This window comes from Sceloporus undulatus, chromosome 6, assembly GCF_019175285.1.
Source record: "Sceloporus undulatus isolate JIND9_A2432 ecotype Alabama chromosome 6, SceUnd_v1.1, whole genome shotgun sequence".
In the NCBI taxonomy this organism is placed as follows: Eukaryota; Metazoa; Chordata; class Lepidosauria; order Squamata; family Phrynosomatidae; genus Sceloporus; species Sceloporus undulatus.
The window spans coordinates 119,736,842-119,806,091 of NC_056527.1; the positions used below are offsets into that span (position 1 = coordinate 119,736,842).

Here is a 69,250-nt window from a genome sequence, read left to right on the forward strand (position 1 = left end):
ACGGAGCCACATGCGTTCTCTACTTCCCACCGAAGACACCCACTCCTCCTATTTCCACCATGGAGGAAACTACAAACACGGAGCAAACTCGTTCCCTACTTCCCCACCGGAGACCACCCACTCCTTCTACTTCCACCATGGAGGAAACTACAAACACGGAGCAAACATCGTTCTTTACTTCCCCCACCGGAGACACCCACTCCTTCTACTTCCATGAAGCAAACATCGTTCTCTACTTCCCCACCGGAGACACCACTCCTCCCACTCCACCATGGAGGAAATTACAAACACGGAGCAAACATCGTTCTCTACTTCCCCACGGAGACACCCACTCCTTCTACTTCCACGTGGAGGAAACTACAAACACGGAGCAAACATCGTTCTCTACTTCCTTACCGGAGACACCCACTCCTTCTACTTCCATGGAGCAAACATCGTTCTCTACTTCCCCCCGGAGACACCCACTCCTCCTATTTCCACCGTTGGAGGAAACTACAAACACGGAGCAAACATTGTTTCTCTACTTCCTTACCGGAGGACACCCCTCCTTTACTTCCATAGAGCAAACATCTTCTCTACTCCCCACCGGAGACACCCACTCCCTCTAACTTCCACAATGGACTGGAAACACAACACGGAGCAAACATCGTTCTCTACTTCCCCCCGGAGACACCCACTCCTCCTACTTCCACCATGGAGGAACTCACAAAACACGGAGCAAAATCGTTCTCTACTTCCCACCGGAGAACACCCTCACTCCCTACTTCCACCATGGAGGAAACTACAAACACGGAGCAAACATCGTTCTCTACTTCCTTACCGGAGACACCCACTCCTTTACTTCCATGGAGCAAACTCGTTCTCTACTTCCCACCGGAGACCACCCACCTCCCTTTTTCCACCATGGGGAACTACCAAACACGGAGCAAACATCGTTCTTCTACTTCCCCACCGGCGACACCCACTCCTCCTACTTCCACCGTGGAGGAAACACAACACGGAGCAAACATCGTTCTCTACTTCCCACCGGAGCACCCACTCCCCCTACTTCCACCATGGAGGAAACTACAAACACACGGAGCAAACATCGTTCTCTACTTCCTTACCGGAGACACCACTCCTCCACTCCATGGAGCAAACATCGTTCTCTACTTCCCCCCCGGAGACACCACTCCTCCTATTCCACCATGAGAAACTACAAACACGGAGCAAACATCGTTCTCTACTCCCCACCGGAGACACCCACTCCTCCTACTTCCACGTGGAGGAAACTAAAACACGGAGCAAACATCGTTCTCTACTTCCCCACGGAGACACCACTCCTTCTACTCCACCATGGAGGAAACTAAATTACACGGAGCAAACATCATTCTCTCTTCCCCACTGGAGACACCCACTCTCTTCTACTTCCACCGTGGAGGAAACTACAAACACGGAGCAACATCTTTCTCACATCCCCCACCGGAGACACCACTCTTCTACTTCCACCGTGCAGGAAACTACAAACACGGAGACAAACACCGTTCTCTACTTCCCCACTGGAGACACCCCTCCCTACTTCCACACCGTGGAGGAACTAACTACACGAGCAACATCGTTTCCTACTTCCCCACCGGAGACACCCACTCCTTCTACTTCCACCGTGGAGGTAAACTACAAACACGGCGAGCAAACATCGTTCTTACTTCCCCACCGGAGACACCCCTCCTTCTACTTCACCATGGAGGAAACTACAAACACGGAGCAAACATCGTTCTCTACATCCCCACCGGAGACACCCACTCCTTCTACTTCCATGGAGCAAACATCGTTCTCTACTTCCCCACCGGATACAACCCACTCCTCTCACTCCATGGAGCAAAATCGTTCTTTACTTCCCCACCGGAGACACCCACTCCTCCTACTTCCCAAACCAGGGAAAACTACATACAAGGAGCAAAACATCGTTCTCTTACATCCCCACCGGAGACATCCACTCCTTCAACTTCCACCACCGTGGAGGAAACTACAAACCGAGCAAACATCGTTCTCTACTTCCCCACCGGAGACACCCACTCCTCCTCTTTCCACCATGGAGGAAAACTCAAACACGGAGCAAACATCGTCTCTAACATCCCCACCGGAGACACCCACCGCCTTTACTCTCCATGGAGCAAACACGTTCTCACTTCCCCACCGGAGACACCCACTCCCTTACTTCCACCATGGAGGATAACTAAAACACGAGGCAACATCGTTCTATTATTTCCCACTGAGCACCCACACCTTCTACTTCCACCATGGAGGAACTACAAACACGGAGCAAACATTGTTTTCTCATCCCCACCGGGGAGACAACGACGCCCTCTACTTCCATGGAGCAAACTCATTCTCTACTTCCCACCGGAGACACCACTCCTCTACTTCATGGAGCAAACATCGTTCTCATACTTCCCCACCGGAGACACCCACTCCTTCTACTTCCACCGTGGAGGAAACTACAACACGGAGCAAACATCGTTCTCTACATCCCCACCGGAGACACCACTCCTTCTACTTCCATGGAGCAAACATCGTTTTCTACTTCCCCACGGGAGACACCCATCCTCCTACTTCCACGTGGAGGAAACTACATACACCGGAGCAAACACGTTCTCTATATCCCACCGGAGACACCCACTCCTTCTACTTCCACCGTGAGGAAAACTACATTACACGGAGGCAAACATCGTTCTCTACATCCCCACCGGAGACACCCACTCCTTCTACTTCCAATGGAGCAAACTCGTTCTCTACTTCCCACCGGAGACACCCACTCCTCCTACTTCTCCCGTGAGGAAAACTACATACACGGAGCAAACATGTCTCTATATCCCCACCGGGACACCCACTCCTTCTACTTCCATGGAGAAACATCGTTCTCACTTCCCCACCGGAGACACCCACGCCTTCACTTCCATGGAGCAAACATCATTCTCTACTTCCCCACTGGAGCACACCACCTCCTCCTACTTCCACATGGAGGAAACTACAAACACGGAGCAAACATCGTTCTCTACATCCCCACCGGAGGACACCCACTCCTTCTACTTCCATGGAGCAAACGTCGTTGTCTACTTCCCCCGGAGACACCCACTCCTTCTACTTCCATGGAGCCAAACATCGTTTCTCTACTTCCCACACCGGAGACACCCACGCCTTCTACTTCCATGGAGCAACATTCTTCTTAACTTCCCCACGCCGAGACCCCACTCCTCCTACTTCCACCATGGAGGAAACTACATACATGGAGGCAAACATTGTTCTCTACATCCCCACCGGAGACACCACACTCCTCTACTACTCCATGGAGCAAACGTCGTTTCTCACACTTCCCCACCCGGAGACACCCACTTTCTTCTACTTCCATGAGCAAACGCAAACGTGTTCTCTACTTCCCCACCGGAGACACACCTCCTTCTACTTCCATGGAGCAAACGTCGTTCTCTACTTCCCCACCGGAGACACCCACTCCTTCTACTTCCACCGTGGGAGGAAACTACAAACACGGAGCAAACATCGTTCTCTACATCCCCTGGAGACACCCTCCCTTCTACTTCCCATGGAGCAACATCGTTCTCTACTTCCCACCGAGACACCCACTCCTTCTACTCCATGGAGAAACCTGTTCTCTACTTCTCACTCCCACCGGAGACAACGACGCCTTCTACTTCCAGGAGCAAAACATAGTCTCTACTTCCCCACGGAGACACCCACTCCTCTACTTTCCATGGAGCAAACATCGTTCTCTACTCCCCACCGGAGACACCCACTCCTTCTACTTCCACCGTGGAGGAAACTACAAACACGGAGCAAACATCGTTCTCTACATCCCCACTGGAGGACACCCACTCCTTCTACTTCCATGGAGCAAACATCATTCTCTACTCCCCAGCAGAGACACCCACTCCTTCTAACTTCCACCATGGAGGAAACTACAAACACGGAGCAACATCGTCTCTATTTCCCCTCATTTCCCCACTGGAGACACCCACTCCTTCTACTTCCACAATGGAGGAAACTACAAACAAGGAGCAAACATGTTCTCTACATCCCCACCGGAGCACAACGACGCCTTCTACTTCCATGGAGCAAACATCGTTCTCTACTTCCCCACCGGAGGACACCCCCACTCCTTTCTACTTCCAGGAGCAAAACATCGTTCTCTACTTCCCCACCGGGAGACACCCTCTCCTTCTACTTCCACCATGGAGGAAACCTACAAACACGGAGCAAACATCGTTCTCTACAATCCCCACCGGAGACACCCCTCCTTCTATCTACTTCTCCTGGAGCAAACATCGTTCCTACTTCCCCACGGAGGACACCCACTCCTCCTACTTCATTCCAGTGGAGGAAAACTACTACACGGAGCAAACATCGTTCTCTACATCCCCACCGGAGACACCCACTCCTTCTACTTCCATGGAGCAACGTCGTTCTCTACTTCCCCACCGGAGACACCCACTCCTCTACTTCCATGGAGCAAACATCGTTTTCTACTTCCCCACCGGACACACCACGCCTTCTACTATCCATGGAGGCAAACATCGTCTCTACTTCCCCACCGGAGACACCCACTCCTCTACTACTTCCACCACATGTGGAAACTACAAACACGGAGCAAAACATCGTTCTCTACTCCCCACCGGAGGACAACGCGCCTTCTACTTCCATGGAGCAAAACATCGTCTCTACTTCCCACCGGAGACACCCCTCCTTCTACTTCCATGGAGCAAACATCGTTCTCTACTTCCCCACCGGAGACACCCACTCCTCCTACTTCCACGTGGAGGAAACTACATACACGGAGCAAACATCGTTCTCTACATCCCACCGGAGACACCCACTCCTCTACTTCCATGGAGCAACGTCGTTCTCTACTTCCCCACCGAGACACCCACTCCTTCTACTTCCATGGAGCAAACTCGTCTCTACTTCCCCACGGAGACACCCACGCCTTCTACTTCCATGGAGCAAACGTCGTTCTCTACTTCCCACCGGAGACAACCACTCCTTCTACTTCCATGGAGCAAACGTCGTTGTCTACTTCCCCACCGGAGACACCCACTCCTTCTATTCCATGGAGCAAACGGTCGTCTCTTACTTCCCCACCGGAGACACCCACGCCTTCTACCCATGGAGCAAACCTCGTTCTTACTTCCCCCCGCCACCGGAGAACCACTCCTCCTACTTCCACCATGGAGGAAATACATACATGGAGCAAACATTGTTCTCTACATCCCCACCGGAGACAAACCCACCCTTCTACTTCCATGGAGCAAACGTCGTTCTCTACTCTCCCACCGGAGACCCCACTTCTTCTACCATGGAGCAAACATCGTTCTCTCACTTCCCCACCCGGAGAACACCCACGGCCTTCTACTTCCATGGAGCAAAACATCGTTCTCTACTTCCCCACCGGAGACACCCACTCCTCCTACTTCCACCATGGCGGAAACTACAAACACGGAGCAAACATCATTCTCTACATCCCCACCGGAGAACAACCACTCCTTCTACTTCATGGAGCAAACATCGTTCTCTACTTCCCCACCGGAGACACCCCACTCCTTCTACTTCCATGGAGCAAACACACGGCTCTACTTCCCACCGGAGACGCCCGCCGCCTTCTACTTCCATGGAGCAAACATCGTTCTCTACTTCCCCACCGGAGACACCACTCCTTCTACTTCCTGGAGCAAACATCGTCTCTACTTCCCCACCGGAGACACCCTCTCTTCTACTTCCACCGTGGAGGAAACTACAAACACGGAGCAAACATCGTTCTCTACCTCCCCACCGGAGACACCACTCCTTCTACTTCCATCGAGCAAACATCGTCTCTACTTCCCCACGGAGACACCCACTCCTCCTACTTCACCATGTAGGAAAACTACATACACGAGCAAACATTGTTCTCTACATCCCCACCGGAGACACCCACATCCTTCTACTTCCATGGAGCAAACGTCGTTGTCTACTTCCCCACCGGAGACACCCACTCCTTCTACTTCATGGAGCAACAAACATCGTTCTCTACTTCCCCACCGGAGACGCCGCCGCCTTCTACTTCCAGGAGCAAACATCGTTCTCTACTTCCCCACCGGAGACACCCACTCCTTCTACTTCCATGGAGCAAACATCGTTCTCTACTCCCCACCGGAGACACCCACTCCTTCTACTTCCACCGTGGAGGAAACTACAAACAAGGAGCAAACATCGTTCTCTACATCCCCACCGGAGACACCCACTCCTTCTACTTCCATCGAGCAAACATCGTTCTCTACTTCCCCACCGGAGACAGCCATCCTCCAACTTCCACCATGGAGGAAACTACATCACACGGAGCAAACATTGTTCTCTACTCCCCAACCGGAGACACTCACCTTCTACTTCCATGGAGCAAACGTCGTTCTCTACTTCCCACCGGAGACACCCCCCTCTCTACTTCATGGAGCAACATCGTTCTCTACTTCCCCACCGGAGACACCCACTCCTTCTACTTCCCACCATGGAGAAAACTACAAACACGGAGCAAACATCTTTCTCTACATCCCCACCGGAGACACCCACGTCTTCTACTTCCATGGAGCAAACATCGTTCTCTACTTACTTCCCCACCGGGACACCACTCCTCCTACTTCCACTGGTGGAGGAAACTACATACAGGAGCAAAACATTGTTCTCTACATCCCCACCGGAGACACGCCCACGCCTTCTCTTCACTACTTCCATGGGCAACATCGTTCTCTACTTCCCCACCGGAGACATCCCCACTCCTCCTACTTCCACCATGGAGGAAACATACATACACGGAGCAAACACGATCTCTACATCCCCACCGGAGACACCCATCCTTCTACTTTCATGGAGCAAACATCGTTCTCTACTTCCCCACCGGAGCACACCCACTCCTCCTACTTCCACCATGGACGAAACTACAAACAGGAGGGAGGAACACTCGATCTCTACATCCCCACCGGAGACACCCACGCCTCTACTTCCATGGAGCAAACATCGTTCTCTACTTCCCCACCGGAGACACCCACTCCTTCTACTTCCACCATGGAGGAAACTACAACATGGAGCAAACATCGTTCTCTACATCCCCACCGGAGACACCAGTAAAACCTTCTCCTTACGCTTCCTCCACGGAGGAAACAACAACCGTAGAGCTAACATCGTTCTCTAACACTCACCAGTAACATCCACTCCTTACGCTTCCTCCACGGAGGAAACTACAACCTTGGAGCAAACTTTGTTCTCTACTCATTCACCAGTAACATCCACTCCTTACGCTTCCAGCACAGAGGAAACTACAACCTGGGAGAAAACTTCATTCTCTACTCACTCACCAGTAACATCCACTCCTTACACTTCCACCACGGAGGAAACCACAACCTTGGAGCAAACTTCGTTCTCTATTCATTCACCATTAACATCAACCCCTTACGCTTCCACCACGGAGGAAACTACAACCTCGGAGCAAACTTCATTCATTACTCACTCACCAGTAACATCCACCCCTTATGTTTCTTCCACGGAGGAAACCACAACCTTGGAGCAAACTTTGTTCTCTACTCACTCACCAGCAACATCCACTCCTTACGTTTCTTCCATGGAGGAAAGTACAACCTTGGAGCAAACTTCGTTCACTACTCACTCACCAGGAACATCCACTCCTTATGTTTCTTCCACGGAGGAAACTACAACCTCGGAGCAAACTTTGTTCTCTACTCACTCACCAGTAATATCCACTCCTTATGTTTCCACCATGGAGGAAACTACAACCTCTGAGCAATCTTTTTCTTCCAGCCAGCCAGCATTTACATCCAGTCCTTCCACTTCCACCTTGGAAGAAACTACTCCCTTCTCGGCAGTTTCCTTCTCCAGTCACTCATCGGCAACAAACACTTCTTCTTCCATTGTGGAGGAAACTACTTCCTCTGAGGTAGTTTCCTACTCCAGCCGGCCTCCAGTCATTTTCCCCAATTCAACTTCCACTTTGGAAAGAACTACAACTTCAGATAAGATTTCCATCTCTAGTTTCTCATCAGTTACATCCACCCCTTCCACTTCCACCTCTGAGGAGCCCAGAACCACGGAGGTAATTTACCACTCTAGTTCTCCATCAGTGACATCCATTCCTTCTACCTCTGTCTCCAACGAAGAGAAAAGCACGGAGCTACTCACAGCCACTTCTTCCAGTTTCACCTCTGAGGGACCCATAACTACCGAACCAATTCTCTCCTCCAGGCACCCAGTAGTGACCTCCATTCCTTCTCTTTCCACACCTGAGGAAACCCCAACCATGAAGCCTACTCTCTTCTCTACTCTGAATGCTTCTTCCAGTTACATCTCTACGGAGACAATTCCAAGGACCAGTGAGACGAGATCGGCTACCTCTTCTGTGCACCATTTTGTGACCAGCGCCCGTGGTCCTTCCTCCCGGCCCGCTTCAGCCTCCATGGGATCGCCCTCTGCTTCTCAGGGGAGCAGCACCTCTGAGGCCGTGCCCCTGACCCAGGCCTCCCTTTCCACAGCCAGCCTTCCCACCCGCCAGACCCCCTCCCCTGAAATCCCGGCCAGGGCCACCACCCCCAGGACAACCTCCGCGGCCCCAAGACCTGTCCGGCCGTCCAGCAGCAGCTCCTCCACCGTGAAAACAACCGCGTCGAGAGCCACGGCCTCCCATGCCGCATCCACCACTCCCCATAGAAATGCTACACAAACCCGACCGGCGGCGTCCTCCACAACCGGTCCTCCGAACACCACCGCGGCCCTGAGCTCCTCTCCTCCCGGTGAGTGTCTGCGTCACCCTTGGCCTCCATGGAGGGTCCCACCAGAGCAGAGTACAGTAGTAGCCCCAGCTGGCGCCAGCCACTCCCCAGACTGGGACGCTTGAGGGGGGTCTGTCTGGATTTGGGAGTATCCTTAATAGGAATAAAAATGAAAGAATACAGCTTTTCTTTCTATCCTGCTTTTTGTTAAAAACAATCAAAGCGGATCAAGAGTCAAAATACACCCAAATATACAAAATATCCCCCCAAAAGACAATTAAACAGGATAGAATTTAATATTACATAACAATTAAAACCAATAAAAGTAGCAGAGTCATAGTATATATGTGGGGGGGGGCACTCACTACACGGCCGAGTAGTTTATTCTGGAAAGGCTGCCGGAAGAGATCCGTCTCGACAGCTTTCTTGAAGCTCTCTAAGTTGGTGATCTGACGGATCTCATTCCAGAGACTGAGAGCGGCTGCAGAAAAGGCTCTCTGGGAAGCTGCAGTCAGTCTAGTCTTTATAGGTTGCAATAAACTCTTCCCAGAGGACCTGAGAGTATGGGGCGGATTGTATGGAGGCAGGCGGTCCCTTGGATAGGTCGGGCCCAAGCCATGGAGGGCTTTAAAGGTGATAACCAACACCTTGTACTTCGCTCAAAAACTAATAGGCAGCCAGTGGAGTGACTTCAATATTAGTGTTCTATGGTCACTCCTAGATGTTCCAGTGATCAATCTGGCCGCCATATTCTGTACCAATTGAAGTTTCCAGACTAGGCACAAGGGTAGCCCCATGTACAGCGCATTGTAAAAGTCAAGTCTTGAGGTTACCAGCGCATGTACTATAGTTTCCATTCCAGGAAAGGGCGCAGCTGATGTATCTGTTGAAGCTGATAACAGGCACTCTTGACCGTTGCATTATCTGATTCCTCATCTGAAGCAAGGAGTCAAGAAGCACCCCTAAGCTGCGAACACAGTCCTTCGAGGGGAGCGTGAACCCCTCTAGGACTGGAGGTTGCGGCCCGATACCTGGTTTGGGGCCCCCTACTGTAAGTACTTCCGTTTTGTCTGGATTCAGCTTGAGCTTGTTTTCCTTCATCCAGTCCATTACCACTTCAAGACACTGACTGAGGGGAGAAATGTCATCTGTAGTCATAGCTGCTGATCAGGACATGGAGAAGTATATTTGGGTGTCATCAGTGTACTGCTAACACCCTGCTCCATGTCTACGGATGACTTCTCCCAGCAGCTTGATATAGATGTTGAATAACATCGGGGACAGGATGGCACCCTGAGGGACGCCACAATTAAGCTCTGTTTTTGAGGAGCGCCTGTCCCTGAGCATCAGCCTCTGGAATCTACCTGAGAGGAAGGAGCAGAACCACTGCAACGCAGTGCCTCCAATTCCTAGCTCTCTCAGGCGTTCCAGAAGGATGTTGTGGTCTATTGTGTTGAATGCCGCTGAGAGGTCTAGCAACACCAACAGGGTCACACTCCCTCTGTCGATGGCTAGACGGAGGTCATCAGTTAAAGCAACCATGGCAGTCTCCACCCCAAATCCCGTCCTGAAGCCCGTTTGAAATGGATCTAGAAAATCGGCTTCATCCAAGACCACTTGGAGCTGAAGAGCAACTGCCCTCTCGATCACCTTGCTCAGAATGGCAGATGGGAGACAGGCCTATAGTTTTTCATGTCCAGGGGGTCCAGGGAAGGCTTTTTCACAAGCAGCCTGATGACTGTTTCGTTTAAAGCAGATGTCCTTCCCTGAGGGATGCATTGATGACACATCTAAGAAGTGCCATCAAGGCATCACCCTCCGGACGGCCAGCCATGATGGGCAGGGATCGAGGGGGCATGTCGTCTTCCTCACCTTTCCAATGATCTTGTCCACGTCATCAGTACTCACAAGCTCAAACTGATCCAGTCTAATCTCATAAATGGGTTACTGGACACCTCATCAGTTGACTTTGCCTTAACATTTGCATCTAAGTGGGCTCTTCTCTGAGAGATTTCACCTGCAAAGTAGTTATTAAATGCATCACAGCAGACTGTTGTCGGCTTAAGTAGAGGCTTCTGAGTAGATGGCATCACCACCAGTTCCTTGACCGCCCTAAACATCTCTGCCGGACGAGACTTTGTAGATGCAATGCAAGCAGCCGAGGAGGATCTCTTCGCTGCTTTAATTGCCTCTCTATAAGGAAAAAGGAATTTCTTATGATGAGTTCATGCAATTGGGGGGGGGGTCTATTTGCTCTTAAGCTTTTTTATCCTTCTTTCCCTTGCTCTGCCTTTGGTGCTTCCTCCACTACAGCTCTTCCTCTCCAGTGCCATCATGGGGGAGTCCTTGTTGGCGGTCACTGCCAATGCTTTCCCCCCTACTCTGGACCCACCTGCGAGGAAAAGCAGCAGGAAAGCACACCACAGAACGAGTTCTCGCCGGGTAAGTCTATGCCCAGGCAGCCGCCGGCCCCTTTCCTCTCTCCTTCCTCCTTCTTCCTGGGGCAAGAGGCTTCTAGCTATGAGCCTCTTTGCATGTCTCAAGCTCTGCTTCCTAACAGTTGTAGAAGAGAGGATGGCACATAGGAGTAATAATAAAGGACAGTACTGATAGGTATTGGGGTCTAAGGGTGCTGCCTTGGCCTTTGGAGGGGACGCCCCTTGCTTCTTTTCCTTTCCAGAGGCTGATCCTTAGAGGAGACTCTCTAGGCCGGGGCTTCTCTGATGCTGCGGGGGCACTTCATTGTCCCACTGCGCCACTGGAGACCAGCATGATATTCTTACCCACTGATTACAGTTGTTTCTTCCTTTCCTGGAAACAAGGACAGAGACTGGTCTGGAGCCGGTCCGCACTGCTTTAGGCCACTGTTCTCTCCTCTGAGGTTGCAACCCAGTTCTCCTAAAACCATAGAACCATAGAATCATAGTGTTGGAAGAGACCAGAATGGCCTTGATCCAGTCCAATCCCTATATTCTGCCATGCAGGAAATCACAATCAAAGCATCCTCATTGACAGATGGCCATCCAGCCTCTGTTTAAAGACCTCCAAGGAAGGAGACTCCACTACACTCCGAGGAAGGAGTGTGTTCCACTGTTGAACAGCCCTTACTCTCAGGAAGTCCCTCCTAATGTTGAGCTGGAATCTCTTTTCCTGGACCTTGCATCCATTGCTCCACTGGGTCCTGTTCTCTGGAGCAGCAGAAAACAAGCTTGCTCCTTCCTCAATGTGACACCCCTTCAAATACTTAAAGAGGGCTGTCATATCATATTCTTTCTGTGTAGAACAGATGTGGCTGTGAGTGCCTCCACACTACAGAGTTACAGTCTACATTCATGGGCTTGGTTCTGTCCTACATCATCCTGGGATTTGTAGTTTGGTGATAGACCTGGACGCCTCTAGCCCACCCCACTGAACTACAGCATGCTGGGGCCCTGGCAGAGAATTTCAAGTCCCTCCTGACTACAAATCCCAGGATTCCCTAGGATGGAAGCGTGGCAGGGACCCCAGACGGTGTCTTCTTCTGCAAGCGGCGGAGGAAGGGGTCCTCCTCTGGCTTTCGTGCCCTGGACCCTCTTGCCTGCTGGGGGGCTTGGTAAACAGTGGGCTTCCAGACCCCTCTGGCCCTTTCCTGCAGGGCCATCTCCAGGAAGGCTGTGGCTTCACCCTTCAGCTGAACCAGGGGAGGGGTGCGAGACCCCTGCCCCACTGAGAAAAGTCACTGCGCTCTTTCGCATATGGGGAGAAATGCAGGATGGGGGGATCTGTTCTTCCTCTCTTTCCTTCCATCCTTACGTCCCTCTTTCCCTCTCTCTGTTCTGTCCCCTCTTTTACCTCTTTTTTACTCTCTCCCTTTTCTCTCCCAGTTCTCATTTCTCTCTCCATTTTTCATCTCTCTGCTGTTTTCTTATTAGCTTTCCTTTTCTCTCTCTCTCTGTCTTTCTGGTCTGTATGTGAGAGAGAAAGGGAGAAAAAAGACCAGGAAATTGCTTTCAGAAGCAGTGGTTCTCAACCTGTGGTTTGTGACCCCTTTCACAGGGGTCGCCTAGGCCCATGGATGAGGAACTGTATTAAAGGATTGCAGCATTGGAAAGGTTGAGAACCACTGTCCTAAAGGCACTCACTGGCCAGAGTCTTCTTGGTTCTCTCTCAGGCATGTGCAAGTCTCCCCCAGGGAAGAGGAGGGAAGCCCATTTGCACCTGCAGTTACATGGATGCTATGTATGTACATCCAAATGCCCATTTAATGGGCATAAATACAACATTAGGAATAGGAATGCGCAGGAGCCAGTTACAAAACAATTCAGTCTTTTTGGGCGTTCCAAAAACTCCCAAGGGAGGTCTGAAAGAAAAACAGAAGAACTGAGATATAGCCACAAACGCAAGTCCATGGACAGTGGGCTGTTGGAGAGAGACACTGATGTCTCCCTGGTCCACTGCTATGGCCACGATCCCTTGCTTTCTTGGCCCATTTGCTCCCAAACCCTTTCCCTGCCACATTCCTCTGCTGTTCATAGGGTTATTGCTGGCCTTGGCTTTAGGCAGCTTCTTCCCTCCCTCCTTGGACCATCATTAAAACTGAACTTGTCACCCCATCCCCATTCCTACCTAGTCCTGCATTTCTATTACTTCTCTCTCGCACACAACTGCTCATTCGTGGGCCCAAATGTCTGCCTATACTTCACTTCATGCACCCAAGGAAGCCTTTGACTTATGCTAAAGCCTTCTTCCGTTTGTCTGAAAGGAGCTTTGCAGCATGTAACCCATGAAAGGTAAACTGATCTAGTCGTAGCCATTCCCTCCCAGACAATGGCCAGCTCAAAATGGCTTCCTCTCCCCTTGTCCATGCACCAAGGGGCATTCCCAGCCCACCCTCAGTGCCCTCTTTGCCCTGCACTCGCCTGGGTTCAGAGACGGCCAAGCACTCTTTGCATCCTTTGGCAGCATGGTTGGTGGTGGGTCTCCTTCCACAAAGGACGCCTTGCCCTTTGCCCCTCTTAGCCCTCGGCCTGAATATTTGGGGAATAAGCGCATGTGACCAAACGCCAGGAACTTCAAGGGGAACCCACCCAGAAGTAGCGCTGCCCAGGAATTTCGCACATGGTAACATCCTTAGGAATGGGATTTGTCCCCAGATCATCTGAGTGGACATCTTTTGGCAAGAGCCCCAAAAGGAGATCATAGCATTGCAAGAGCCCCAGGGGACATCTAGGGTAACCCCATTCTGCCATGTAGGCATCCGAAGCTAAAGCCCATCCAGGATGGAGAGCCAGCCAAGGCAGGGTGACCACATGTCCTTTTTCAGGACATGTCCTACATTTCAAGCTTCTGTCCAGGAGGAATTCCAAAATGTCCTCCATTTTGAGCATGACTAACAAGCATGAATTTATATTGATATGTGTTTTTGGCTTTTATTTTGCAATGTCCTACATTGTTCTTAAGTGTCCTACATTTTGTGGTGCCTTGTCCTCCTTTGCAGTCATGACTGCTGCTGGTCACCCTGAGCCCAGACCTCTGATTCCCCCTCCTTTCTTGCTGTCTCTGCCCCTTTGGCCTTTCATGTGTCCTCTCTTTCCTCTCTGCAGGGGTTGTGGCAGCAGCGGTCAACGTCACGGTCAAGGTGGACAACTGGAAATATCTCCCGGCCATGTCGGACCCCAGATCCCCTGCCTTCCAAGACTTTTCAAGGACATTTGCGGGAGCGGTGAGGGGGGGCCTTGGGGGGCTGTCCAGGCAGAGCCTGAGCAGCTGGAGAGACCCCCATTCACGAAACCCCTTCTTGCATGCTTGGCTGGCATCTCGCACCCTTGCCCGCCACAGACCAACAATCTCCCCTGCTGAGCAGGCTTTTTGGACCAGGCTTTCCAGGCCTTTTCATGGAAGGTGTGGGATCCTTGTGTTGGAAGGGGTCCAGCTGGGGGCCTTAGAGTCCGACCCCCCCCCTTCAGGATTCAGGCAGCTCTCCTGGAAGTCAAAACAGGGATTCTGTCGGGACTACAGCGCATTGTGACCCACATCCTAAGAAAGGGGTGTCCGGTGGGGTGAGGCCTGCTGACCCCACTGGAACCGGGAGGGTATCTTTCATACCCACAGGCCCCTTCTTTTTGGCAGATCACCCCCTTCTTTTTGGCAGTCCCTCTTCATTCACTGGGTGCTCATGCCCAATAGAGCCAATGTAAGAGGCCTAGCAAAATCATAGAATGATGGAAGGGATCCCAAAAGCTATCCAGTACCATGATAGAGATGGGCAGTCACTCTGCACATGCTCAGAGGAGCCTTGTTGTTCATTATCCTGGCTTCTTGCCTGCTGGGACAGATGTGCTGATCTCCTTCTCACTGACTCTCTCTGCAGATGGACAAGATCTATCACGGTATTCCTGGCTACCACAACATAACGGTGATTTCCCTGAGGTGAGCTCTTGAAGGGCTGTGGCCAGTGGCATCCAACACTGGGCAAAGGTCTGGAGGGATGGACACAGAAAGCCCCCTGTCCACCCCATGTGTGTGGGGCCATGGGCCCTTGACCAAAAGCCCTCTCCATCCCCACTCCTCCGCCACAGAGGACCCTAAAAGGTCCCCTTCCCCAACATCTGGGTGACCTATACTTCCCGCTGGGATGGAGCCTCCTCCCATCCCAAGGGACCATATGGGCCAGATGTGAGGGTGGCCGGGGGCCCAGAGATCCACAATCCTGAGTGAACAGGAAGACCCCACCCCGATGCAATGGGGCTGCCTCCACCTGTTGAGAAAGTTAGTGGGGTGGCAGGTCCCAGTTGTGGAAAGAAGCGAGCCCCCTTCACCTAGGGTTGCCATATCCCGCCCCCCGGCGGGACAGTCCCGTTTTGGGCGGTGCCGTCCCGGTCCCGGTCCGGTTTGGCGCCCAAACCGGGACGGCCCCACCCACCGCGGCCACCTCAGCCACCGCCGTGGCTCCAAGGCCTTGCTGAGGCCTGGGAGGGCTCTCCGCGGTTGGAGCTCCAGCCGCGGAGATGCTCCCTCCTGGGTCCCAGCAAGGCCAGGGAGGAGGAGGAGGAGGCCGCTTCCGCGATGAGGGGCGGCCCTCGCCCTCCTTCCCAGCCTGGGAGCCGGCCGAGGCTTCCTCCGCGCGGGAAGGAGTGAGGGGACAAGGTTTAACATGTCGGACTTTTTGTTTTTCATTTCCTGTCTCGGAAATTAAACAAAAAGGTCTTCCATTAAACCTTGTCCCTACATTTGCCGGTTTTCAGTTCGCCAACATGGCAACCCTACCTTCACTGTCCTCCCCCCCCCCCCCCCCCCCGTAGAGGGCAGCGTTGTTGTGGGATACAAGGTGAAACCTTAGCCTGCCGCCCTGGATTCAACAACCCTTCTGAAAATGAAAAAACTCTTGGGCAAAACATCACAGAGAAGCTGAACCAAGACCCGTGCAGTGCTCGAATGCTCCCCAGTCACTCTAGGGACAGGTGAGGGGGTCAGGCCCTGCTTAGCCTCCGTGGCTGGGAGCCCCCAAATGGGCACTGGGGAAGGCCAATCCCTTCCAGGGTGTCCTCAGAGAATCTGAGAACCTGGGTTGGGAAGGGCCCGCCCAGGGCCACCAGTCCAGCCCACTCCTTTGCCATGCCGAGAATACATGTCCAATCCATCCCCTGGGAGAGATGCGTCCACCCTCGCTAAAAACCTCCTCCCAAGAAGGAGGAGCTCCACCAGCCTCCATGGAGGCAGAGGAGCCAGCAGTTCTTCTGAGGCAGCCTCCCAGGGCTAGCTCCTTGTCTGTTCCCATTGGGGAGCTGTCCCTCTAAACCTGGCGATGGCCTTACGCTTGCGTAAGCACAGAACAGGAAAGACCGGGGAAACAGGGCGCGGGCGGCTTGCGCCAAGCCAGTTGGGGGGAACTGGGTGCCTCTTGCAGAGCAGCCCAAAGGCCCCTCTCCAGGGCATCCAGGGCAGAACTCAAAAGAATGGTTCCGCCTGTTGTTCCCGTCCCAAAAATGTGGGCAGACGGTGTGAACTTTCCCTGCTTCCTAGAGTTGGAAGGGACCCCCGCGGGCCATCGGAAAGGGGCAGGCGGCTCCCCCACAAACCGATGCCTCCCCCCCAATTTCTGTTTCACTCTGCCATTGTCCCTCAAATGGGGGCTGGCTTGAGGTGGTACAAAAACCGAAACAAGTGCAGGGTGAAAAGGCCGACAATCAGCCACTGGAAATTAAGTATGGAATCTGTGTGCCATTTGGGACTCCAGAGGCAAGAAAGAGCGGTGGAGGGCTAGAGCTGGAGGGTGCAGAGGAGGGTGGACAAGGGGTCAAAGGCTGGTGGAAATGGCCATCCGGTGAGGAATGGCCTGAGGGAGCTGGGCTCGTCCAGCGTGAAGAAGATAGCATCTCTGACTGAAGCGCCGGGAATCAAGGGATTGCGGTGTGTTAGTCTGGGACAACAGCGCGAGAAGAAAGGGACCCGTGTAGGCTGAGGAGAAAGACATGGTAGCCTAGTTTTTGTAGATGGACATTCTAATTGCAGATGTTGGTGTTAAAGGTGCCCAGGAAGGGACTTTTGCAGAGGACTGAGCTTGTTTTTGCTGCTTCAGAACTAGGACACAAACGTTGGATTAAATAAACAAGCAAAGGAGATCAACTAAACAATAGGAACAGCATCTTGCATATGGGGGGGGGAGGGAGTGGGGGGGGAGGGGGAGGAGGCGGTGGTTCAGGAAGGAGGGGGTGCGGCTGCAGGGTGAGGAGGGGCGGCCCCTTCTTCTGTGCCAGGCTCTCCGTCTTCTGGAGGCGTTGGCCACCTTCTTCCTTTCCTCCCTTCTTCAGATTTACCTGCTGGGTTCTATCCAGCTTCCAAGTGACCCAGTACCAATGGACCACAGCGTGGGACCCTCCACTATGTTTCTCCCTGCAGCGATGGGCATTCTTTGGGCAACCTCCATGCCCACCCTGTGCCCAACCCCTGCACTGGGGGCACCCAGACTGAGGATGGGTTGGGCACAGGAAAAGAAGGGGTCCACACACAATGGGGGCCTGTCTGGGCACCTCAGCATTTGCCCCCTCTCCATGCTTAGCTGGGATGGCCCAGGGCAGTGACGTGGCCTGGTGGGTGGGGGTGGGTTGTTAATTGGGGCAGTGGCTGCGTTTGCCACTCCCCGTCTGACTCTTCCCCCCCCCCCGTGGCTGGATGACCCCAGCGGTGTGCACTGCTGGCGTCCAAGGCCCTCCAGGTCTATTCATGGCAACAGGCGTGAACAACAGGTCCAGGCGTCTGCAAGCTGCCAGCCACAGCACCCGGCCTACTTCGTGTGGTAATGGGAAAACTGTCAGATCCGGTCCAATGGGCCAACTGTGTAAGTGCCACCCCGGGGATGCGCGTGGGGGGTTGGGGGGGGGCAGCCACGGGTCCAGGCCTTGCTCAGGCCCTTGTCTGTCAGCTTGCCAGTGATGGTGTTGGCCTTGCGCCAACGAGAGGGAAGGGCAGCTGCGCCCTGCAAACATGCATCAGATTTGCAACAATAACCCTGCGAGGTAGACGACAGGGCTAATGCCATCTCACCCCACAGGAGGGGTGGAGCGGGAGCAGCCAAGATCTCTGGAGGTCCAACCCGGGGGCCTTGGGGGGCTAGGGGCCAGGAAGAAGCTGTGGTCTGGTCGTGGGCCAGGGCCACGAAGGGGCACAGGGGGGCGTTTGGGGGGCGGGGCCCGCTAGGGGGATGTGCAACAGGACCTCCAACGTCCAGGGGGGGGGGGGCAGCAACAAAGAGGAGGAGGAGAACTAGCCAGGAGTCTCCCCCAGCCACGTGTGGCCTGTGACCCTTTGCCTCCTCTACCAGGGGCCCACAGGTCTGGCCCCCCCCCACTCCTCCTGACTCCTCTCTCCCTCTCCAGTTGGCCCCCAGTCGGACTTCTTGACTGGTACACGGCTGGCACTGCGGAGCAAAGGCAGCAAGTGGGCGGTGGCCGTGGGGGGGGCGCTGGGCCTGGCGGTCTCTGATGTGATCCTGTCCTGGCATCCTCCTCGCTGGCAGCACCAGGACTGGCAGACAAGCCAGGTGAGCGAGGGCCAAGCAGGCAGCAGGCACCAGGGAGGCCGTGGGAGGCACAGGGTGGGTTCCCTGCCGGGGCCCAAGTCCCTGATGGGGGCATTCTCCTGGGCTAGGAGGGTGTCCATGCTCCCTCTTGGCTTCTCCCAATCTCTGGACCTGGGGCCTGGACCGGATGCGTTTCACCTGAAAGCCCCTCTTGCTACCTGGCACATGGCTCTCCTGCGGAAGGGGGGTGGCCTTCCTCCTTTCCCCATCTGGCCCCGCGCTGGGCATCGTCTGCCTCGTGCACGCAGATGCTCACTTACTGGAAGACCAATGCTCTGGAGGCGCCGCAGGGCCGGCCTCTTCCAAAGGAAACCCCAACAGTTTGATTTGGGCGCCAGGGCCAAGACCTTCATCTTCCAAAGGGGCTTCCCCCTCTCCCTGTCCTGCCCCCTGACCCATAAGCCAACAGAATAAAAATAATTGATCAGGAATCAGGAGGGCCACAACTGTGGGCACAGCCTAGCGAAGAGCTGTAGGTGTTGCTGGGACCGCCCACTAAAGGGCCAGCAAACATGGGGGGGCCTGGGCTGACCCATACTATTAGGGGGGGTGTTGGGGTGTTAACGAGCTGAAGAATCGGCCCTCAGTGAGGAGGCTGGCTAGAGAATGCGCCCGGATGCGCGGCCCCCCCTGGCTGCCTCGGCCCCACATCCCCGCCAGTGGGCGCAGCAGAGCAGCAGCACCAGCACAGTGCACCAGGTAGGAGCCCCCCCCAGGTGGGCGAAAGGGGGGGAGCGAGCGGAGGCGCCTGAGAGAGTGTGGCTTGCCCCGGGCACTCCTAGGAGTGCCCGGCTGCCCTCTCAAGCTCTCTTCCGCTCTTTTCTCCCAGCCCCCACAGACCCAGGATGGCAGCTCCAGCAGTGAGGACGGGCCGGAGCTCCCCGCCAGACCAAGGCACTACGGCCACGGGGACAAGTGGACAACTCCTTCAGGTACAGCAGTGCCTGGGGGGGGGAGGGGTAGACATAAAGAGGTTGTGGCGGGGGTTCACCCTCACTATGGTACATCAGGGGGTGGCAGCGGCTAGTAACCCCTCCCTTGGAGCACCATCTTGCTGTCCAGATTGGGGGGGGGCAGTAGGTAGGAGGGCCAAGGGCCCTAAAACACGGAAGTCGGGGGAGGGGGGGGAGGGGGGGTCAGGAGGCTCCCGCGGGGACAAAGTGGGACGTTTGGGCGCCCTGCAGAAGAGGGGAGTGGGATACTCGGGCTCGGCTCAGTCGGGGAAGCAGGAGGGCAGAGGTGGGGGGGAGGGCGGACCCTTAAGGAGAGAGGGGACTCTCAGGGGCCCACCTGGCTACTCTGCTCTCTCTCTCTCTCTCTCTCTGGTGGCTGCAGGCCCGGATGCGCCGGCCCCAGGTGACCCCCACCGTGAGGAGGGCGGCCAATGAGGCCAGGTTCGGTCTGGCTGGATGCTGGACTGAGGCCGCTGCCCCACAGGGAGCCCCCTCCACAGCTGAGATGGAGGACGGACAGAGGAGCCCTGGAATTGGGGGGTGCAGCATTGTGCTCCCTCTTGCACCCACTGAGGCACCATTGAGGAACTGGCGGCCAGTGCTGGTGGTAGCCCCTTCCTCCCGAAAAACACCAGGAGGAGAGCTTGGACTGCTTTGGGGGCTCTTACGGCCTCCAGCCCCTTCTGGACCCACATGACCCCCATCCATGATGGCACAAGGGCAGCTGCACTATATTCTGGGTCCAGCAACGGATGAAGGGGGAAGAGGAGGTGGCCCCCAAGGGAGCTCCGTGCTGCCCCGCCTGCCAGGGACTGGGCCTCCACCGCCTCCTCTTCCTCCCCCACCACCCAACCGCCCCCTCAACCCCTTCCTTCTAAACCCCCCATCTCTTTGCCCCTTCCTAGCTGGGGGGGCTGCCCCTGCCTTAACTCCCCCACGGCCCCCTGGTCCCTCAGGGTGGGGGAGAGGGGAGGGCCTTTTAGGGGCTATTTGGTCGTGGGGGCACTCTGGGGGAACTGATGCACCCCCCTGCCCTCCTTTGGTCTGTTTTCATTGGCACTGTGTGTTTGGTGTGTGTTTGCGCGCGCTCATGTGTGCATTTGAACAACATATGTGTCTCTCCCCCCCCCTTTGTTGCCCTTGGGCAGCAAGCACCCCAACATTCCTCTTTGCCCCCTCCCCTCCAAGCCATCAACATCTGAGTGCAATATCCAGAAAAAAAACATAGCGGATGTTTTACCAATGGATGCAAGCAATACACAATAGCAACAGAAGTTGATGATGATGATGATGATGCTGATGATGGCTGATGATGAGATGATGATTATCAATAATATTAATAATAACTGTACCAATGCTGCTGATGTTGGTTGACACAGGGATTGATTCAGGGAAGGGAAAATAAAGGAGGCCAAAAAAGTCCCTCCTTGTCTTGTGAATTCTCTTGCCATGTGGGGGCTTCTCTCTTGGGGTCTCTCTGGGGACCAGACAACGGGGGGGGGCACAATACTTTCCCCCTCCTCAGAGAGCAAGGAACCTTGGCTCCAGCCTTTGTGGGGAACTGCGAGGGCCAGTGGCCGGAGGGCTCCCTTCTTCCCCCAAAGACGCTTCCCTTCCAGAGAGACAGCTGAACTGCCCAGTCCTGAGCTTCGCAGGGCCCCATATGCTGCCCCATGGAGAAGTATGCTGTGGGGCGGCTGTGGGATGGCAGCAAGTGGGGGTCTCCAAGTCGGTTGTGAAGGAAGCCTGTTCCTTCCTGGTTAGTGCCTGCCATACTCTACAGTTTTAGCAGCTGAAATCCCGCTGCTCTTTCACACAGATGTAGGTTCCCTTGCGCATGTAGTTGGTCATTTCAGGCTGTTACTCAACGGCTACATCCTTGTGTAATCAGAGATCCACAGATATAACCACAGCATACACAGTGGTGCATTCTTGGATGAAGGGTGAATACTGTTCCCATCTTCCAAACCGGTGGGGTGGGGGGGGGACACCAGTCAGTCTGCACACACTTTTAGAAGGACATGCTGAGACTACTAAGAGCCAGCATGAGTTTCTCAAAAAGAAGTCAGGCAAAACAAACTTATCTCTCTTTGGAGAATGCAACAGGCTTGATAGATCAGAGGAGTGCTGTGGATGTAGTACATCTTGTTTTCAGTAAGGTTCCCCTATGACATTCTTGCAGGCAAGCTGGCAAAGTGTCGGCCCAGTAGTGCTACAGTTTGGTGGCTCTGTAATGGGTTGGCAGAGCAAACCCAGAGAGTGCCAGCCAGCGGCTGCTCTTCATCCGGAGGAGAGAAGGGACTAGTGGGAAGAGAAGACTGAGAGGTGACATGATGCAGCCATCTTGAAACTTATGAAGGGATGCCATGTAGAAGAGGGGTCCAGCTTGTTTTCTGCTGCTCCAGAGGACATCAACCAATGAATTTAATGGCAATTTTTTAAACAGAGGTTGGGCTGGCACCTTCCAGGAGAGCTTTAGCTCTGCATTTCCCCATGGCTGGGGCTGGACTAGGCATCCCTTGCAGCCACCATTGATACTCTATGCTCCTAATGCCTTCTGTGTCCCCCTTGGTCCCCTGGGGGGTGGCAGAAGAGGCCCTGCGTGTTATTGCCCATTGTGCCATGGAGCAAGAAGCAGAGACGCACCGGCTGGTGTTGAGCAGAAGGACGGCACAGCACAGCCGAGGAAGGCCTCATGCGCCACATAGGGTTACATTTACATGGCACAAACAAGATGGAGGACCCCGCCCTCACCTTCTCTGTATCTTCAGCTGCCTCTTGATTGCTTTTAGCAGCCCTGTTTGCTGTGCAAACACTAGAAGGACAGCAGGAGGTGGGTTTTTGTGGGAATGAATCTGAAAAGAGGCCCTCCCTCCCTGACACTTCATCAAAGCAGCACAGGGGAGGAGGAGGAAGAAGCCTCCCTGGGCAAAAGAAAGTGGCTACCAGGGCAAAGGGTAAGGCAGCCCAGGAAACCAAAGGCATGCAATGCCCCTGCCTGGACCCAATCGACCCTTGATATCAAACCTCCATATTAAAAGGCATATGCGGTCATGGGGCTTCAAGAGTGATGAGAGCCAGGAGAGAGACGCATCCTTTGGGTGTACATCGACTGGGAGGTCAGCGATGGGAAAGAGGCATCTGGCAAAAATTTGGGGATCTGACAGGCCAGATGGGTTTGCCACCTTTTTCTTTGGGATGGCTGCATTTTATTGATTCCAGGGCTCTTCTCTTTCTTCCTCATGGAAGACCCCATCCCAAGATTCCCCAAAGCCTGCCCTTAATGGGGAACGGAGGGGGGGGGAAGGGGGCACACAGCAGGAGGTCCACAAACAGCCAAAAATCACCAGCTCAACGTTTTCCAGGGATTTCTTGCAGAGGTCACATCTTTGCAAGGCCAGGGGCTCCAACCGGCCCATTCAGGCCCACCCTGTGCCCCTCTGATCCCCTCTGGCTGCCGCCAGCCTCCTGCCTCCCCAAGGAGCTCTTCCTGGATGGAGACCCATGTGAGGAGGCCATACCCTGCGCATGGGCGCAGCGAAAGGCTCGCTCCTCTGGCTGCTCTTTCCTACTGTAGGGTCTCCCTGTGCTTGCTTTTGTTTCTTCCATCTTAACTTTTAACCTTTCAGAAGCTCTTGGGAGGCAGAATAAGTGTCAAATGGACAGAGAGACCTCGGTCTTGCAGGGCGGCTGAAGAGGTTGGACTTTTGCATCCTCTTCATTTTGCCAGGCAAAGAGATCTCCCCCCCCCCCCCGACACAAAGGCACACTGCAATGCCCATCAGGGCTGCTCGCTGGCGGCCAGAGGGTCCCTTGCCCCCCAGTTCTGTGTGTGGGACCCCCAACAGGACAGTCAGGAGGGAAGCAGTCATGGCAGCATCCTTTGTGGTTATAAGGAGCTTGCAAGTCAATGCTACTTACAGTGGCCTATAAGGTTTAGTGGTTTGAGTGTTGGACTGTGACTTCAGAGACCAGGGTTCGAGTCCCTGCTTGGCCATGGAAACCCACTTGGTAACCTTGGGCAAAGTCACACTCTCTCAGCCTCATGTGAGGGCAATGGCCGAAGTCTTAACAAATCTTGCCAAGAAAACACCATGATAGGGCCGCCTTAGGGTCACCATAAGTCAGAAATGCCTTGAAGGCACACACAGCATCAAACCATAAGCTGTCTCCTACAATAAGACTTCCTTGTCATCCTGACTGACTCTGAGGAGGGTTTCCCTTCTGGCTTCCTCTGAGACTGAGGGAGCAGGACTGGCCCAGGGCCGCCAGGGGTTTTCCATGGCCAAGCATCAGGAGACCTGGACCCTGGCCTGCTTGGGGCGCCATCCTCCTCTCCTACCCAGATTTTATGGCCCTCGCAGGGCCTGGCTGCCAGTTCCCTCCCTTCATGACGCAGAAAATCCGGCACCGGAGCAAAGTTCTGGTGTGGCTCACGTTGCAAAGGCCTTTCCCAGGAAGGGTGCCTTCTCTTCCAGCTTTGGGGACCATGGGGAGTGAAGCTCGCCACAAGGCCTCCGCCATCTCTGCCTCCTTCCTCCTGCTCCTTTGTTCTCTGTGCCCCTCAACTGGTAGGGGGGCTCTGGAAGTTGGGGGGCTGTGCAGGGTCGGGAACCAGGAAAGGGGCAGGGAAGGCAGGGCATTAGGAATCATGGGCTTCAAGGGGACACCCCTGACTTCTCTGGGGAGCGGTGGGTTGGGGAAGAGGGGCACAAGAGGGCAGAGCGTTGGCAAGGAAGCCCACTTCCCAGCTGTCACTTTGCCCCTCCGTTCAGGCCTACTCTCTGGGTCTCTCTTGCAGGGCTGAACTGCCTCAACGGAGGCACCTTTGATGGGGTGAAGTGTCTCTGTCCCCCATATTACTACGGCCCCCTCTGTGAAGAGGGGGGTCCACCATCACCACCACCACCCAGCCCCTCCAGCACCGCCGCCGCCATCAAGACCACTACAAGTGCCACAGTTACTTCACCAGGTGGGCAAAAGCCATGGCTGACTATGGACCCAGCTGGGATCTCCCGGTTCCGAGTTGGGTCTTGTGCCAGCAGTGTTTGCTTTGGGGGGAAGTGGTGTGTGGTGGGGGGTTCCATGAGTGCTAAGGGCAGGGATCCAGGTTGGCTGGCCATGTCAGGGGACCTCTGGGAGCATTGCAGAGTGCCTTCTGCTTGTGCCCATGGAGGAACCACACAAAGCCCCCCAGGCCTCCTCCCAGAATAACGGGGTTCAGGGGCTCTGACCACTAGGCATAAGTATTCAACAGGGAAATTAACTCTTGCCATAAGGGTTTAAGATGTTTAGCTCAGCCCTTTGAGTGTGGATACTGCTTGCAATCAGTGTTCAGGTACTTTGGAGATTGAAAACCCATTATTCAAATTCCATCTTATACTTGTTTCATCTGTGATTGTCTTGAAAAGGAAAAAGGCCTTTTGGCTAAAAGAGACCCAAGAGAGCAAAGACCTTGCCTCCAATGCAGCCTTGGACAAGATGGTGGATACGAGGGTCTCCTTCATACCCCCAGCGACAAGGCTGCACTCTGACCCCCATGGCCCTGTTCTCCTCTGGCCCCTTCTGCCCATGCTGACCGTCACCCTGGTCAGCGCTGAAGAATGTCTGGGGACCCCCGCTCTGGGGAAGGAGGAGGAACTCTGCTTTGGCCTCTTATCCCCCTCACAGCTCTAAGTATGTGTGTATGTGTTGACCTTTTAGCAGAAAGCAGAATCTGGGGTAACCAATGCGCCAAAATCAGCAGCATCAGCAAGGCCCCGTTTCTCAGATTTTGCCCAGTTTCAGCAGGGAGGCCTTTGAGTCTGTCCCAGGCTTTCTTTGTGTGGGGTCTGCCCTGCTGTCTTTGCTTTACCCCGAGAAGGACATGTGGGGTGCGTGCATGTGTTCGTGGATGACTCTTCCTCCCTTCCTTTCAGTCCCCTGCCAAAATGGTGGACACCGCAATGGCTCCCAGTGTGTTTGCCCCCCGGGCTTCTGGGGGCCCCTCTGCAACTCCTTTGATGCCAGGGACTGCCAGCACGGGGGGGTCTGGGCGGAGGGGGCCTGCCGATGCAGCCGCCACTTCTGGGGCCCTCGCTGCCAATTCGTGGAGAACGTCATCCGGGTGGAGACAGGTAAGGGGTCAGGGGCCGGGGGGGGGGGCTTTGGGGAGGGGAGAGAGCCCACCAACTACAACTGCCCCCAAACTCTGGGAGGCTGAGGCCCAGCTTGGTGTGAGGGGGGGAGCTCACCTGATGATCTTGACTGGGACTGACCCCTGTCCTCAGATGCTGCTCACGAGCAGCACCTTCACTCATCTCGCTTTGGGCTTCCCAAAAATGTTTGGAACTGGGCAGAATTTGTGAACCCTGAGCCCATCTGCTAGTCTCTTTTAGGGGCCACAGGGTCCCGAGTCCCCTCCCAGCCTGTCCTGCTTCTCTCCCCACTGTACCCCCCAACCATCCCAGTCTCCCCCACCCAGTACCCACATGCTCCTGGTCCCCACAGGCCCCCCTTCTCCCCAGTGGGGGTCTGCGCATGGGGGGGGGGGTGCTGGCCCCTCTGAACCACCCCCCTCCCCCTGGCAGAGGCAGAGGCCTGGCTGGACATGGCGGTCAGGGTCCCCAACCGCCTCTTCACGGATCGGCTGCTGGATCCATCCTCCCCAGACTTCCAGGACTTTGTGCAGGAGTTTGTGCAGAAGGTATAACCCAGAAGGACTCCGATTCAACATGGCGCTTGGGGTGCGGCTGGGTCCTGGGGGCAAGATGGAACCGGGAAGGACAGGCACAAGGGCCCCTGAGCATGCATGGAGCACACTGTTCTCTAAGGTCCAAAGACAGGCTGGAGCAACCTTTCTCCACGTTTTGCCCTAGAGAACCTTTGAAATAATGTTCATTTTTCAGGAAACCTGTGTAAAAATTGTTGTTGTTGTTGTTGTTGTGTGCCTTCAAGTCATTTCTGACTTATGGCGACCCTAACACAACTCTGTCACGGGGTTTTCTTGTCAGGATTTATTCTGCGGAGGTTTGCCTTTGCTTTCTCCTGAGGATGAAAAAGTGTGGCCAAAGTCACCCGGTCAGTTTCACTCCTCTTGTGGTCGGCTGTGGCTGCAGGAGCCCTGGCTGAGAAGCCCTGGCTGGAGGCTGGAGGCTGGAGACCTGGTCTGAGAAATATCTTGTTCTAAGGAGGCTATATCCGCACGCACAGAGGCCTTTAGGTAACGGCTGACAGGACTGCAGTGAGAAGGAGCCCAAAAACCCATCTGCTCCAACCCCTACAAATGCAGACATCCAGAGCAGGCACATTCCTAGAGATGCGCGCCCAGCGCCTGTCATAAGACCTCAAAAGGAGGGGAGACCACCGCCCTCCAAGGAGGCCCATGCTCCACGCTCCCACAACTCCTACCACTAGCAAGTTATCCCTAATCTTTAGGCAGAATCTCTGTTTCTTCCCATTTGAACTCTTTGGTTCCTGTTCCGGTCTCTAAAACAACAGAAAGCAATCTGGCTCCATCCTCTGTGTGTTGGCACCCCTTGAAGTTTAAAGAGGACCATGTCCTCTCTCTCCTTCAGGCCAAACATCTCCAAGTCCCTAAACCCAGTCTCTCATCGTCAGATCGGGGCTCCAGACCCTCCTGGCATCTTTGGGCCAAGGCTCAAATCCCAGGGTCCTCAGCACTAAACTCAGCACTAAACTAAGCCCATCATTACATCTTCCCTTTTAGCAGAGCGCTGTACAGTAGTTTCAAGTTAACGTTTATTGTACTAACTAAAGGCCATGACAAAATGAGCTTATCAAAAAGCACAAAGCATTGAACATTTAAAACAAAAGGCACTGAATACAAAGGACAAACAATGTCCCAACATTTAATGTTCAGATAAAAATAGTTAACTGTTAAAAAGGACAAATGGAAAAAAAGACCCTTTTTCTGGATATCAGGAAACAAATATGATATAATCATAAAATCTAATTAGTGCTTGGCGTCTCAATGGCAATTTATGGCATTCCTAATCATCCTTTTTGCAGCCGTGGCAAAAAGAGCCGCTCTATGCGTTACACAGTTGTTGGTGTCACTCAAAAGGAATGGGACCGAATCAGCAGAACAGCTCCCACTTTTCTTTGTCAGCCAAGGAGTTAAAGATCTCTTTCTAGGGTCGCTGTACAATGGACAAATTAAGAAGTAGTGAACAGTATCCTCCGCCTGAGGCTGGCTGCAGATGCATAGTCTCTCCTCAAAAGGCACTTTGTTGCAGCGTCCGTCTAGAACCACAGCAGCCATTACTTGAAGTCGTAGCTCCGTGAAGGCAATTCTCAAAGTAGGTGACTTGAGATTAGTCAAATATCCGGCTCTAAAATGTTCAGTCTTCCAAAAGGAGAACCAAAAGGAGAATTGTGAGGTCTTAATTGACTGCAGATCTTTTCTTGAATCAGTCCAAAAGAGGAATTCCCTTCATTGCCAAGAACAGCGTTCAGCTCGGAAAGGTTAGATTTCTGTAAAAGGATTTGAAAACTTGTCGCACGTTTCCAAGTAACACAAAGCTGGGAGATGATTAGTTGGTAAGATGGCAATATGTTTAAAATGTCTTCTTGTCTAAAACCTATTCTTGTTTTAACAGAGGAGCGCAAAAAAGGTGCAGGAGCTCCGTCTGGCAAAGTGCAGAGCTCTCGGAGAAACCTGTTTTGTAAGACTTCCAAGGCTTTGCCGGTGTTGGTCTCTGATCCCATATTTCTGTGCCGTAAAGCATCTGGGCAATGACTTTGCTCTTGAGGCTTTTTAAGTCAGGTTCAATCAACTGGACGCTTTGGTTGTAATAGGATTTCAACAATGCTCTGACTGTTTTGTCAGCTTTTAGCTTTACTGCCTCCCTCTGGTTTTTCCAAGAAAGGGACTCACTGAAAACTATGCCCAGATATAGGAACAGCTGGGTTTGTTCTGTGTGACGTTGGCCTAGGAGCCATGTCTGCTTTGGGAGTTTCTGTCGAATACCATTACCTTGGTTTTGGAGTAGTTTATTGACAAGTGTTCTTGATGGCAATAGACACTGGAAGCATTCAATGGATTTTCGAGACCTAAACGAGACAGAGAAACGAGCACGAAATCATCTGCATGGATCAGAAGGAGGCTCTTTCTGTTCCTGATAACTGGGGAGGGAGAATCAGCTGAAGATAAGAAAGATACCAGACCGTCCACATAGACGTTAAAGAGGGCAGGCGCCAGAAGGCATCCCTCTTTCACTCCTCAGGTTGTTTTCAAGGCTTATGTCAGGAAACCATCTTCTAACCCTCATTTCTGTATGGCTGTATCGTTCCTATATCCATCTTAAAAGGCTGATATCAATCCCTAAACTGTGTAGCTTTCCCCCTAATCCATTTCCGTTCATAGAATCAAAAGCAGCTGTAAGATCCATGAGAGCTGCATAGAGATGTTTCTTGCTTTCCTTGGAATACTTGCTTACAATGTGGCTTAATGGGAAACACTGATCTATAGGGCTGTATCTGCTTCTGAATCCTGCCTCTTCTTCATGTATGACTTGCTTGTTTTGCAGCCAGTCTGTTAACTTGCAAAGCAAGTGCTGAGCATCCAGCTTCGAAGTAATGCCAAGTGAGCCGATTGGCCGGCAGGTTTGTGGGTCATTCCTGTCTCCTTCCTTATGGATTGGGAAAACAATGCTCCTCTTCCATCCATGCGGCGTTTGTCCTGAACTGTTTATTGGTGAGGATGGGAGACCACCATCCAGCAAGTCCTCTGAGAAGTTCCAGAGGAAGCCTCTCCTCTCCTGGAGCTTTCTTGGGTTTCAATGAAGCCTCATCGGCTGTGACTGGCTGCCACTCATTCTGGATCAAACCCTCCATAGTCAGAAGGCTGAAAATGTTTGTCTGTTATTAAACACGGTCTGAGTTCTGTCACAATTTGTTGGTAGAGATCTATGTGATTTGTAGATTTATCATAGAAAAGCTGGCAGAAAATTGCTGTGTAGTTTCTCTTGTGAGTTGTGTTGCTCCTCGGTCTAATAGGCCACTTCAGCCTCCTCTCCCCCAACAGTTCCCCTCTTAGATTTGCTGTTTTAACCAGTTCTGCCCGTTCAAGAATTGGTTGCAAGGATGCTGCCAAAGGAGGAGATCACTTTCCCTGCCTTCCAGGATTTTAAAGGCGTTTACTGGGGGAACAACGAAGGTGAGACTAATATGAGGTCGATAACGCTTCTGCCTTGACTGCTTAGATAAGTATAATAGCCCCTTGTGAGATCCACAGGGCTCCAGGCAAAGTAAAGAGATTATGCTGAAATGTAAGTTCTAGGAGTTTTAATCCTGGCTGGTTATATTTGTTGTTATCCAAGGAGGTACATGATGTTAGAAATACATCTTCTAATTCTATGCCTAATGGATGAAAGAGACCTTCTGAAGCAGCTCCAATTCAGGCATTGAAATCCCCGCATAGAAAGAGAAAAGCATTGGAGAGTTTCTGGTTGATCTGCTCAAGAGGAGTGTTCAATCGTCCCATTTTGTGGAGGACAGGAGCTGGTCATTTGTGGGGGACAGTAGGCATTTATACAGAAATGGATCTTCCCTGTATCAGTATCAATTTGGACTGGCGAAAGAGAGTGATTTTGCAAGCCAAAGCCCACCATCGGAGTTTCTCTTGCCGCCGATTCTACTGAGATGAAAGACCCCCGACCGCCGCTTCCTCGCCTCTTCTTATGCTTCCTTGCAGCTGGCTGACTAAATGCGTTATAGCCAAGAAGGAGCGGAGGGTTATCTTTGGGAGGCCAAGTTTCTTGCAGGCAAACCATCTTGTATTTTTGAAGTCTTGTGATAAATTCCTTATCTGCCGTCTTGTTTCCCATCCGTCCGTCCGTCCATCCGTCCGTCAGTCCAGGTTCCAGGAGATGATGTTGAGCCGCTTTGCTTTGACTCTAGTCAGTTACATTTTCTAGGGAAAGGTTTCTGGTACTCGACCTTTGGCCTTTGACTGATGACCTTGCTGGACCTTAATAGCTCTCCTGAGTTTGATGCATTGATGCTGTCTTGTCATTTTGGCCTACCTAGATATGTCCCACTTTGCTTTCGAGGGTCTATATGCTTGTCCTTACTTTCTTGCTTGGAGGGGCCTAAAGAGATGTTGTTTGGTAAGAGATAAAAGGCCAGATCTTATGCCTCTTGTTGTTCCAACTTCTTCTACTCACTTTGTCATTTCTAATTTGACTTTCTCTTTCTCCCCATGAAAGGGGGGGGGGATTGGAGGGTTAGAAGAGCGTTTGTGAAGATTACTTTGTGGTTGAATGAGTTCAAATAACAGGCCTTTGTTAGGAAATAAATACAGTGGGCTCTTGCCTTACCTGGGAGATCTGTTCTGGACCCCCCCCCCCCCCCGCATAAGGCTAATTTCAAAAATGCTCGTGCGCAGTGGCGCAGCAGTGCAGAAGCATGCATGGCGCCACAGGTGTGCACCCCATCCATTTGAATGGGATACGCTGCCCGCGCACCCCGCGCATCCCCCGCAGCTTGAGCGCGTACGCTCAAGTCTTCGTAAAGTATAATAGAGATCCAAATCCTTGCCAGATGTCGGGATCCTGAAAAGTCAATCTATACTGCCTCTTTGTCCATGCTGGGAGAGATGTTTACAGAAGAGGCCGTTGCTTACATCCAAAGCGGACCCCAAGGTAGACCGGACTTCTCCTGAATGTCCTTGAGCTGATGTCGTTGCTCCACCTGGTTTCTTTCCTGGCCAATGATGTATGATCCCTTGTCCTTTCTCTGAGGATCGCTTACTGCGCAAACCCTGATGAGTGGCAGGCTCTTGGTTCATCAGTATTTGAGATGTTTCTCCGCCATCCTCTGCCATATCTTTCCATGCGAGGAAGAGCCTTTGCCTCTGCAGCAGTTTCAGCTGGGCTGCCAATCTCCTGATCAGTCTCACCTTCTTGGACCTCATTGATGCCCTTTTAGCAGAGCGGCCGCTATTGTGCTTTGCTGTATGGCCCTGGATAGATCTTCCCTCTTAATTATTCAGTGGTTAAATGAGAACCTGAGCTATTGATGATGATGATGATGCATTCCAGGTGAAATTGCTGCAACAAATGTGTTGGAAGGGAATGACCTTTGCCCATTAACTAGGTCACAAATTTTAACCCATCTTTATAAGCTGTGTTGGCAATTTTCTCTTCCTGGCGCAATGCCTCTGTGTTTGCTGACCATGGGTTGCCAACTGTTGTCTGGCTGGAATCCAGACCTTCAGATACATCTGAGGGACATCTTGGGGTGGCTCTTAGGTCACTGCAGTTCCAGTCCAGTACGTTTCTGCTGGTGGTCTCTCTTCCATAGGAGAGGGGTGAGAATCACACAGCCCACCATATGTTCTTGGACTGCAGCTCCCAGCAGCCCCTAGCCAGCATATAGCCAACGATGAGGAATGGGATTCAGCAACATCTTGAGGGCCATGCATCTCCCTCCTGACTTGTCCCAAGCTGAATATTGGGGTGATTTCTCCGACAACCACCTGGTTTCATGTTCTGATGCCTTATGGAAATGGTATTTCCATCTCAGGATTCCTTCCTTGTTTCCTTCATGGGTCAGTGATGCCAGTAGTAAATAGCCCTGAGGACCCTTCCCACTCACAGCTGCACCCACCATCCTCCAGAGATTGCTCCTATAAACCAGCCACCCTCCTAGAGATCCCTCCTGCCACCACCACTACTATCTGTGGCCTGCTGCACCATGTTTGACCATCTGCACAGACCTCCCTACACGCTCTTTTGACTGACGAAAGTGAGGCTTGAACAGAGCGGGTGCTAAATATCACAGGCCAGATCTCTGCTCAAGAGAGCTGTGGGTCAGAGTCACTGAAGACCTTACCTCAAATGCCATGTCTGACCAAGGTCCCTCTCAGGCTGGCAGTTCACGGCTGGTACTTGTAATGCCAGCGTGAGGGGCAGTGTGGTGTAGTGGTTTGAGTGTTGAACTATGACTGTGGAGGAGACCCAGATTCAATACCCAGCTCAGCCATGAAGGCCACTGGGTGACCTTGGGCAAGACTCATGCCCTCAGCCTCAAGGGATGGCAATCGCAACACTCCTCTGGACAACTCTTGCCAAGAAAACCCCGTGATATGCCGTAGGGTCGCCATAATTTGGGAACAACTTGAAGGTACACAATCACCACAACTTTGCAATGCACGCATTTCCGGATGCTTAGGGAATAACAGAGCTGGGCTGGGAGTAGCCCTTGGGGTGCCATGTCAATAGATCAGATCCTGATTCCCGAGCAGCCCTTTGGGGGTTTGGGATGGGGTTTCAGTGGCCCTGGCTGTGGCTTGAGTTTTAAACAGGCAAAACAGCTGTGCTGCTGCTCAACAGCTGCCTCACATCTGCTCAGTACTGGGACATTCTGGAAGCACCAGCAACACGGACATTTGTTGGCCCCAGAAATGGTCCTACTAACAGACAATTGCAATGCTTCAGAAACTGAGTAGTACCAAGGTGGGCAACAGTGCGCATCAGTGCCCCAGGGACAATCTCTGTTGCAGTTGCTGTTGTTAACTGACCTCAGTTCAACTTTGACTTATGGGGACCCATGAATGAGAGTCCACCAAGTCACTCCATCATCAACCATCCTGCTCAGGTCTTGCAAAATCAGGGAATTGTGGCTTCCTTGATTTAATCCATCCTTCTGCAGCGCAGTCTTCCTCTTTGCCTACTACTTGCCAGACAAAGTACGACAGCCTCAGTTTGGTCATCTTGGCCTCTAGGGAGAGTTCAGGCTTGATTTGCTCCGGGACCCATTTACTGGGGGCAGGGGGCCACAGAACTCTTCTCCAGGTTTAGTCTTTAGCTTCACTCTAACTTTTGCTGTGACTAGTTCATGATTTGGGCCACAATCTGCTTCTGGTCTTGTTTGTGCAAAGAAAACAGAGCTTCTTCACCTTCTGCTTCCAATTAGGTAGTCTATTTTATTTCTACATGGCCATCAGGCGATGCCCATTTCCACGGTCGTCTCTTGGGTTGCTTGAAGATTGTGTTTGCAATGAGCAAACTGCTGGCCTTGGAAAATGTAGTCATTTGGTCTCCTGCTTCATTTTTTTAATCCCAGGCCAAATTTTCCTACAGTCTTTAATTCTGCTCTATTTCTTGTTTTTCAATTCCGGTCACCTATGATTCATAAGAAGTCCTATTAACTCTACAGACAATTTGGTCCCCTTGTCAAAGACGCTTTCAAATTGCCAAAGCAGCAATTCATTGCTTAGCCTTCTTAATCCAGTGATTTACTGACCCACAGTTTGTTCTTCTTTTGCACCGGGAGAAAACCCTTCATTTCTCCCAGATTCTGGTAAGGCTGGATGGACCTGTCCTGACTTCTCTCTCCTTCCAAAGACCCAACAGCGTCATAAACATCCAGGGCTTCCTCTTCTTCCGCCTCTGTTTTCTCCTCTGCTCTTTGTGTTGCTGCCAGTGGAATCCAGAGCTTTCCCTCTTAAGCTTTTCCCAGTTGTCTCTGGCAAGGACAGGTCAGGAGGGGCGCAAAGCGTCCTCCTCCATACTCTGCTTATCGTGGGGCTTGCAATGTTTGCTGTGCCAATAGGGTAAACAGAGGCCTTTGGGGCCCATTCCTCAAGTTGCCAGGCCCTTCTGGGTATGGGGGCCCTGCTTTATACCTTCTGGTTGTTCCAGGGCAGGGGGCCATACCCAAGCAGAAGGGAGCCCCCAGACCCTTTCTCATCCCAGAAAGGATTGTTCCTAGGAGGGCAGACCTACTCTGCCATTAGGAATCCTGCAGCAGTCCCATGTTAAGAGGGCCCTCACTTGCCTGGCCTCCTGCTTTTTCTCTGTCTTGAAAGGGTTTTGCTTCCCCACACATGACCCTGAACAGCAGTCAGCCCAAGGCCAAGGAAGCCAGCTGGGCAGCACTTTGGCCTTTGCCACATGGCATCACTGCCAATGAGCAGCCACATCCATGAGGATGGAGGCAGCTGCTCCCCCCCCCCCCGGGGTGCCATAGTGCGGGAGCTCCCAACCCGGGAAAATGTAGGACAAAATTTTCAAATGTAGGACACACAACCATGTGTCCTACATTTGAAAATTTTGTCCTACATTTCCCCTCGCGATCGCAGTGGGGAGCGGAAGCCAAGCGGTGAGGGAAAGCCTCCACTTAAGGAGGCTTTCCCTCCCCGCCTGGGCCCCAGGCCTCACCGTGATTGGAGACCAGGATCGGGGCCTCGCCTCCTTCTTGGCCCCCTCAGGGACCAGGAAGGAGGTGAGCAGGCCGCTGGCGATGGCTGGGGCTTCGCCTCCTTCTTGGCCCCCGCGGAGACCAGGAAGGAGGCGAGGAGGCTGCAGGGAGGTGGGGAGGTTGGCGCAGCTGCGCCCAAGAGGTGCCGCCTCCCTGCAGCCTCCTCTGCCCCAGGCCTCGCTGCCCTCCTTTTCCTCCGCGCGGCCATGCGTGGTGGAGGAGGAGGAGGGCAGCGAGGCCCCGAGGTTTGCCTAGCAACCCCACTTTTCCCGGTTTTTGGCTGCACCCGTGCCGTGACCGGGCAGGTGCCGCCAAAACCGGGAAAAACCCGGTTGCAGCCGGGTTATGGCAACCCTATCCCCCCCACTCCCCTTTCCTGCTCCTGAGCCCCCAAAGCCCCCCAACCCGGCTCAGCCCTGGCTGCTCCCTATTCCCCCCCTAGAACCAGCATTGATCTGGAGGCAGTGATGGCCGTAGGCTCTGGCCTGGCCTTGTGCCCCCAGTGGAGGGGGGAGGTGATGGGGAGGGGGCCGATCGCAGCTGCGAGGGAGTCCCACCCAGAGGAACCTGGACCTGAGGCACTGGGATTTTCCTTTCCAGGTGGACCCCATTTACCGGAAAGTGCGCGAATACCACAACATGACCGTCCTGCAACTGCGGTGAGGAAGAGAGCAGGGAGGGGGCTGGTGTGTTGCCCACAGATGCTGGGGTCCACTGAGGCATCTCTGTCACCCCCACACTTCCTCCTGGGGCAACATGGGGGGGGAGCAGAGGCAGCGGAGGGACTCCAGGTGTGTTTGTGGTTCTTTTTTCAAACATTCAAGCCTGGCGTTTCTCTCAGGGCAAAGGGCACCTTTTGATCAATAGGAGGAGACCTCAGTGCCCCGCCCCCCAGGAAAAACAGACCCTTCACTTTTAGAAAGGACCAAGCCTTCCATGGGTCTTTTTGTGGAGGTAGCCCCCCCCCCCCCCAGCAACAGGACCATTTTGGGTGTCCTTCCAGGAGGCAGGGTCCTTTTTATTTCTCATGCAGGAGAGGCTGCCAATAATTTTTTAAAACCTCAACAGCCAAAGAATGTTGCCTGGCAAGGCCTGGTCAGCGCCCAGAGCCACCCAGGTCCTGTGGGCAAGGTCCCCAGGAGGACCTTTGCAATGGCTTGGACAAGATCTGCCTTGCCCACAGGACAGAGGCAGCCCCCATTAGTGGTTTTGCCAGCTCTGAATAGGACACTTTGGCTCCTGCCCAAGAGGAGGATTGGGGCCCTGGCTGGCTGGCTGGTGGCCAGAGTCACCATGGGAAGGCTGTGGGCACCCAGGACATGAAGGCCAAAGACCTCACCAAACCCAGCCAGAAGGTCTCCCCAGTGCCTCCTGTGTCCCCCCCCAAAACGTCCCTGGATCTGTGGCTGACCCACAGAGACACTCGTGGCATGTGCACACTTTCTCCACGGTCACCTCTCAACCCCCTTAATTTCCCTGGGTTTTCTTAGGCCAGGAATCTCTGAGGGGGGTTTGCCAGCTCCTTTCTTTGAAATAGAGCCTAAAGTGCCTGGTATTTGCTGGTGGTCTCCCATCTATGGACTGACCAAGGCTGAGCTTCCTTAGCTTCCGAGATCAAACATGCCCTTAGGGGCTTTAGCCAACCAAACTGGCCACCCAGAAGCCAAAGATCCTGAGTAGGCCTTTCAGTGACCGCCAGAGCCAAGCCAACCTGATTGGGGGCAGCTGGGCAAGAAGTGGTCAGAAGCAGACCCTCCCCACCCTCCCTCCCTCCCTCCCCTGATGCCCTCCCGGTTTGAACCTCCAGGCCAGGCAGCGTCCTAGTGCTCCACAGGGTCCTCCTGAGGCTGCCCCTCAGTGCCAGAGTTGGGGAGGTGCTGCAGAGTGTGTCTGTGCAGCTGGTGACAGCCTTATCTGCCAATGTCCAGGAGCAGCCCTGCAGCCTTGCATCCGGTGAGTTCCTGGGAGGCCAGAGGGGGGACGGGGAAGTGGCTCCGGGTGTGGGAGGTATATCTGTGCGCATGTGCTTACTCGCTCGTGTTTTTGCTGTGGGAGAGGTGCAGCCACGGCCTCCTTCCCAAAAGGAAGGGGGTTGCTGGGGCATGATGCAACATGGCCTGGTTTCCCCAAGCCCTTTGCACATGCTCAGAGGCATTTCCTGGCCTGTTCTCTCTCAGCTGCCTGCTGCTTCTTCCCAGAGCAGAGAGGCCATGGCACCCTAATTCCCAGCCGCAGCCCCATTTCAGATTTCCCCAACTCCCTGGAGTGTGGCCCTGATCCTGCGTCCTTGCCATGAGGCCCATGGGAGGGGCTCCTGGTCCCAAGGAGAGCCACAGGGAGCCTAGAGACCTCCAACCCCACAACCGGTGGGGCCACACTGACCCTTTCCTGCCCAAAGGGCCTGAGTCAGGTGTCTCTCTTTCCTCAGCAGACCTTTGCTTCGAGGCCTCCTCCATTGAGACGTCTGGGGGGTCCATCGGAGTCAAGGAGGGAGGTGAGTGATTGTCCCCCCACACCTGTCCCCATGGGATGACCAGCCAACTAGCCCATTTTGCTCCCCTGCTGACCTCTGCTTTGCCCCTCCAGAAATCTGTGGCCAGTGGGTCCCGCCTGGGTTTGGCCCCTACTTCTCCGGCCACCCCACAGAGAGCGGATTCGAATGCCTCAGCCCATGTGCCGGCGGCCACCAGGCCCCCCTGGATTGTCACTACGGAGTGTGCAGGGTCCCCCGCCAGGGCCCCCAGTGCCAGTAAGTGAGTGCCCCACAGGCCAGCCCAGGAAGACCCACTGAGCAGGTGGGGTGAGGGTTAAGGGGTGAAATGTCATTTGCCCAGCTCCCCTGAGGGGTTGCCTGGGGGTTGGAGGGTGTTTCTCTTCATCCCCCTCCTGCCCCCCATGCCCCTCTGAGCCACCCAGACCCCTCTTGGACTTTTCCATCTTCTTCCTCGCTGTCACTGCTGACCTTTGGCTGATGCAGGAGGCTATCTGGTTGCCATTTGGCAGTGGGTCGCCCTGCTTTGGGGCAAGGGCAGGATCCTGGTCCTCCCATCTCCCTCCCCCCATTTCAGCCCTTTTGGAGATGAAGGCTGGGTCCTTCAACTGAGAGTATGGGGAGCAGGAGTGTGTTTGCAAAGAGAGCCCCTCATTGCCCCTCTCCCCACTTCTTCCCCCCCCCCCAACTGCAGCTGCCCCGAAACACAGGCATCCTGGTTTCTGGGGGATCGGTGCTCCGGGAAGATCAGTAAAGTGGGGCTCAGCATCGGCCTCCCCCTCACCGTCAGCGTGGCTGTGGCCGTGGCCCTGGCCGTGGTAAGGAGCCCAGTTGCTGGTGGCTCAGGGCAAAGGGCAGGTGGGGAGAAAGTGGGGAGGACTCTGGGGTGCTGTGCCAAATGGAAGCCGTGGGGGGAGGATGGAGGGCAGAGGGAGTGAGGAGGGGTCTGCGTGCATGCGTGCATGGAACTACAAGGATCACGCTGCTCCCCAAGTCCCAATTGGAGGCCCCAGCCCCACGGAGCTTGTGCCGGAAAAGCCTTCTTCCATCAATGGGGAAGAGACCTTTTCCCACTGCCCCCTCCCCAGTGTGGTGAATGTGGCTTAAATGCGGTTGTGGGGAGGGACTGCTGGAGGGCCGAGAAAGGGGGTGGGGGTGGAGGCCCAGGTTGCACACCACCCAGCACTTGAGAGGGTCCCTTCAGGGCCCCTGTCTTGTCTCACGTTAGGGAAGGGGAAGGTGCCATGACCCCCAACTGGAGAAGGGGCAGACATGGCAGCAAACTGTAAGGGGTGCCCCTTTCTGCTCCTCTAAGGTAGGAATCCCCTTCTGCCCCCCCCCCACTCCCCAATTCCCCTCCTCAGGGTGTCATCCCTTTTCACCCTCCTTCTGCCATTCTCAGGTTCTGGCCCGGAAGTGAGCCCTTCCTCCTTCTTCCTGGTGGCTCTGCGGATGAAGATGGCTTGGAAGCTGGGTGGCTTCCGCAGCTGAACATAAAGGAGGAGAGAACCCAGTGTTTGCAAAAAGAGACATAAAAGGATGGACACCAGGTGGCCAAGTGGACAGATGGCCTTCCGCTGGGGAGCCTGGAATGGCCGGAGCACAGGAGTAGCATGGCTGACAACCACAGTGGCCTTTGGACTCCATCCACAGAGGTCATGCTCTCCACCCCTCCAGCCCATTCCCTCAGGCAATTGAGGGAACCCCCTCAGGGGGAGATTCCCTTTGCCTGATGCTCTTTCTGTCTATGCTGCCATGCCACCCCCCCGCCCCTGCCCCCAGTTGCCTCCTCCTGAGCCTCTTCGGCCTGAGTGTCGCTCCTCAATGGACCATCTGCTGTGGACATATCTCCTTGGGACATGGTCCTGGGGTGACCTGGTGGCACAGTGGTTAAATGCCAGTCCTGCATCCATTCGCAGCCACAAGGTTGTCTGATCCCAGCCAGGGCTCCAGGGTCCACTTAGTCTTCCATCCTTCCGTAGGTTGCTAAACTGAGTCCCCCATGCTTACACCAGGGGTGGAACCCTTTGAGCCAAAAAAATAAATCATTAAATAACAAATGTAGGACAAAATTTTCAAATGGAGGGCACTTTTTAAATAAAAAATAGGGACACGCGAAAAATTTTTGATTTTTTAAAATGTTAAGATAAATGCTCTGAGGCTTCTATAGACAATTGCCCCCCCATGCCCCTCGCGCGAGATGCCAAAGGCCCCGGCGGCAATCGGCGGCAGGACTGGGCTGGGGCCGGTCCCAAGGCCTCGCTGGGCTGCATCCGGCCCGTGGGCCACAGGTTGCCTACCCCTGGCTTACACATTGTAAACCACTCAAGGAGTGCTTAAGTGCACTAACAACAGTATAAAAGTGTACTTGCTATTGCTATTGTTGCCTATCATCCTAAATTGTGTGTGTGTGTGTGTGTCATTAAATGCCAAGGGGACCCTTCCACAGAGACACACACAGTTGTGCTGGGAGTCCTCCCTGCAAGAGGGGCTCTGCCTTGAGGAGGTTCCGCATGGGGTCCCTCCCTCCCCCCTCTTCTCTGGGGGTCCCTCAAGAAACAGGCCCCTCCTGGCTCAGCCTTTAGCAGGGCAGGCAAACAACCCTTCCGCTCACACAGTCCACAGGCCTTCAGCCACTTTTCTGACCAGTGTGTGTGTGCGCGCACTTGCACATGCATGTATGCATGCGCTACACAAAAGCAAGCCAGAGACCCCACCCTTGTCCTCAAATTTGTCTCTTTCAAAATCTTGCAAAGGGTTACAAAGTATGGAAAACCAGGGGCTGAGCTGGGATAGAATTAAACTGCCCTTTGACCCCTCCCCATCAAAAGAGGGCAAGGTTGGGTTCAGCCCCAGCCCCCCACATACTGCTGGAAAGAGGGGGCAGAGATGACCCTTCCCTGCAAGAGATCTGTTAAGCCCCAGCCCTTCTAGGTAGGCATAGCTATTGCCATTTAGGGGATATTGGGGGGGGGGGGAGACCCTTCGTTCCACCAGCAGCTGCTTTGACCCTCCTGGGTCCAGTTGTACTAGCAAGTCTCCTTGGCAGGGAGGCCGCTCAGCCTCTGAGGGGCAGCTGGAGAGCCAGGGCTCGCCCCCCCCCCCCCCCCGGCTGCCCCCCGGCCGGCTCTGGGTGGCTCTTTCCCGGCCTCTTCCTGGAAGGCGCAGAGTGGCCTTCTTCAGCCTTGTCCCAGAGATGGCAAGTCAGAAAGAAAGGCAGCTCTATTTGTACCCCGCTTTTTGTAACACTCAAAGCGGCTGAAAACATGTAAAGCCAGACAAGAAGATACACAAGGCCCCCCCTTCCTTAAATGTTGGACAACGATTAAGCCAGTCTTTGCCCGGGAGGAGATGGGAGCGGAGCCGGACTGGAGGGGAGGGAGGGGTGGGCTTCACCGCCCTGGGACACAATGGTTGGCCCTTTCGGCCCCTGCCCCGGACAGGAGGACAGCCTCCCTCCGCCTGGCCTCCCTCGCGGGGTTGGCGTTGGCGGCGGAAGCGGAGGAGCCTCCAAAGCCCAAGGGAGACCCCTCCCTCCCTCCCTCGCTCTCCCTGGAAGGGGGCCCCAGAGAGAGCGGGGAGCGAGAGGGCCAGGCCCCCGGGGAAGGAAGGAAGGAAGGAAGGAAGGAGGAAAGGCGGCCAGTTTCGCTTTCGGTTCCGCTGACTCTCTGCCGCGGAAGGAGGCGGAGGACGGAGGGGAACCCAGAAGAGGAGGAAGAAGGGCCCCCGCCGGACAGAGGTCAGGGGTCCCAGCCCTCCGGCCAGCACAAACGAAGGAAGGAAAAAGGCAGGTGGACTTCGGCCGGACCCCCCCCCCGAGACCCAGGCAGGGAAAGCAGAGACCCCCCGACAGACTCCCCCCCGAGCAGGGGCCCAAGTCGAGACCCCCCCCCCGCGGAAACTGGGGAGCCCCCTTCCCCCCTCCCAAACCATAATCCACCAGACGGGGGGAGCCTCGCCCCTGGGATTGGTAAGGACCCCCCCTCTTTGGAAGAAGCCACGGCCATCGGGGGGGGGACCCGACTGGAGCCCCCAGCGGCCTAGAGGCAAGAATGGATTCCCAAATAAGCCCCCCAAGAGGGATTCCTGGAAGCCCAAGAGTCCGCCTGCGGCCTGCCCTATTCTGCCCCCCCCCCCCGTAATGGTCGCTGCCTTCACGTCGTTCCTGACTCATGGCAGCCTAAGGAGAGTCCATCCGGGGGCTTTCTCTTGCCAGAGAGTGTGACTTGCCAAGGTCATCCAGTGGGCATCCCAATCTTGGTCTCCAGAATGTCAGTGCAAAGCTCAGGCCGCTGTGCCAGGCAGATGGCAACCTCCCCCCCCCCACACACACACACGAGGCGTAACCCCCTCCTTAGGTTTCAGAGGGGACTGTGTGCGAGGGGCAACCAGTGCCCCTGACTCATCCTTTCCTCCTCTGTCTCCCGCAGGACGCTGGACACTGCTTACTCTGGGCACAGCGCCCCCTTTGCTCACAGTTCCCCAGCAGCATGGCTGGCGCCAGCGGACCCTCCGCATCCGCCGCCTCCTCCTGCTCTCAGAGGCCCTGGCCAGCGGCTTCCTGACCTGCCCCATCTGCCTGGAGCGCCTCTCCCGGCCAAAGATCCTGCCCTGCCTCCACACTTACTGCTACGGATGCCTCGAGGGACTGGGTGGCCGGTCAGCGCCGGGAGGAGAACGAGGAGAGTCAGGAGGAGAAGTGGCCAAGGCGCAGGAGCTGCTCTGCCCCAGTGCCGCCCGGGTCACCCTCCCGGCCGCAGGGGTGGGTGGCCTCAAGACCAACTTCTTCTCAATGGTCTCCTTGACCTCGTCCGCCTGCAGGGAAGGCACCCCCAACCTGCACTTTGTGCCCACTCATCGGCCAGGAGGCCGCCCAGCCTGCTGCCTCACGTTGCCTGGACTGTGCGGATGACATGTGTCGGTCGTGCGCCCGCGGCCACCGCTGCTCCCGGCTAACCCACACGCACGGTGGTGATATGGGAGGGCTACCTCTCGGGCCGCTACGACCAGGAGATCCGGGAGCGCCAGGCTGCCCAGTGCAAGGAGCACCCAGGGGGAAGCGCTGCGGTTCTTCTGCACCCCCTGTGCAGCCCCCCTTTGCCGGGAGTGCCGCCTCGGCCCACACCTGCAGCATCCGTGCCGGCCTTGGCCGAAGCAGCCGAGGAGAGCCGCCCAGGTCGAAGGGCTCTTGGTGGGTGGAAGAGCGGTGGGACGCCTGGCCCAGAGGAGGGCCAGCCTGGAGGCAGCAGCGGAGGCGCTGGAGGCGCGTCAGGCCAGGATCCGGGCCCAGGTGGAGCAGGCCTGCGCTCAGGCGTGGAGCGGCTGGCTGGTCCACCAGAAGGAGGTGCTGGCCCGGCTTCGGACTTCATGGAGGAGCGGAGGAAGGCCTGGGCAGCGCGCAGTCGGAGCTGGAGCTGCAGGAGCAGGTGGCATCCAGCATGGCGACTTTGCCCGGAGGGTCTTGATCCTGGGCGGGAGGCAAAAGTCCTCTCCCTGGAGCAGATGATCTCAGAGCGGCTGAAAGGGCTGCAGGGGGGCTTCTCCTGGGAACCTCCAAGCCCCCGGCTGCCCCGGCTGGAGATCCAACCGGAGCTGGAGGGCAGCCATAACCCCTTCTGCCTGGAATCCTGGAGGCAAAAGAGGAGAGGAGGAGGAGAGGAGGAAGGACAGGAGAAGAGGAGGCCAGCAGATCAGCAAAGAAGAGAAGGAAGAAGAAGCCACAGCAGCAGCAGGCCCAGAGCGGGGAAGAGGGCCTCAGGACCCCTGCCAAGAGAAGCTCCCCAGCGAACAGACTGCCCCCCCCTACAAGGAAGCCACCGCACCCCTCCTGCCCCTGATGCCCCCCCAGCTCGCCCCAGGCCCCTCTTCTCCTGCAGCTTCTGGGTGAAGATCCCCACAGACAAGCGGCGGCCCCAGGTGACCGGCCTCTGCCCCTTTGGCTCTGGGAGCTGCTGGTGGCCGACGAAACAGAACCGGCGGCTGAAGCGCTTTTCCTTCAAGGGGGGAGTTTAAGGGGGACTGTGCCGGTGCCTGGAGACGTGGCCCCCTTCAGCGTGGCTGCCCTGGGCACCAAAGTGGCCTTCACGGCTGGTTAGAGCTCTACCTCCTGGATGGGAAGGGCGGCCTGGCTGGAAGAAGGCCCTCCAGAGGGGGCAGGCGAGCCATGCTGTGGTATCTGTGGGGGGCGACCCGCCTGGCGGTGGAGCGTGGCCGGACACTGGAAGTCTATGATCTGGGAGGGCGCTGGTGGAGAAGGTCTGGCCAGAGGGCACAGCTGAGCGCTGCCTGGTCTTCCTAGCTGGGCGCAAGGGGGCTTTGCAGGGTCTGACTGGTACCGACGGCGTGGTGCTCTTCACGGAGATCGGGAAATGGTGACCGAGTGCCGGGAGGAGAAGCTGGGGGGGTGCCATCCGGGGCCGTGTGTGCTGACCCCTGGGCATTGTCTATGTGGTCTTGCGGGAGCTGAATAAGGTGGTGGCACTTTCTCCGGCTGGGAGAGGTGCTGGGGACCTTCCTGGCAGCTGAAAATGGCATTGACCGGCCCCGGGTGGCCACTGTGCCAGGGAAGGGCGCTTTGTGGTGGCCCGAGCAATGGGACCATCCATGTCTTTAAGATTAGGTATCAGGGCAAGTGAACCAGTGGGTGCAGCACAGAATGCTGGGGGGGGGAGAGAAAGGGGTTGTTTGGGAGGGGAACCATGAGAGTGGACATTGGCCAAAGTGTGTGTTTGGGGAGGTTGGATTTGTTGTGTTGAGCCCTAAGGAAGGGAGGGAGGCTGAATACATCAAGGGTAAGGAGGGGGCAATGCTTGCTGCCTTTCCTCTTCAGATGCCCCTCAGGTCTGCCCCCCCCCCCGCAGCTAACAACCCCTCCAGAGAAATTGCTAAGATCAGGACAGTTTGAGGATAGAGGGCCACCCTTATTCCCCGAAAACCTTTATGGGCAGGACACAATAGTTCCTTGCTTTTTGTCTTTTTGGGTAGTGATGGTTTGTGAGGGGAGGGGGGCGATGGGAGGTGAAAGAGGAATTCGCAAGAGTTCGCATCCAGCAAACACTTGAATCCACCGGGTTCAAATTTCCTGGCAATTTAGGCCCAAGTCCAGGGGAGAGTAACACAAAGCCTTCCTGCTGGGATGGGACCCTTCCTCACCCCAAACCCACCCACCCCTTTTGACTGCAATGAAAGCTGGCCCTCAGACTCCTGCCCCCGCTGTGGGATCCCTGGTGGGGCAGGGGGCAAATGCCTTGTGAGTTCAATGCCAGCCAGGACTCCAGGGCCAACTCAGCCTGGCATTCTTCTGAGGTCGCTAAAATAAAGACCCAGCTTATTGGCGACAATTAACTAACCCATTGTAAACCACTTAGGAAGTGCTCAAGTGCACAGATAAGCAGTAGAGAAATGTATTTGCTATTGCTATTGTGAGTGGGCGTCGTTCCCTCTGTGGGCAGCAGAGGGCAGAGAGGAGCAAGGCCTTCTTCACCTGATGGGACCCAAGGAAAGGGGGCTGGAGGAGGGGGTTCTGGCTGCTTCTCTCCCCTCCCCCCAGCCTTTATTTGGCTCTCTTGGAAGAGGAGGCAATGCTTCTGGAGCTCCCAAGACAGTAGGACAGAGAAAGGGGTGCCTTGCAGTGTAAAATGGGCACCTGAGCAAAGCCCTCTGAGGTGGGGCAGAGATTTCTGGGGGCAAACCCTTCTCTCTCTGTGTAACTGCAGCACAAAACTCCAGGGTTGGCCTGGTGGAATCAGAGCCTTTCCCTCTTTTGGGGCTCCCTTGTCATGGGGAGATGTGGTGCCAGGGAAAGGGGTCCCTTCCCTGCCCATCCCTGCACTCCTTGGGGCCTGGCCAGGTCTTTGCAGGGCTCCTGGGTTCTGTCCAGGTTTGAAACAACTGTTGCCATGTGCCAGTTTCTGGTTGCCAAATACTACGTGGCACAGCAGAGTGAGTGTGTGTGAGAGAGATAGCGAAATGAACAACTAAAAATTTGGGAGCTGGTCTACACAATGAACCTGGCACTCCAGCCTTCGCCTGCTGCGCTTGGGAGGAACCAAGGCAAATCTCACTGAGGAGCCTCACCTGTCTCCCATTTCGGCTTTTTGCAAATCATTTGAGACAGATAATTGCTTTGTTGCTGTAATTTCCTGACAGCATTGAATGTAATACTACAACTGGAAGGCCATCTGTCAATGGGGATGCTTTGATTGTGATTTCCTGCATGGCAGAATGGGGTTGGACTGGATGGCCCTTGCGGTCTCTTCCAACTCTATGGTTCTATGGACTCTTGTTTGTTCTCCATCACCCTCTTTTTGTAACACACACACACAGAGAGACATTTTCATTGCTGCACACAAGGAGAATTGGGTCCAGACTGGAATAAATGTGGTTCGTGAAGCTGCTTCTCCAGTTCTGAGATTTTGTACCCCATGAAGGTTTCCTTTCCTCTGGCATGAGTGGCAGAGGGCAGCAAAAGAGGACACCCACCAGGCTCTTCCCAGGGGGCAGGGGGGCAGGACTGGCACCAGGCCCATGCCGAGCAAGGGGTCAGTGGGGAAAGATTAGCACTTGGCCCATGGGACATGGTGGGCGAGGGGTCAGTGGGGCAGGATTGGCACCAGGCCAGTGGGGCATGGGTGGACGAGGGGTCAGTGGGGGGGCTTGGGGCAGTCCACCTGCAGCTGGTCCCACACCATAGTGGTGCCCTTTCTTGGCCTCCTCTATGGCTGGAGTGTGTCAGAGGACGCACTGGGCGCCTGGGCAAGGGAAGGAGGGGGAGCGTGTGCGCATGAGTTCACATGCATTCACACAAACGTCGCCTTGCCCCATCTGGGAGAGGGGCATCCATAGCCCTCTTGAAAGTAGATGGCCTTCACAATGTCTGACGCTAATACCGCAATGTTAGTGTTAGAAGCATCATGTAGAGAGTACACCTCTGGGACTAAGGAAAGGTCTGTCTGGCACGAAGCCCCCTTTGCTTAAAACAAGCCAGAAGGGCCTCCAGAGCTGAGCCTCTTGGTCCAGGGCAGGACACCCAACCTCTATCGGAAGGCTTCCAGCAAATAACATGATGATGATGATGATGATGATGACTTCTTAAAGTAAACACAGCCCCTTCCCTTTCCCTCCAGGCGAAGGCAGTCCAGAGCCTTCTTCGGAGGAGCCCTTTTTGGGCGAAGGGCGCTTGGCCTCCGGAGTCCCAAAGGGGCATTTCTCTTGGCCTCCCCAGAGCCCCCTCTCCTTGCCCCCTGTGTGCGTGTGTGTGTGTGTGTGTGTGTGTCTTTGTGTGTGTCTGTGAAGGATGCGAGGGGCAGAGGTGGGCCTTTAAATGGGTTGAAGGCGAACGGATGGAGGAGGAGGAGGAGGAGGAGGCTTCTCTAGGAGCCAATGGAGCCCCCTCCAGAATCAGAGGCAGGCTCTTGAGGGGGGGTCCTCCTTGTGGGGAGGGGAGCCAAGCGGGGGTCCCTGGGGTCCGATCCATCCACGAGGCTCCTGGCCCGGGTCCTCCCTCTTAGGAGGGCCTTGCCGCCTTCACCGAACTCCCTCCTCCGTCAGCAAAGCCTCCCCTCCCCTCTTTCCACGACGGACACACACGTGTATACTCATTCCCACGGACACTACAAGCAGACCCTCGAAGGGCGCGCCTCCAGCCAACCGCAAGTTGCACAGCTATTGCATAACCTTGGACTGCGAGGAAACTGCCGCTTCGAGTTGTCTTTGTGGCCGCTTTGACCCGGGGCTTCCTCTGGGCCGCCGCCGCCGGGAGTGACGCGGGGCTGAGTCAGGGCTGGCGGCGGGAGGGGAGGGGAGGGAGGGCCTTCTTCCGGGACCAGTCCTTTGCCCCTCCCCCGGCCGCGGGCCCCGCTGGGTCTGGGCTCCCGACTCAGACCCCCGTCTCCTCCGCCTCCCCTTCCTCGGGGGGGGGGGTCTTTGTATTTTGACTTTTGCTGCCTTTGCTTTGTAATCCGCCTTGATTCCGCAAGGAAAAGGCGGCATATGAATAAACCATATTGTTGTTGTTGTTGTTGTTGTTGTTGTTGTTGTCTTCCGGCCCAGGAGCTCCAGGGAGGGTCGCCCCGAAGGAAGCAGGGGCGGGGAGGGGGTTTCCCGGGGCTGGGGCAGGATCCGTGGCCGAAGGGCGTCGGGGTCAGCGGAGGGCCAGGGCAGGACTCCCCGGAAAGCCCCTCCGTCCCTCCCTCCCTGAGTCAGAGCTGTCCCACTCTGCAGGGCTGGCCCGCCCTCCCTCCCTCCGCCGGCGCTGGGGCTGGGCCTCTGTCTGCTGGGTCTGGCGGCCGGTGGCTCATCATCCCGGGCGAAGGAAGGCGAGGGCGAAGGCGGTGACTTCATCGCGCCTTCCTTCCTTCCTTCCTTCCTTGCCGTCGGGGGCCGATAAAAGGGGCCTCCGGGCGGCGGCGAGAGCAGAAGCCCAAGCCCGAAGGGAGACAGTCCCTCCGCTCCGCGCCGCCGCCTCCTTCGCCAGAGACCCCTCGGTCGGAGAAGCCCTCGGGGCAGGTGAGAGCCCTCCCTGCCTCCCTCCTCGCTTGGCCCGGCTTTCCAGGCGTCTCCCCCGAGGGTCCCTGCCGCGCCTCTCTCCTGGGACCCTCGGGGTCAGCCAGGCGAGGATCAGGCTGGAGGGGCGGCGGGGCTTCTTCTTCTCCCCCCTGACCCCCCTCTCCTCCCCCCCCCCGCCTTCCTTGGCAGGGAGCGGCCTCCGCCTGCTGCTGGGGTCCCCCCTGGCCGCCTTGGCCGGACTCCTGGCCCTAGCCCTGGGCCAGCCCCCGCCGCCGCCGCCCCGCCGCTGCTTCCCGGGGGGGCTCTCCTGCCTGGCCAGCCGGGCCACCGACCTGGGCGCCAGGCTCTTCCGCGAAGTGGCCAAGCCCTCTCCAGACCGGAACGTGGCCCTCTCCCCGCACGGCGTGGCCTCCCTCCTGGACATGGTGCAGCTGGCGACCGACGGACGAACCCGGAGACAAGTGGAGCGAGCCCTGGGCTACCGGCTGAACGGTGAGGGCCAACTGGGGGGGGGGGTCGGCCCCTCATGGGCCCCAAGGAGCAGCCAAGAGGGACCCCCACCAGCGGAACAAGGCCCTGGTGGCCATCCCTCTGAGAATAGTGGCCCTCTAGCCCTGGTGGCCATGCCTATGAGCGTAGTCACCCTATAGTCTGGTGGCCATCCTCCTGAGAATAGTGGCTCTCTAGCCCTGGGGACCATCCCCTCTGGAGAATAGTGGCCCCTAAGCCCGTGTGGCCCTGCCTATGAGAGTAGTAACCCTATGGTCCTGGTGGCCATGCCTCCTGAGAATCTTTGGCCCTTCTAGCCCTGGGGACCATCCCTCTGAGACTAGTGGCCCTTTAGCCCGGGGGACCATCCCTCTGAGATAGTGGCCTCCTAGCCCTGGTGGCCATGCCTATGAGAGTAGAACCCTATGGTCCTGGTGGCCATCCTCCTTCTGAGGACTAGTGGCCCTATCGCCCTGGGGACCATCCCTCTGAGAATAGTGGCACTTTTAGCCCTGGGGAACCATCCCTCGCGAATAGTGGCCCTCTAGCCTGGTGGCCTGCCTATGAGAGTCGTCACCCGATGGTCCTGGTGGCCCTGAGAATAGTGGCTCTCTAGCCCTGGGGACCATCCCTCTGAGAATAGTGGCCCTTTAGCCCTGGGGACCATCCCTCTGAGAATAGTGTCCCTCTAGCCCTAGTGGTCATCCTTCTGAGAATAGTGGCCCTCTAGCCCTGGGGGCCACCCCTGTGATACTAGTGGCCCTCTAGCCCTGGGGGCCATGCCAATGATAGTAGTAGCCCTCTAGCCCTGGTGGTCATCCCTCTGAGAGTAGTAGCCCTCTGGCCCTGGTGGCCATCCCTCTGAGAATAGTAGCCCTCTGGCCCTGGTTTCCATGCCTATGAGAGTAGTAGCCCTCTGGCCCTGCTGGCTTCCCTACTGTCTGCAGGCCCACTTGGGAGACCATCCAGGTGGCAGTCTCCATCATCCAGAGGCAGGGAGTTTCGATGCTGGATCTCGACTGGCCCTCCTTTGGCTGGCCCTCAGTCTCCTGCTGTTCTCCTCCAGCATGGGGGGGGGGCTCCTTGGGCCCAGTTTTGGGGGTGCTCCTCCATTACCCACCCACCCCGGTTTCCCTTTCCTTGCCTCTCTCCCTGGTCCAAACATCCCCAAGAGCCACCTCTCCTCAGTGCCCCCTTCTAACCATTTTGGGACCCTCCTCTGCCCGATTCCTTTTGGAAGTGACAACCACAACTCCTCACAGTCCCCAGGGCGGTCCCCTGTCTGGAGCCATGGGGGCAACAGGGGCAGTTTTGCATCCCATTCCTTCTCCAAGAGCAGCCAAAACTACCACCCCTCCCCACTTTTCCAGCCCCTCTGCCCCCCATTTGCTTCCTTGCTCCCTCCTCACTGCCAGCTCAGAACCCCATCTGGGTATGAGGGGTGCCTGTCAACAGATGACCCCCTCCAGAACCCTGAGCTTTTCCAACCTGTGGGGTCACTTTACTGTGCTGCTCATTTGAGATGGGGGCTGAATCTGTGGCCAAAGTGTGCAGCCACAGACACTGCCAGGTGTGCCCCAGAGGCAAAGCACCCCACCCCCCAAGCTATCAGTGCGAGACCTGCTGAGCCAGAGGGGCTCTGTTGGGTCTCAGGCCGGCCCTGGGTGCAACAGTGTCTTGCCTCTCCCTCCTTGGAGGCAATGGAGGCTTCTCCACAGAAGGGCTGCCTCTTGGCCTTGACCCCCAGGGCTGACAGGGGCAGGAGGCCTGGGTCTTCCTGGCTGACCCTTATTTGTTTCCCGGGTGCAGAGCGAGGAGTCCCCAGGACCTTGCGGCGGCTACAAAAGGCACTGACATACCCCAAGCAGCAAGAGGCGGTGGCCATGGCAGATGCCCTCTTTCTGCAGCGAACCCTGGCACTGCGGCCTGAGTTCCTGCCCCGCTACCACCGGGTCTTCGGCCAGTCAGTCAAGCAAGTGGACTTTGGGGAGCCAGAGCGTGCGCGTGGCATCATCAATGCCTGGGTGGAGCAGCACACGGAGGGTGAGCAGAAGGGCAGTGGGGGGCACGTGGGGAGCACATGGGGGAGTGTGAAAGCAGTCCTCTCACAATAGCCATGCCTGCCCATGGCCCAGTGTCCAGAGAGGCCTCCTTGAGGGACCGGCAAGGGGCAGTGGCTGAGCCCCAAGGCTGCGGGTGGGGGGCAGGGTGTCTGGGTCTGTGCCCTGGTTTCTGCCCCCCCCCCCGATCCAGTCCCATGTCTCCCTTTGCAGGCACAATCCGGGGCTTCCTGCGCAAGGGGCTGCTGGGCCAGCTCTCTCAGCTGCTCCTGGTGAACGCTGTCCACTTCAGGGGCCAGTGGGCACTGCCCTTCCCAGAGGCCGCCACCCGGCAGCGCCTCTTCCACAAGCCAGACGGGCGCACCGTCTCCGTACCCATGATGGAGCAGACTGCCAAGTTCAACTATGGTGAGGGGGGGGGGGGGAATGGGGGCTGCAAATGGGGATTAGGGGTTCCACTGGGTTATCATGGAGCCTATTTAGCTGCCTATTAGCTTCCGGGCACAGTACAAGGTGTTGGTTATCACCTATAAAGCCCTACATGGCCTGGGCCCAGACTACTTGAAGGAACGCTGCCTCCTCCCATACAATCCTCCCGCACACTCTGATCCTCCGGGGAAAAACCTCTTACAATCTAGAAAGACCAGACTGGTGGTGAAATTCCCGGAGGTCCTTCTCTGCCTCCGCTCCAAAAACCTGGAATGACCTCCGGAAGAGATTCACCAGTTATCCTCACTCGAGGCTTTTAAAGAGGCGGCAAAAACCTTCCTCTTCCGGCAAGCCTTCCCCGATGGATAATGTCCAGAACCATTTGAATCCCCTCCTTTTGTTATTTTCCTTTTGTTATTTTTCTTATTTTGTTTTTTTTTTAATTTTGATGTATTGTTATGTGCTTTTTAACCATGTTTTACTGTTTAATTTTATATTTGGGAGGGAGGGTTGGGCCAGGGTCTTGAGGGGCTTGTTGTTTTTATTATTGTGTATTGTATGAACTTTGTTGTTACCCGCCTCGATCCTCAAAGCGGAAGAGGCGGGATATAAATAAATATTTATTATTATTATTATTATTATTATTATTAATCCGGTGCAATCAGGGCTGAGGATCCCTGAACATGTGTAGAGTGCCATCCTTTCCCTAGCTGTGAAGTCTCATGTGGGAAATCCCACTGGACAATGGAAGAGGATACCGAAGACCACCCAGTCCAACCTGTTTCCGCCGTGCCAGAAATCCCACCTAATGCTGCTTGGAGAGGAAAGGACTGAATGGTGGCCCTTGGCATCCCTTCTGGCTTTGCTCTTTTGTAGGCCTTATATATCAGGGGAGGAGATGCGGGGAGATTTCTCCTGATGCAAAGGGAGGGCCACAGACACTTCCAGCCCCTGGTCCTGGCCCAAGTATGGGGGGTGCTGAGGCCAGGGGTATGGGCTTGATAACCCCCTCTTCCCTCCCAGGCGAATTCTCCACCCCAGACCAGGTGGAGTATGACGTGGTCGAGCTGCCCTACCTTGGGGAGGCCCTCAGCATGTTCATTGCCACCCCCTCCGAGGTGGAGGCCCCACTGTCAGCCCTGACCGACATCTTCGATGCCCAGCTGGTGGCTGAGTGGAAGAGCAACATGACCCGGGTCACCCGGCTCCTGGTCCTGCCCAAGTAGGTGCCCTTCCCCGCCTGGCCACCCCTCTGCCAGGCCACAGGGTGGGAGGGGACTGGGAAGGAGCTCTCCAATGCCGCCTCCCCTCCTCCAGAGGGGCAGCCTGACTCCCCTGACCTTGTCCCCCCACCCACTCTGCAGGTTCTCCTTGGACAGTGAGGTTGACCTCCGAGGGCCTCTGGAGGCACTGGGCATGACGGACATGTTCAACGCCTGCAAGGCCAATTTCAGCAGCCTCTCAGGTCAGTTCCCTTGGAGGGCTGTCTTTGGGGCCCAAGGTCCTGCCAGAGTCACACTCAAGACAGTCAATGGTTTCAGCCCTCACCCCAAGGCTCAGATCTTAGATAGATGCCTTCATGCGTGTGCAGAGTACCCATCCCTCATAGACAGAGGCGCCTCTCTTGCCTGGACTGGCTGCACAGCTGCTGTGGGGGCTGCTTCCCCTGGGATCCCAAACTCATTTGAGATTTCAGGGGGTCCTGTTCCCACCTGTACTTTTGTGAGTAGAGCAGGATTGTGATAGTTCCTCTGGGTGCAGAGCTTGAGAAAGTTACTCTTCTGGACAGTAGCTGCTTTGCTCAGGCAGTCCAGCTTGTTCCCTCCTTGGGGCGTTTCTCTGGCTTGGGGGGGGGGGGGGAATACCCCGAAAGGAAAACTGGTCCGCTCCCTGCCCCTTCCTCCTGCCCCTCCCCTTTTGGGGCGCTCCCCCCCCCCCCCCCCCAACGCTGCTATCACACTGACCATTGCTCCTTCCTTACAGTCTGGGAGTCTCTCTTTGTGGCTCAGGCTTTGCAGAAGGTGAAGATCGAAGTGAATGAGAGCGGAACAGAGGCCTCTGCTACAACAGGTGGGTGCCCCCCTGGGCTGCTGTGGGGTCGGGGGAGGGATGACTGCCTCCTGATGGGGGGGGGGCGGCATGTTCCTTGTCCCGTTATACCCTTCCTACCTGTCTGCCTACCTATCATTCTCTGCACTCCGTAAAAAGAGTATGAGTGCCTCTCCAAATAGCATTTGGGGGAGGGCAAGAGGGCCAAGGGTCTGATCTGGGGCTGCCTGGAGGAAATGTGGGCCCCGTCCTCACTCACGGCAGAGGCCACATCGAGAGGAGGGCTGTTTCTGTAGCCCCTGAGGGCAAAAACAGCCCCCTTGGAGGTGGCACATTTCCTGGGGCATCATGAGCCCCACACGGAGGGGGCCCCTCTCACGCTGTGCCCCCCATGGCACCGCAATCCCACCACATCTGCCCATGGGTCCCCTGTGGATTCCTGGGACTTGTAGTTTGGGTAGGCACCAAAGATCTGTGGTTGAGAATTTTAGGTATCTCTCACTGAACTGCAAATCCCAGGATTCCATAGAATCACAGTGCCATGGCAGCTAAAGTGGAGTCATAGCACTATAACTGTGTCCTGTAAAAGGACTATGTACTCTCCATCTCCTCAGATGGATGAAGATGATGACGGTCTCACTTTCGCCCTAGCTTTGCAATTCATGGAGAAAAGGGGATTTGCCCAGGTTTTGACCTGCCCTTCAATTCTGGATCAGTCCATCACGATCCCAGCCGGTCTTTGTCCTGTTAGTAATGGGAGGGATCTGTTTCTCTCCTGGTTGGTTCCTCCAAAGACTGACAGGCAAGGGCTGGTTCTCCCCAGCAACCCAGCAATGTTCTGGGATGGGGGGAAGAGACTGGGTCCCTTTTGCAGGCCCCCCCCATCGAGAGAGACTGGGGGGGCTGCCCCAGCTCACAAGGGGTTCCTTGGTGCTGGGGGGGGGGTTATTTGTGAGTCCCTTTTGACATCATAAATACAAAAAACCACTTGAATGAAATCCCACAAATTACAGCGGGGGCCATCAAAATGCAGGAAACTACCTCGAGTGATAATAAGAAATATAAAGCCGTCCATAGAATCATAGTTAGAAAGGACCCAAATCCAGTCCGCCCCCTTTTGCCATGCAGCAATCCACAGCTAAATCCCTCTCAAAAGATGCCCACCCAACCTCTGTTTAAAGACCCCACAAAGAAGGGGGTGCCACCCTCTAAGGCAGTCCACTCCATTCTCAAATAGCTCTTGCACTGAGTGCCAGCCCCACACATGGTCACCCAGCTCAGCAGGGCTGCTGGGGGTGATGGGCAAAAGGGCACACTCATCCCCTCCTTCTCTGAGGCTGCTGCCGTGGCAAAGTCTGAGGGGTGGCGCTTGGCCATTCTCAGCCCACAGCAGGAGGAGGGCCTGACCGGGTGTCACCCCTCTTCTCAGGGATCACTTGACGTGGGTTGCCTCCTGACCCCCAATGATGCCACAGCTTACAGTCAAAGTTCTTCTTAAGGTGGGATTTCTTTTCTTGCCATTTGAATCCAATGGTTTATGACGCAGCACAAAACAAGATACTTGCTTGCATCTCCCCTGCGAGATCCCTTCAGATATTCCTAAAACGTCTCCCATTTCTCCTCCCTCCCCGGCTGCAGCTGCCATCATCTACTCCCGGATGGCTCCTCTGGAGATTGTCCTGGACAGGCCCTTCTTCTTCGTTGTGCGGCACAACCCAACAGGTAAGGAGGGGCACTGCCTTTTGGGGGGAGCCTCAGACAGTGCCCCCGTTGCTGCGCCCTGCCTTCCTTTTCCATCCCACAAGGATTCTGCCCCACAAGCCTCTAAAGAGTCCTGGGGGTCCTGCTGCCTCTTCTCTCAGCCCCCAGAGGACCTTGGGCTCCCCAGCGTTGCCCCAGAACTGATTTGCAAGGGCAGTGTCCCCTGTTTTGACCCACAAAGAGACATTCCCTCCCTCCCAATTCTTTCAGTGGTCAGGAGGTGGACCAGCCCTCCAGAACTGATGTTCAGGGTCACTGTGGGCTGGAAGGCCATTTGAAAACATGGCAATAACAGTGAAAGTGCAGCTCAAGCAGCTCACTAAAAGCCCAGCTGGAAAGGCTGCTGCTGCTGCTGCTGCTGCTGCTGCTGCTTCTGCTGCTGCTGGGTGCTTGCCATATTTCTGGCTTGTAAGGGGACCCTGTTGGCCGAAATTGTTCAGAGAAGTTTCCACCATCCATGGCCTTCCTTGGAGTGGGGCTTGCCCAAGAGACACACATCCAGGGCACTCCCAGGGAGCGCTGAGTGTGAGTCCAGCCCTGGTCTCCCAGAGGAGTCCAGTCCAACTTCCAATAGCCAGTTAGTCGGCCCAAAGCCTATTGAGAGAAGAAGTTCTTTCCCTCTCTTGCTCTTTCTAACAGAAGGCTGATGCCTAGAAATTGAACAGGTGCATCTACCACCTGCTAAATTCCTGCCTGGCATCTGCAGTGGTGCCACTAGGGTTGCTGTCACCTGGTGTGGGTGCCCAGAAATGGCTGCTGGAAGGGGGGGAGCGAAGGACTGCCCCATCTCTCCCTTTCATCCATTGCCTTGTTCACTCCCCCCCCCCCCCGGCTGCAGGCTAGACAAACAGCTGAATGGGGGGCTGAATGGGGGGGCTGTGGAGCAGATGCTGGGCAGGGAGGTGATGACCTTTCTCAGTTGTCCAGAAGCCATGCCAGTCTCATGGGTGTACACTTCCCTGCCCCATCTGAGGTGTCATCCGGTGTGGCCCACACCCCCAACATCCCCATGTGATGCCCTTGGGCATACAGATGTCAAAGTGGTCCCCCAAACTCATTCTTTATTACTTGGCAGCCAGGGGCACAAGAGAGTGTTGAGGGGGAAGGTGCACAGGTGTGTGGTTTCATTTGTGCCACCTGCACTGGAGAGTAAGAACTTCATTTATTCCTTCTTACCTAGAAGAAGAAAAATCTGAGAATCAGGAGGGGATTTGCACCATTTTCAGTTAATTTGAGGTTTTTGGACATCTTTGAAAAATATCATGATGGGCTTCTCAGAGAAAAAACATCCGGGGCATTGTGTGCCTTCCAAAAACCCCTTTGCAAACCGCCATTGAAATACCATGCCTTGCAATGCTGCGCTGCCCCCTGGTGGCTGCCCAGCAGTGTTGCCAATGTGGTGACCACACGAAAATGGGGGTTTTTCAAAGCCTTTGGTGTGATTTTGGTGCCTGGCTCTATTTTGGTGCCAATTTGGTGACTTTTGCACATTTCAGCTTCAGCCTGAGCGAGGCTGGCTACAGAGCAACCATCCTTTGGAGTTGTCACACACTCACAGTTTTCAGCCAATCTTGTAGCACCTTTGAGACTCACTGGAAGAAAAGTTGGCAGCATGAGCTTTCCTAGACTTAAGCGTACTTCCTCAGATCATAGAATCATAGAATCGTAGAGTTGGAAGAGACCACAAGGGCCCTGATCCAGCCCAACCCCCTTCTTTTGCCATGCAGGAAATCACAATCAAAGCATCCCCATTGACAGATGGCCATCCAGCCTCTGTTTGAAGACCTCCAAGGAGGAAGACTCCACTACACTCCAAGGAAGGAGTGTGTTCCTCTGTCGGACAGCCCTTACTCTCAGGAAGTCCCTCCTAATGTTGAGCTGGAAATGCTTTTCCTTTAGCTTACACCAATTGCTCCATTGTGTCCTATTTTCTGGAGCAGCAGAAAACAAGCTCGCTCCCTCCTCAATATGGCATCCCTTCAAGTATTTAAACAGGACTATCATAACCCCTCTTAACCTTCTCTTCTCCAGGCTAAACATCCCCATCTCCCTCAGTCGTTCTTTATAGGAATGGTTTCCAGACCCTTCGCCATTTTAGTCTCCCTCCTTTGGACACATGGCTCCAGTTTCTCAATGTCCTTTTTGAATTGTGGGGCCCAGAACTGGACACAATATTATTCCAGGTGGGGCCTGACCAAAGCAGAATAGAGGGGCACTATTACTTCCCTTGATCTGACACTATACTTCTATTGATGCAGACTAAAACTGCATTGGCTTTTTTTGCTGCTGTATTGCACTGTTGACTCATGTTTAACTATTGGTTTACTTGGACTCCTAGATCTCTCATTCAACCAGGTGTCCCCCATAATCCTATATCTGTGCTTTTCGTTTTTCCTCCCTAAGTGCAGTGCCTTACATTTCTCCGTGTTGAATCTTATTTTGTTAGCTTTGGCCCAGCTTTCTAGTCTATTCAGGTCATTTTGAATCTTGATCCTGTCCTTTGGAGTCTTAGCTACTCCTCCTAATTTGGTGTCATCTGCAAATGTGATAAGTATGCCCCCAATTCTGTCCTCCAAGTCATTGATAAAGATGTTGAATGGCCCTGGGCCCAGGACGGAGCCCCACTGGACACCCCACTGGTCACTTCTCTCCAGGATGAAAAGGAGCCATTGCTGACCATCCTTTGGGTTCGACCGGTCAACCAATTACAGGGGTACCCCAGGTTACGAATTTAATTCGTTCCGCCGCCGCGTTCGTAACCCGAAAAGACTTTCGCAAGCCGAAAACCCATAGGCGCTAATGGGGAAAAGCCGCGATTTGGTGCGAAAAAGCGCCGAAAAGCACCAAAATTTCTTTCGTAACCCGAAATAACCTTCGTAACCCGGAACAGTTTTTTTCAATTTATTTTTTTCGTAACCCGGAAATTTCGTAAGGCGGCGCATTCGTATCCCGGGGTACCACTGTACAGATCCATGTAACAGTTGCCTTGTCTAGTCCACATTTTACAAGCTTGTTTGCAAGACTGTCAAGGGGGACTTTGTCAAAGGCCTTACTGAAATCAAGATCTACTATATCCACAGCATTCCCTTCATCTACCAAGATGGTCATTTTATCAAAGACAGAGATAAGATTTGTCTGGCATGACTTCTTTCTCTGAAACCCATGTTGACTTTTGTGATGATGGCATTGCCTTCTAGATGTTCACAGACTCTCTGTTTAATGATCTGCTCCAGAATCTTTCCTAGTACTGATGTCAGACTAACTGGACGATAATTGTTGGGATCCCCTTTTTCCCCCTTTTTGAAGATGGGGACAACGTTTGCCCTCCGCCAGTCGGCTGGGATTTCTCCTCTTCTCCAGGAGTCCTCAAAGACTATTATTGCCAATGGCTCCGATATGACATTTGCCAGTTCTTTTAATACCCTTGGATGTAGCTCATCTGGTCCCGGAGACTTAAATTCATTTAGATTAATAAGGTGTTCCTCTACTATCTCTTTACTTATTCTGTACTGAAATGCCCCTATCCTGTCCTCTGCTCCATTATCCTCAGGTTGAGTCCCTTTGCGCATCTGTTCCCCGTTGCAGGCGCTGTTCTCTTCATGGGGCAGGTGATGGAGCCCTGAGGCCTGGAAAGACCACCTCCCCCTCAAAGACCTTCCTCTCCAGGACTCCTGCCATGATCCACCGAAGTCTTCTTCCTCACAGCGGAGCAGAAGCTAAAGCTTCCCTTCCACACAGCCAGCTGTGTTTCTCCACGGAGAGTCTGCGGAGTTTCCCCGAAGACCGAGGGGGAGAGGGACCCCAGAAGGGCCAAGGGGGAGCCTGGGGGGAGGGGCGTGAGCACAGGAGCAGGCCTTTGGGTGCCTTCGCACCGCACTCAGGAGGGGCTCTGAGGACGATGGGGGCCCCCCCCCCCGGGAAGAAGCGGGGTCCCCACGGGCACTTTGGGGGGACAGCTGTACAGGAATGTGGTTTAGAGTTGTATCTAAATATATGTTTCTCTACTGACCTGCAGTGTGCTGACTTTTCACTTTGGCAAGGATAATAACAACAACAATAATAATACATTTACTGATATACTACTAATAATAATAGGAATACATTTACTCTCCCTCCCTTTTTGCAGCCTTGGGCTCTGTGACCTCGCTCTTTGCGGATGGTGATCAGGGAGGGAACAAAATAGTACATGCGCCTAAGGTGCACACTGGAGTGCGTGGCCATTGAAACGCATGGGACCCCAATATTGGCAAGGCTTCAGACTGGCCGGGGCTCTTTAATGGATCCCCTGGGAAGCGGAAGGGACACTGTATTTCTTACCCGCCAACAACACAGATAAACCACACCAGTTAAAAAGGCACCATTTCACACACTCATCAATTCAAAAGGGCAAACAAGGCCATCAACAGGTACAACAAGTCACCCTGCAGAGGTCTCTCTTTCCCTGGAGGGGGGCTGAACATGACCTTTGGCGCCAGAGGAGACCCCTGCGCAGGTGGTGGGGATGGGGAGGGGGTCCCGCTGCACAAGGATCCCTGGCGACACAGAGGTCAGATGCGCAGAGAGGGGATGGGCTGCAAATATCCCTTCCTCTGGGTCCCAGATCTGCTTCTGGGGGCAAAGCTATGGCACGCATGCCATCTCTCTGGCGTGCGACGCCATTTCTGACGGCACGCGAGAGACGGGAGGGCGGGGGCCCTTTCCTCTTCCCCTCACCCTCCTGGGCCTCCAGCTGTCTCTGGGGAAGTCCCGCCCCAGATGTTTCATTCTCATAGAAGCCCCGCCCCCTGGCTGTGAGTAACGTGCGGCGCAGGAACGCCTTTGGGTTTGGGCACTCGGTATCTAAAAGGCTTGCCATCACTGCGCAAGACCTTTCTGTATGCAGGCCGCTGCAATTAATAGGAAGCTGTTGTGCTTCTCTTCTCCCACCATCAGTCATTGGCCTACCTTTCAGGGCTGTTGTGAGGAACGGGGGGGGGGAAGTGCTCTGATGTGTGTTTGAAACATGCGCCTCCTCAGCCTTCATGCATTTACTCGGTTCTGAAGTCCCATTGAGTTCTGAAAGGTTGGCTTCAGCGCCAAAAGCCACAGGACTGCAGCCTATAGCTTCTCTTAAGCCTAATCTGCACTGTAGATATTGTGTAGTTTGACACTGCTTTTACTGCCGTGGCTCCATTTTATGGAATCCTGTGATCTGTAGTTTGTTGTGGCACCAGAGCTCTCTGACAGGACAAAACTACAAATCCCAGAATTCCATGGCATGGAGCCAGGGCGGCTAAAGGGGTGTCAGGCTGCATTAAACGCCACCCTGGACTGAGGAAGGGCCTTCCAGAAGAGATCCGATACCGGAATACATTCTCCAAACGTAACACAGCATTGCAGACCAACTGGAAACGAGTCCTTTAAAAATGTGGATGGCTGTAATATCTATGTGTGGTATTTGTTCTTTTAAAGTGAAGTGTGTGTGTTAACTATTGCGGTGCATTTGTGGGTCTGTTGTTGTTCCCTGCCTTGATCCATAGGGAGAAGGGGATAACGCATACATATTATTATTGTCATTAATATTAATATTAAATAACTCGCAAAACAACAAATCCCAGTATTGCATAATATTCCAGATATTATTATTATTATTATTATCATCTCTGCATGCAGATTAAACATTAGAAGCAGTAGCAGCTCCTCCTCCTGCCTATTATTGCTATTACTATTGTTGTCACCCCTTTTTGTTTAAAAACAATAGGACCCTTCTGATATTATTATTATTATTATTATTATTATTATTATTATTATTATTATTATTACTGTGCTTCGTGGCCCTGTTCTGGAAGAGTTTATTCCTGGTGCTTTGCACAACTGTGGCGGGCCATCTTCAGAAGCCGCGGCCATGGAAGAGAGTGGCGTGGTGGGGGGTGTGGGGGTATATACAATACACATAAGATACTGTGTGCCCGGGGTTGAAGAAGGGCGATTTTCCGCGTCCTCTCTGCCTGGTTCTGCTGCTTGAATGGCGAGGCCTCACTCGCTGGACGGTCTGGGTCCGGGAGGATTTTTTTCGTCTGATAAGAGATCAGCGGCCTGCTTATGAACCTGGTTTCTAGTTTTGGTTTTGCCTGGGTCCTTGATTCGGGTTTTTTTGAGGCTGGGCCATAGCCAACCTTTGCCACGTCGTTCAGGGTTTTCTCGGCCCTTTTGCATCCTGACCCTGTCACCGGGGTCACAAGGGCTCTCCGAAAGGTCAAGAGGAAACTCTTTCCAGAACAAGGCCACAAAGCCCCAAGCCCCACAGACCCGTTTGGGCACTGGACCATTGCACCTCCTCCCTCCCCCCCCCTCCCTTCGCAGAGACGGCTTCTCTGTCTGCCTCATTCGCCGATACTTGTCGGCCCCTTTATCCAGGGATGTCCCTTATCCAGGGATCCTTATCCAGGATTTCCTTACCAGGGATTCCCTCATCCATGGATTCCTTACCCGGGATTCCTAATCCAGGATTCCTTAGCAGGGATGCTTATCCAGGGATGCATCCCCAGCGATTCCTTATCCGGATTCCTTACCCAGGGATTCCTTATCCAGGGATTCCCCTCCAGGGATTCCTCATCCAGGATTCCTCTCCAGGGATTCCTTATCCAAGGATTCCTTATCCAGGGATTACCGCATCCAGGATTTCCTTATCCACGGGATTCCTTACCAGGGGTTCCTTACCCAGGGATTCCTCCCAGGGATTCCTTACCGGGGATTCCTTACTCCGGGATTCCTTACCCATGCATTCCTTATCCAGGGATTCCCTATCCAGGGATTCCTGATCCAGGGATTCCTCTATCCAGGGATTCCTAACCAGGGTTCCTATCCGGATTCTTATCCAGGGAGTCATCCTATCCAGGGATTTCTTAATCAGGGATCCTCTATCCAGGGATTCCTATCCAGGGATTCCTATCCAGGGATTCCTTACCAGGATTCCTTATCCAGGGATTCCTTATCCAGGATTCCTATCCAGGGATTCCTATCCCAGGGATTCCTTACCAGGGATTCCTTACCCAGGATTCCTTAGCCAGGGATTCCTTACCAGGGTTCCTCATTCCAGGGATTCCCTTACCAGGATTCCTTACCAGGATCCTAATCCAGGAATTCCTTATCCAGGGATTCCTTATGCCATGGATTTCTTAACCAGGGATGTCCTCTCCCAGGGATTCCTTACCAGGGTTCCTTCCAGGATTTCCTTACCAGGGATTCCTCATCCAGGGATTCCTCCAGGATCCTTATCCAGGGATTCCTTATCCAGGGATTTCATCATCCAGGGATTCTTACCCAGGGATCCTTACCCGTGATTCCTCATCCAGCGATTCCTTATCCATCCAGGGTTTCCATTACCCGGATTCCTCATCATGGATTGCCTTATCCGGGATTCCTTAACCCAGGGATTCCTCATTAGATCCAGGGATTCCTCATCCAGGGATTCCTTACAGCGCAGGGATCCTTACCCAGGGGATCCTCACCAGGGATTTCCTACCCAGGGATTCCTTACCTCAGGGTTCCCATCCAGGGATTCCATGCCAGATTCCGCATCCAGGGATGCCTTATCCAGGGATTCCTCATCCAGGGATTCCTTATCCCAGGTTCCTTAACCGGGATTCCTCATCCAGGAATCCTTATCCGGGGATTCCTTCCCAGGGATTCCCATCCAGGGATCCTATCCAGGGATTCCTTACCCAGGGATTACCTTATCCAGGGATTCCTCATCCAGGGATTCCTTATCCAGGGGTCCTACACCAGGGATTCCTTAGCCAGGGATTCCTCATCCAGGGATGCCTTACCCAGGGATTCCTTACCAGGCCCAGGGAGTACCGCATCCAGGGTCCTTATCCAGGGTTCCTTACCCCAGGGATTCCTCTCCATGCATTCCTTATCCAGGGATGCCTTACCCATTGGGATTCCTTACCACAGGGAATTCCTCATCCAGGGATTCCTTATCCCAGGGATTCCGTACCCAGGGATTCCTCATCCAGGATGCGTTCCTTCCCAGGATTCCTAATCCAGGGATTCCTTAGCCAGGATTCACCTCCTCCAGGTTCCTTACCAGATTCCTTATCCAGGTTCCTATCCAGGGATTCCTAACCAGGGATTCCTAACCCAGGGATTCCTCAGCCAGGGATTCCTTATCCAGGATTCCTCATCAGGGATCCTCATACCAGGGATTCCTTACCAGGGATTCCTAAATATCCAGGATTCCCTCCAGGGGATTCTCATCCCCGGATTCCTTATCCAGGGATTCCTTACCCAGGGATTCCCTCATCCGGATTCCTTCCCAGGGATTCCGTACCCAGGGATCCTCATCCAGGGATTCCTTATCCAGGATGTCCTTACCAGGTTCCTTAACCCAGGGATTCCTCACCCGGGATTCCTCAATCCAGGATCCTTACGCGCAGGGTCCCCCACCCAGGGATTCCTATCCGGGATTCCTTATCCAGGGATTCCTATCCAGGGATTCTCTAGCCAGGGATCCTTACCAGTGTTTCGTTACCCAGGGATTTCCTAGCCAGGGATCCTTAGCCAGGATTCCTTAAATCCAGGGATTCCTTACCGGGATCCCCATCCAGGGATTCCTTATCCAGGATTCCTCATCCAGGGATTTCCTTAGCCGGGATTCCTTACCCAGGGATTCTATCCAGGGATTCCCATCCGATTCCTACCCAGCGATTCCGTACCCAGGGATTCCTCATCCAGGATGCCTTATCCAGGGGTTCCTTACCCAGGGATTCCGCCATCCAGGGATTCTTATCCAGGGGATTCCTAACCACAGGGGTTCCTAACCAGGGATCCTCATCCAGGATTCCTACACAGGGATCCTTACCCAGGGATCCTCATCCAGGGATTCCTTACCAGGGATTCCTATCCAGGGATTCTCTCATCCAGGGATTCCTCAATCCAGGGATTCTTATCCGGGATTCCTTATCCAGGGATTCCTATCAGGGTATTCCTAACCAGGATCCTTTACCCAGGGATCCTCTAAGGGATTCCTTACCAGGGATTCCGAGCCATGGTACTATCCAGGGATTCCTCATCCAGGGATTCCTAATCCAGGGAGTCCTACCCAGCCAGGGAATTCCTCATCCAGGGATGTCCTTATCCAGGGAGTTCCCATTCCTTACCCAGGGATTCCTCATCCAGGGATTCCTCATTCATCCAGGGATTCCTTACCCAGGGTCCTAATCCAGGGATTCCTTAGCCAGGATTCCTTACGCAGGGATTCCTTATCCAGGGATTCCTATCCAGGGTTCCTCATCCAGGGATTACCTTAACCAGGGATTCCTCATCCAGGGATTCCTATCCAGGGATTCCTATCCAGGAGTTCCTTACCCCATGATTCCGGGCATCCAGGGATTCCTTATCCAGGGATTCCTTATCCCAGGGATTCCTTCATCCCAGGGAGTCCCCGTCCGTACCGCCGGGGCCCCCCCCGGGATCCTCACCCGGGATTCCTCATCCAGGGATTCCGTACCCGGTGCCCTTACCCAGGGATTCCTTATCAGGGATTCCTTGCCAGGGATTCCTTCCAGGGATTCCTTAGCCAGGGATGCCTTCCCAGGGTTTCGTTCCCCAGGGATTCTAGCCAGGATGCCTTGCCAGGATTCTTACCAGGGATGCCTTACCCAGGGATTCTCAGCCAGGGTTCCTTATCCAGGGATTCCTCGCCAGGGATTCCTTATCCAGGATTCCTTACCCGGGTTCGTATCCAGGGGTCCCCCTCATCAAGGGATTCCTACCCAGGGATCCTGACAGGGTTCCTCATCCAGCGTTCCCTTATCCAGGGTTCCTACCCAGGGATTCCTCATCCAGGGATCCGTACCAGGGATTCCTTACCAGGGTCATTACCCAGGGATTCCGCAAATCCAGGATTCCTTCCCAGGGATTCCTTCCCAGGGATTCCCTCACCCAGGGATTCCTTACCCAGGGTTCTCATCCAGGGATTCCTTATCCAGGGATTCCTCCTCATCCAGGGATTCCTTATCCAGGGATTCCTATCCAGGGATTCCCTTATCCAGGGAGTCTTACCGGGATCCTTACCCAGGGATTCCTCATCCAGGGATTCCTTATCCAGGGATCCTCGCCAGGGATTCCTTATCCAGGTTCATTATCCGGGATTCCTCATCCAGGGGATTCCTCACCAGGATTCCTTATCCAGGGATTCCTATCCAGGATTCCTCGCCAGGGATTCCTTACCAGGGATTCCTTACCCAGGGATTCCGCATCCAGGGATTGCCGCATCCCAGGATTCCTACCAGGGATTCCTTATCCAGGGATATCCTCATCCAGGATGTCCTTATCAAGGGATTCCTTATCCAGGGGTGTCCTTACCCCAGGGATTCCTTACTCCGGGATGCCTTATCCGGGATTCCTTATCCAGGGATTCAAGCTCCCACAGTTTGAAAAGGTTCAAGAAAGTATACATTTCGATTTTCCCTTTTGATAAGGGACACCATTTTGCTCTGCCCTGATAGTTAAGGGGACTTGAGCATCCGCGGGTTTTGTGATCCACGGATGGGGGACATTGGAACCAAACCCCAGCGGAAAGCAAGGGACCTCTGTACTAGAATGTGACTCCTTCCACTCAGTCCCTTGGAGGCAGTTTAACAGACTCTCTCCCGAGATTCTGACAGCCTCCTCAGTCTCACTCTCAGAGCAACAGAGGAGCCTCTTCCTGCTCTATTCACACCAATTAGGGCAAATTATTATTATTATTGGTCGTATGTTTGTTGCTCTGCTTTTGGAGTCAGTCTTGATTCTTTAGGAAGACAGATGTAATGGAATAGTCTGCCTAGACTTTTGCTCTTCTGCCGATGAAAGCTGAACTCTAACAAGTTTAACTTCCATTCCTGCCTGTTTTCGTTCCCCTATAAAAGGGTTAAATCCCTGAGACACGAAAGCCGCCCGCGCCCCACAGTTTCCTATGGAGGCAGCTGTGAAAGCCTCCAGGGAACTACATTTCCCAGCATGCGAGAAGGGGCGCAGGGGAAGCTGGTCCGAGCACCATCCTTCCGGGATGACGTCAGCCTTCCTCCCGTCGCCTCGGCAACCTCCGCCCGCCCTCGCGTTGCCAAGGAGACCCAGCGCCCTCCTCCCCGGAAGCGGGGCCCGGGCGCATGCGCGGCTGTGGGAGGCGGGGCCCTGCCGGGCGGGAGGCACTGGGCAGCTCCTCGGAGGAAGAGGAAGGGGCCGCCGTCGCCATGGTGAGGGGCCCCGGCAGCCACTTCCGGTCCGGGGGTGGGGGCCACTCCTGTCGGGACGCGGCGCGGGGGTCTCTCCTCTGCCCCGGAAGCGAGGGCGCTCCTGAGCATGTGCAGAGGGCAGGAGGGCGACTGCCTTCGCCCCTTGGGCCCACAGAGGGAGGCAGGGAGGGAGGGAAAGGGGTCGCCCTCCTGCTGCTTTTGGGGCGGGGGTCTCCGGCTGCTGGCTCTGACCGGCCCAGCTCTCTCTCCAGATGCGCTTCATGCTCCTCTTCAGCCGCCAAGGGAAGCTCCGGCTCCAGAAGTGGTACCTGGCCACTTCCGACCGCGACAAGAAGAAGATGGTCCGGGAGCTGATGCAGGTGGTCCTGGCCAGGAAACCCAAGATGTGCAGCTTCCTCGAGTGGAGAGACCTCAAGGTGGTCTACAAGCGGTGAGCGGCCACGGAGACCCCTCCCACGGAAAATGGGCCACGGCCCCCGACACACGCCCCTCCCCCGAGAGAGACCCCTGAAGTACCCCTCGGTGGGAAGGGGGCTCCTCTCCCTGGCTTCCTCGATTGCAGTGACCTCACGGTGGGCTACAGGCAGTGAGCGGCCACGGAGACCCCCGACACCCCCCCCCAACAGGACCCCTTAACTACCCTCGGTAGGGAGGGAGCTCCTTCAGGTCTCTTGTAGTGGTGGGTCCTAGAGGTAGGGGGCAAGGGGGTCACAGCCCCTAACACAAGCCCCTTCCCCAGGCAGGCCCTCCAAGCGAGACCCCTGAAGTACTACCCCCTGGCTGCCTTGAGTGGAGGGACCTCGAGGTGGTCTACAAGCGATGAATAGACAGACCCCCAGAAATGGGGAGACAGGGGAATCAGCCCTAACACATGGCCCTCCCCCCAGGCAGCCCCACCCATCGAGAGCCCTAACTACCCCTCAGTGGGGAGAGGGCGCCTCCCTCTGGCATCCTCAAGTGGAGGGACCCCAAGGGGGGCAGGGGCTCATAGCCCCCCAACACACACCCCTCCCCCAGGCAGCCTCACCCAGCGAGACCCCTAAACCTCTTCTCCCGGGCCTCCTTGAGTGGAAGAACCTCAAGGTGGTCTACAAGCAGTGAATAGCTGGACCCCGGGAAAGGGTTAGGTGAGGTCACACACACACACACACCCCAGGCAGCCCCTGGAGAGGAAAGACCTCAATCTTTGCCCCACCCAGTGAGACCCTTAAACCTCCCTTAGTGGGGAGGGGGCTCCTCTCTCTGCCCTCAGGCAGCCTAGGGGACTGGGGAGAGCAAAGGGGCAGTATCTCTGGTACCACCCACCCACGTGGTCAGCCGAGGGGGCCCTTGGCTCAGGTGCTTCCAGAAGGTGGGGTGGGGGTCTCCTTGTGCCTTTCCCACCCAGGCGGAAGCAGAAGGTGGGGTGGGGAAGCATCGGTCTCTCTTTTGTGAGGCAGAAGAAGTCCCCCCCACTTTGCCAAGCATGACCCCCTACACTTTCCAGTGGCCCCAGCAGAAAAGAAGCCCTCTCCCTCCCTCCCTCGTTCCATGGGGAGGGACTGACTCCTGACCTAAGGCTGACCCTCCCCACCATTCAACGGTTGCCTTCTGCCCTCAGATTCTGCAGGTGGGGGCTCTCTCCCCCTTTGCCCACCTTGCAGGGCTTCTGGGGGGCACTGGGCAATGCTCCTCCCACTTCCAGTTCTCTGGCACCCTTCTCTCCCATTGACTCTCATGGGCCTCCCCCTCTTGGGCCCCATGTGCAGGGGAAGGTTGGGGGCTCTGGGGGGGCCTTTCTGCTGCTTGGGACAGAGCTGATGGCCTCTCCTCCCCCCACATCACAAGCTCCCCTACCCCACTATTTCATCAGCTCCCAAACCCAAGGATGCAGCTGATGTGTCTGGGAGCAGCAACTCCTGGCTGGGGGAGGGTTTGGGAGACAGTGCCTCATCGATCCCTGGGGAGGGGGAGACCTGACCCCCTCCCTTGTATGCTCTCCTTCCTGTCCCCCAGGTACGCCAGCCTCTACTTCTGCTGTGCCATTGAGGGGCAGGACAATGAACTGATCACCCTGGAGCTGATCCACCGCTATGTGGAGCTGCTGGACAAGTACTTTGGCAGCGTGAGTGGGCAGAGGCCATGGGGAGGGGGCTACTGCTGGCCAAAGGGAGGCCGAGGTGTGGGGTGGTGGGGAGTGGCTCTGACCTGCTGCCCCCTCCCCATAGGACTGTGTGTGTTGGGTGCCAGGCAGGAAGCAGGAGGGGATTGGGGCCTGAGGGTTGAGGGTCCTGGCACTCCCCTCCACACAAATCACAGGAAGAAATGGGCCTCCTCCCAGGGCTGGCGGGGGGGGGGGGGGGGGGGGGGGGGGTTTGAGGAGAGAGCCACCATGGAGGGGCACTGTCCTGCGGCCCGCTGTGGGACAGGGGCACACCAAGTGTGCTAGACTGCATCCTACTTCCCTGGAGTGGGTCGGCTGCTGCATATGAAAGGCCCTCAGGTCCAGGCATACCCCCATCCCACATTTCACTGATGAAAGTGGACACAGTGCCAAACCACACCGCAAGTTTGGCCAAGTTGGCTAAAGTTGGTGAAATCAACAACACAAAGCTAAGAGGCTACAGCAGTTTTCTTTTACCTGACTCTCCTCCCACGAAAGGATTCTTCCATCCTTAATTAAGTCAGTTGCACTTGGATCTCTGTAGCAATTGGATTAAACTGGAACCAGATGCTACAGGTGAGGCGGTTGTGCCAGGAAAACGGCCATAAGAAATGCTTTGGACTAGTTTGGTCTCCTTTGGTAGCTTTGGCCCCAAGGAGGCAGGACTGGCCCTCCTGAAGTGCCCCACTCTGACTGCACTGCTGTGCTTGCTGCCAGAGATTTCCAGGCAGAAGAGCTAAGGAGGCTTTCCAGGGATCAGAGCGTCAGATGTCCTGCTTCACCCAATAGCTGGGGGGGAAGCTGTGTGGATTGCAGGCAGACTTGGGGGGGGGTGCCTCAGCCGCTGGAGCTCCTTTGAAGTAGGCAGCACCCTTCAGCCAAAGGGGGACGCTCCCCACCACTTTTAGTCCTCCCAGTCCGTTTTCACTCCCAGACATCAGAGGCGGTTTGAAGAACAATTATAGGAGCTTAGACAGCCAGATAGTATTGACCAGAAAGAAATTTACAGGGCAGTGGAGGTGCTGTGCCCCCCCCCCCCTGAACCCCAAAACTGACCTTTTGTAATAAAAATCCTGAGATTT

The 69,250-nt window shown here is 55.0% G+C and overlaps 3 protein-coding genes and 1 pseudogene across 3 annotated transcripts in view; all 4 read left to right on the top strand.

The window, feature by feature from the left end:
- The first annotated feature begins 19,464 nt into the window (after positions 1-19,464).
- On the top strand, positions 19,465-39,569 carry LOC121933964 (mucin-3B-like). Its single transcript, XM_042473944.1, has 12 exons — positions 19,465-19,557; positions 19,688-19,790; positions 24,158-24,382; positions 24,613-24,783; positions 25,730-25,927; positions 26,381-26,496; positions 35,619-35,677; positions 36,826-36,971; positions 37,450-37,512; positions 37,605-37,767; positions 38,204-38,327; positions 38,912-39,569. Exons 1-12 carry the CDS (start codon positions 19,465-19,467, stop codon positions 38,927-38,929), a joined length of 1,479 nt encoding a protein of 492 aa, XP_042329878.1. The 3' UTR covers positions 38,930-39,569.
- A 1,291-nt stretch (positions 39,570-40,860) lies between these two features.
- LOC121933965 lies at positions 40,861-44,144 on the top strand (annotated as a pseudogene).
- A 4,061-nt stretch (positions 44,145-48,205) lies between these two features.
- SERPINE1 (serpin family E member 1) lies at positions 48,206-58,799 on the top strand. The gene is made up of 8 exons (XM_042474836.1): positions 48,206-48,507; positions 50,314-50,547; positions 50,778-50,972; positions 52,017-52,215; positions 52,358-52,458; positions 52,977-53,063; positions 54,681-54,764; positions 58,389-58,799. Exons 1-8 carry the CDS (start codon positions 48,438-48,440, stop codon positions 58,424-58,426), a joined length of 1,008 nt encoding a protein of 335 aa, XP_042330770.1. The 5' UTR covers positions 48,206-48,437; the 3' UTR covers positions 58,427-58,799.
- A 7,090-nt stretch (positions 58,800-65,889) lies between these two features.
- Positions 65,890-69,250, top strand: part of AP1S1 (adaptor related protein complex 1 subunit sigma 1) — a 5,154-nt gene continuing 1,793 nt past the window's right edge. Inside the window, exons 1-3 of the mRNA XM_042473946.1 lie at positions 65,890-66,025; positions 66,277-66,455; positions 68,021-68,346. Coding sequence (XP_042329880.1) covers positions 65,939-66,025; positions 66,277-66,455; positions 68,021-68,346 — 592 coding nt within the window. The 5' untranslated portion in view covers positions 65,890-65,938. The remainder of the gene's footprint in view (positions 66,026-66,276; positions 66,456-68,020; positions 68,347-69,250) is intronic.

Bases quoted from the DNA above. Each gene is read 5' to 3' on its own strand.
- LOC121933964 (XM_042473944.1), top strand. From the start codon at position 19,465: ATGCGCCCGGATGCGCGGCCCCCCCTGGCTGCCTCGGCCCCACATCCC. The intron at 26,497-35,618 runs GTATAACCCAGA...TTTCCTTTCCAG, and splicing joins TGCAGGAGTTTGTGCAGAAG to GTGGACCCCATTTACCGGAA. The intron at 37,513-37,604 runs GTGAGTGATTGT...TTGCCCCTCCAG, and splicing joins CATCGGAGTCAAGGAGGGAG to AAATCTGTGGCCAGTGGGTC.
- SERPINE1 (XM_042474836.1), top strand. From the start codon at position 48,438: ATGGTGCAGCTGGCGACCGACGGACGAACCCGGAGACAAGTGGAGCGA. The intron at 50,548-50,777 runs GTGAGCAGAAGG...CTCCCTTTGCAG, and splicing joins GGTGGAGCAGCACACGGAGG to GCACAATCCGGGGCTTCCTG. The intron at 54,765-58,388 runs GTAAGGAGGGGC...TCCCCGTTGCAG, and splicing joins TGTGCGGCACAACCCAACAG to GCGCTGTTCTCTTCATGGGG.